Here is a 70,402-nt window from a genome sequence, read left to right on the forward strand (position 1 = left end):
TGTACTCTTTTTCCTTCGCTAAGGTTTTATCCCACTGGGTTTTCCTTCGCAAGGTTTTAATGAGGCAATTTTAAAGCATTTTACGGTACACATGAATATTGTACTCTTTTTCATTCGCCATTGGTTTTTTCCCACAGGGTTTTTCCTTGGCAAGGTTTTAACGAGGCATATTCATTATATGTGGTCATCCAAAGGGGGAGTGTTGTAAAATAACATTGTAAAATTGTATGACCACCTTGAGCTAGAAGTCAAATGTACAGTGCATAGTGCCAGCATAGTACTGCATAGTAACTGGCATAGTAAATGGCCGACATCGCACAGTGTGCATAGTGCCAGCATAGTACTGCATAGTAACTAGCATAGTAAATGGCCGACATCGCACAGTGCGTATAGTGCCAGCATAGTACTGCATAGTAACTGGCATAGTAAATGGCCGACATCGCACAGTGCATAGTGCCAGCATAGTACTGCATAGTAACTGGCATAGTACATATGCATAGTACTGCATAGTAACTGGCATAGTTCCCTTTGTACGCCTATATATATCGTTGAATTCTTTAAGAAATTCATAAGTTTCATAACTTCTCTTGAGTTCTATCTCTCTCTCTCTCCTTTCGATAGTTTTATAACAGTTTCTTATTTTTACTCATATTTTGATGGGAAGTGGAGTGGTGTTTAGTAACGAATTGATAGTTACTAAAAATAAAAAACGTACCATTTCCACCATTTTCAGTGTGTGTGACTTTTCACTTTAGAGAAACTAATGCTCAAGAGAGAATATATTCCTGGTAAATTTTACATTTTATCTTATCAAGATTTAATTTAAAAAATTGCTATGAATTTCCGTATATTTTTTATTATTATGAAAGAATTTTGTCATATACAAGCGAATTCGTGTACTAATCTATATATCAATACTTTTAAGTTTATTTCCAGGGTGTTCAGCAATAAGAAATTAAGTATTTTTTTTTTATTGTTGGTATGGACTTAATTAATTTATAATTACCAATAAGATTAATAATCTTTCTTTTTAATTATGGAAATTTAAAGTTTTATTTTGTGTCACAAGATGAATGATGATGATATATCATGATTATCTCCAGATGTCGGGAATATAAAAACATTATTTGACATCTCAATCTAGATTGTCCAATTTTGACACATGAGAGTTTGTTAATTATTTGAGTATTTAACGTGTCAAGTACTCTAGCTAATAGTTACGACGAAGACAAAACATCATAAAAAAAAATTCAAAATGCTAAATCCACCAAATTTGCGACTTGAATCCTGTTTTTTTTTTTTTTCTTTTTTCTTTTTTTAACTTAGTGATTGAAGAAGTATTTTTTAGTAATTTTGTGAATTTTTTATTTAAAAAAAATATTTAGGAATATAAAAAAATTGAAGAAAAATAATTATAAAAAAAACACTTATCGGGACCGAGCTTCTGCTAGCACTGCTCTTATTTGTATTTGCTACACCAAACACAAAGAGCTAGAGCTAGATCTCTTGTCTTCCGCCATAATAAAAAAAATAAAAATAAAAAAATAAAAAAAAAATAAAAAAAAAAACCCATATATATACACATATATATGAGTACTTACATTAATTTTATTTAAAACCTAATTGTATTAAAACATATATAAAACCTTGTAAAGAAATCCTAGCTATTCCATGGGACCCCATAACAAGTGTTTATATATATATATATATATCATGAGGGTATATAACTAATTATCTCTGATTTCAAATTAAACATCAGATTTCAAATTGAAGAACAGATCCCATCAAGGGTAGGTGAGCGGCTTACCAAGTATTTTTTTTTTTTTATTAGTATTTGATAAATAGACTTCATTTATTCATAAAAGCGAAGTTACAACTGTAACTTGATACATATCGGAAAAATCCCAGATTACAATTCAACTACTCACGATTGGAACTCTACCAGTATACAAATTCTTTTCTGACTAGTATGATCTTAACAACTATAACTCTCTACAAACAAACCATCTAAGAGACCACACTCTGCCTAAAGCAGAGATTGCAAATCACAACCTCTAAAGGAGAAGGTGACTTTCACTCTATGGACAAAATGTCCAAAAGACTATTATTTTTTTATTTTTACCTAAATAAAAATGTCCAAGAGACTATTGCTTCGACTCCTCCCTCCCTCCTCCCATCTGGTTAGACTAGAAATTGTGTAGCCCTTTATTTTCCAGTTTTTCTATATTTTTCCATCCAAAGTATGGTGAAATGCCGATCTGCTATTTTCTATAGCCCAGCAACCGCCATGCATCCCACCGTAAGATTCCCAGGACACCGATCCTTTAGCTGAAGGCTTTCGTCGAATGGAGTGGCACGTGAGTCACACATGCAGGTCTAAGCATTGTGTGAGATCCATGCATCATCGCACTAGGAAGCTTCTATTGCCGCCACGCAAAGCGTTTCTGAGACCAAAAACCTCTATTTCTTTAAACTCGATTGGTTGCCACACTCCTAGCATGGCGCGTATCCCTCACACGCCACCATAGTCCTTTTATCTCTTGTATTTTTCTTTCCTTCAATGTGAAAATGCAAATCTACATTTGTAATTCATCATTTTTAGATCTATTTTTGTGTTTATTATTATTTCCTTTTATTTAGGGAAAAAAAAAAAAGAATAGTCTCTTGGACATTTTGTGTATAGAGTGAAAGTCCCCTCCTCCTCTAAAGTGTAGGGTTTGCAATCTCTACTTTAGGTAGAGTGTGGTCTCTCAGACGGTTTATCTGTAGAGAGTTATAGAAGTTAAGATCATACTAATCAGAAAGGAATTTGTGTATTGGTGGAGCTCCAATCATGAGTAGTAGACTTGTAATCTGAGATTTTTTCGGTATGTATCAGGTCACAGTTGTAACTTCACTTTCATAAATGAATGAAGTCTATTTCTCAAATACTAAAAAAAAAAATACTTTGTATGCCACTCACCTGCCCTTGATGGGATCTGTTCTTCAATTTGAAATCTGATGTTTAATTTCAAATCGATGAAATTAGTTATATATCCTCATGATATATAAATATGTATGCACACACTTGTTATGGGGTCCCATGGAATAGCTAGGATTTCTTTACAAGGTTTTATATATGTTTTAATACAATTAGGTTTTAAATAAAATAAATGTAAGTACTCATATATATATATATGGTTTTTTTTTTTGGGCAGAAGACCTACGATCAAAGAGATCTAGCTCTTGCTCCCTGTGTTTGGTGTAGCATATATAAATAAGAGCAGCGCTGGCACGAACTCGATCCGAGAAGTGTTTTTTTTTTTTTTTTTGTGATTATTTTTATTCATTTTTTTTTATATTCTTAAATATTTTTATAAAAAAAAAATTCACAACATTACTAAAAAGCACTTCTTTAATCACTAAATAAAAAATAAAATAATAAAATAAAGAATAAAAAATAAAAAACAGGATTCAAGTCACAAATTTGGTGGATTTAGGATTTCTGTATTTTTTTTTTTTTTTTTTTTTTTTTTTTTATGATGCTCTGTCTTTGTCGTAACTATTAGCTAGGGTACTTGACACGTTAAATACTCGAATTATAATTAACAAAGTCTCATGTACTAGGAGAAAACAATGGAATTAAAACCTGCGGTTTCGTGATATGCACGTACGATTTCCAATTCTTGCCAATAATTGTAGATAAGCAACTTGGACAAGATACAATGAAGATCATGTATTGAAATCGTAACAGTTTTGAAGAGAATAATTTAAAATGGGCAAGCTCATGTTAAGTCTCTTTTACTCCTTGCGGAGATTTTCATTATTTTATTTTAAATGAAGTATAGTGAAGAAAAAGTACCGCCTACCAACTTTCATTTATAAATAAAATATTAATTAAATATGATTCATACCTACTTCATCATGATATTATATATAGATTAAAGTTTTGATTTGGATTCAGAGATAAGATTAGATAAGATTAGATAAGATAATTTTAGATAAAATATAAAAATTAAATAAAGTATTATTATTATTATTTTGAAATTTAAAAAAGTTGAATTGAGATTTAAAAATGTTGAATTGTTTATTATATTTTATGTGAAAATTTAAAAAAGTTGTAATGATAAGATGAGATGAGATAAGACCACTTTCCAAAACCAGGCTGTCAGATATATATATTCAATTATAATAAGTGGCTATATATCTAATTGTAAATAGTAACTTTTATTATTTTTTTGTTAACTATTCTAGTTTTTTCGTTTAGTCTCGTTTTACCAAAAGGCCCTTAAGACTATTGATCATTTAACGTGTAACTTTATTCGATCATCCCGATTTTCTTTTGTCAGTTTTTAGAATTATAAAATGTGATAAAATTAAAAATTAAAAAAAAAACAATAAATTAATAATATTTTATTGTTATAGATGATCCAATATGAGTAGAGACTAATGATCATACTTTGCTGAAGTTTAGATTTTTTTTTTAACTTTATTTTTTGCCTTTCTTTAACCAGCTTGTATTTTAATCTTTTTCCAGATAAATAAGCTATTGATTTTTTTTTATTTAAATTATTATGTCAGGTGCATCCCGAGGCGTTAGCCACGAGCCGTTCCCTAGTGTATTTATATATATACACTTGCATTCTCCATCATTAAATCCTAGTTAAATATAACAAGTCAAAATAATGACTTCTCAAAACTGACAAAAGAAAATCGGGATGATCGAATATCTACTTGAATCATTCGTATGTATGTATTTTGATCCATGCCAGGTCAACAAATTATCTGTCAGTCAAAATAGCTTATTTATTTCCAGATAAATAAGCTATTGATTTTTTCATTTTTTTATTTAAATTATTATGTCAGGTGCATTCGAGGCATTAGCCACAGGGCCGTTCCTTAGTATATTTATATATATACACTTGCATTCTCCATCATTAAAACCTAGTTAAATATAACAAGTCAGAATAATGACTTCTAAAAATTGACAAAAGAAAATTGGGATGATCGAATATCTACTTGAATCATTCGTATGTATATATTTTGATCCATGCCAGGTCAACACATGATCTATCAGTCAAAATAGCTTATTTATTTCCAGATAAATAAGCTATTGATTTTTTCATTTTTTTTATTTAAATTATTATGTCAGGTGCATCTCGAGGCGTTAGCCACGGGGCCGTTCCCTAGTGTATTTATATATATACACTTGCATTCTCCATCATTAAATCCTAGTTAAATATAACAAGTCAGAATAATGACTTCTAAAAACTGACAAAAGAAAATCGGGATGATCGAATATCTACTTGAATCATTCGTATGTATATATTCTGACCCATGCCAGGTCAACACATGATCTGTCAGTCAAAATAATTGCATGGAGTAGATTATGGGTAAAACAAAATCAATGAACGGTAAATCGGACTGGACAAATTCAGATTTGGTCCAGTTTCGAGTTTGGTTCGGTCCGATACCGGTTTTATTTTTCTTAAAACAGGTTCAAATCGGTTAGATTTCAATTTTTCTTTTTCTAAAACTGGACCGGACCGGTTCATATATATATATTTTAAAATTTTTTATATTGTATATAATTTTTATATATAATATATAATTATACATAAAATAGTTTTGTATTATATGATAAATTACTAATTAATATAATATTAAATTTTAAAATTTTATATCACTATAGTTTATTGTATTAAAAGTACTTATACTAATATTATATAGTGCATATTAATAGTTATATCAATACTATATCACTATATGTTATAATATAGTACTATATTATATCACTATAGTCTATAATACAATTATAATATATATTATAATATAATACAATATATTATCACTATAGTACTATTATATACTATAATATATAATATACTATATTATATATATTATATAATATATAATATATATAATCTATAATATATATAATCTAGTATATTAAAACCTAAAAGTTAGACCGAACTAGATCGGAAACCTGTAAAATAAAAGATACCAGTTTAAAAAATAATTAGTGCATAATCGATTTTGGCAAATGCTTCTACGAAACGAAGGAAGGCTAATTAAGTAATACTATTCGTTTCACCTACTTTGAATTCATGCTAATTAATTAATTACTGATCTTATTTAATATAATATAATATGAAGAAATTAGGGAAATTGACCCCATCCATGCATGCTTGATAAAGAAACATGATGATATTATTCGCATGCAATATATAGATCATGATCAAGTAATTAAAGAATATATATTAGGCCTAGTTTGTTTCTGCAGATGAAATGAATTGAGATAAAAGTTTTTCAAAAATTAAATAAAATATTGCATTTCAAATAACCATTACATGTATATATATATATATGTTGAGGGAAAAATGAGCGTGTTGGCATATTCTTGTGAAAACCTGTATAAAATGGTGTTGTAACAAGTGTTGTTGCGGAAGGCTTGAAGTGGGCTTGAAGTGTGCTCATTATTGGTCAAAAGAAGCGACTTCGCTCGACCCTTGCTCGACAGAGCGCTCGAGCGAACTCAGGCAGATTCAACCGCTCGACCATCGCTCGACATACGGCTCGAGCGAACTCTGGCAGATTCAACCGCTCGACCATCGCTCGACATACGGCTCGAGCGAACTCAGGCAGATTCAACCGCTCGACCTTCGCTCGACACTGAGCTCGAGCGAACCCAGGTAGAGTGTGTCGCTCGACCCTCGCTCGACACTGAGCTCGAGCGAACTCAGGCAGAGTCAACCGCTCGATACTCGCTCGACATGGCGCTCGAGCGAACTCAGGCAGATTTCGGCGCTTGACACTTCGCTCGAGCCAATGTTCCAGATCACTTACAATGTAGGGTTTTGAACGCCTCATTTGATGGGAACTATAAATAGAACATGTTAGCTTCTGTTCTATGTGTGGAGAATCAGAGCAAAAACCCTAAAGGCCTCCAAGAACTTCTTAGAGCAACCTCTCCCCCATTTGGTTGATTCTTTCTTGGATAAATATTTCTCCATCACAACACATACAAAATCAACTCTTACTTGAGTCCATTGAAGTGGACATTTTTGTTGGCCGGAAGAGTCCGGAGCTGCCGTTGATGCAGAGATCGAGAGGTTCTCGTGGGAAGCTATAGGAAGGTCGGAGTTCCGACACTACATGCGTGTAGAGATCGAGTGGGTCACTCGTGGTGTTGCAAGCCAAGTTTAGCTACTACAAAGGTTTTGTGAGTGTCTCTAAATTGGTTGTAACAAACTAAAGTTTCTATAGTGGATTTGAGGTGGTGTCTTACACCCGGAGTGGTTTTAGATTTTGAAGATGTTCTTCAAATGAGTTTCCACTCCGTGAACAAAATCATGTGTTGATTATTTGTGTTATTTGATTTATTTATTAACTGCTTGTTTGATTAATTTTCAAAAGGCCATAAAAATTAGATTACACCTATTCACCCCCCTCTAGGTGTAGTGTTGTGTAGAACCACTGCTTTTTCAATTGGTATCAGAGCGGGTTCACTCCGCTAGGATTTAGTTCCTGAGTGTGATCCTGCTGTAGTGGTTTAAATGGATAGGTCTCAATCACTCACATCTCCACCATTTTTTGATGGAAGTAACTATGCGTATTGGAAGGTTCGAATGAGAGCTTTCCTTAAGTCTGTGGATGAACGAGTGTGGACCTCTGTAACAAAGGGATGGAAACAACCGGTTGTATTCAATGAGGTAGTCGAAACCCCCAAGGGTGTGGAAAATTACTTTAGGGATGAAGTCAACGAGTGTAGTTGGAATAGCAGAGGCCTGAATGCGATATTCATGGCCATGTCCCAGGAGGAGTTCAAAAGAATCTCCATGTGTGAAAATTGCAAAGAGGCATGGGACATTCTTGAGGTTACCCATGAAGGTACCAAGGCTGTAAAAAATTCTAAACTTCAAATGCTGACCACCAACTTTGAAGAACTTAGGATGAAGGATGATGAAACTTTTGATGGCTTCTATAGCAAACTTAATGATATTGTCAATTCTCGTTTTAATTTAGGGGATAGAATTCCTGAGGACAGAATTGTGAGAAAAGTCCTTAGATCTCTTCCTGAGAGGTTTCGTCCCAAAGTCACTGCTATAGAAGAAAGCAAAGACTTGGACAACATGAGAATTGAAGAGTTGGTGGGTTCCTTACAAACCTATGAACATACTCTTCCTATGGATAAGAAAAACAAGTCCATAGCCCTCAAAGCTATTAGAGAAGAGTCTGGTGAATCTTCTGACGAACTTGCCATGAGTGACAAGGAGATAGCATTTTATGCTAAAAAATTCAAGAAGATGTTTGCCCAGAAAAACCCAAGACAAGAGAAGAGAAGGTTCAAGGGTATCAATGGAGGTTCTAGTTCAGAAAACCGAGAAGGGAGGTATAAGCGAGAAACTAGAGCTGTCAATGACAATATTCAGTGCCATGAATGTCATGGTTTTGGTCACATTCGACTTGAGTGTGCGAATTACAAAAAGGCCAAAGAGAAAGCTAATGCTGCTTCCTTGACTGATAGTGAGTCTGAGTCAAGTGACTCACAAGAGAGTTCTCCCAGGAAGAAAAATTTCAACTACATGGCTTTCACTTCCTCTGTTGCAGGAAAAAGTCATAACAGTGAATCTGTGGTTGAAATTGAGAGTGTTTCTGAAAATGAATCCTGGGATGAAGATGACTTGCCGGAAATCTATGAGAAGTTGTATAAGGAATGTGTGAAATTGAGGAAACTCAATAAAGCACATATTGAGGAAATAGATTTATGCAAAAGAGAAAATGAAGGACTTCAGGGCAAACTAAGAGAAGCCATTGGTCTAACAGATGAGTTGCAAAAGAGGAATGTGACTTTGGAAGATAAAGTGACAACTCATGAAAATGAGCTAACTTTGTTAAATACTAAGTTGCAGAAATTCTCCATTGGGACAAACCAGCTTGACAAACTCCTAAGTTTAGGAAAGTCTTCTAGTGATAAAAGTGGTTTAGGCTATTTTGAAGAGAATCCTGATGCTCCTTCAAGCTCAAAAGCCTTCGGTAAAAATGTGAGAACCACAGTGTTTGTTCCTGAAATGACTGAGAAAAAGAAGACTCATCCATCTGAAAAAGGCAAGAAGCCTGTGCAAGTGCAAAAGTCTGTTCCTCCTCCCAAAAGACAAGGAGCTCGCAACATGAGCCCCATATGTCATCATTGTGGGAAGCTAGGCCATATTAGACCAAACTGTTTTAAATTAATGAGTCACTTTGTGCATGCTCCTACATTTGTTAATAGTAGAACTGCTTATCCTTCTGGAAGGGGTAAAAATTACATGAATGACTCTAAGAATGTCTCAACCTTCTTGAGACAAAGAGCTCACAAAGCAAGCCCCGTGTGTCATCATTGTGGTAAGATTGGTCACATCCGACCAAACTGTTTTGAGCTTAAGAGGCACACCAAGAGAATTGAAAAGCCCTTCTCAAGAAAATAGATACCAAGGTGGATCATCCAAAAGGGAAAGACGCGAGCCACACATGGTTTTGGTGCTGTAGACTGACAGGTATGCATTACATACATTACATGCATTTTTGTTTTATTTTGTTGTTTTTTTTTTTTTTTGTCTAGTTTTTTTGTCGTTGTTTGCTGCTCGTACATGCACTTCATGATTGCGCTGTATAATAGTGGGGTTGTTAATTCTAAAATCTTGGTACATGTGTCTTTTGAGATTTGTATCATATATCTATATTTTACAAAGGTTTGGAACATAAGTATCTCGTGTAATCTGTGACTGGCATCACACGCTTCACTCCAAACTCGGTCAATTGACATTTCACCACTTGTGAGTTTATTGGGGAGGCAATCAAAAGTGGTAGGAAGCTCTATCTTCATACAGAATTGACCACGGGCTAGATGACCTCATCATGGTTCGCTTGTGCAAAAATATGGTATCTCAAACAGAAAAGAAAAAGTGAAGTTATTATATATAAAAAAAAAAAAAAAAGGAGGGTGAAAAACAGAATAAGTTTTCTGTTTTCTTGAACATACTGAGACAAGTATTTAAACAGAAAGATTCAGGTCCTAGCAGCATTAGGTTTGACTTTCTGTGTCTTGAATGAGCTTCCCAAGCACTTATGGTTTCATGTTCAGCCCAACCCCACTCACGCATTACGGTTGAAATTTCTTGATTGAGCAAGGACCGCTTTAAACACGCACGTCTATATTACTTGTGATACTTGGTTTTAAACTGCGTATTTTATGGGAATATGATGCTTCTCTACATTTGATATGTACTCTTGGTGTGAAAATTGACATTCCCAGTATTTGTCCAAGTCATGTGAGTGTTGTATGCTTCAAAACTGGGCAAAATGTGTTTTTCTGGAGGTCTCGCTCGACCCTCGCTCGGCCCCGCTCGAGCGAAACCCGCTCGACAGCCGCTCGAGGGTTTTAAGTTCGCTCGAGCGAAAGACTGTTATAAAACTCGAGCGCCGCTCGAGCCGCTCGAGCAGACTGCTCTGTTTCATGCGTTTTCTCCCCTCCGTGCGATTTTCCTCCTTCTTTTCTCAAATTTCCTCGGTTAATCGAGTTCTTTCCTTCCGAAATCATCTCCAAACCAAGGTAAATCCCTTTCTCTTGTGTATTTTCATGTTTTGGTGATTTTATTTGGGTATTTCCGTGTAGCTTGAAAATGGTGTTCGGATTGGGGTTTTTGAAAGTTTTTTTGTTGAAATTGTTCCGTTTCTTTTAGTTTATTGAGGCTTTTGTGTAGCCATTGTTGGGATTGGGTGTATTTAGGCAGTTTTTGGAAATTCCATGGGCTTATGCCCGAGTTTCACACTTGGATGCACTCCAAGTGTTTGATAAAATGCCTAAATGAATTGTATTTTCTCTTTTTCATCATGCATTGGCATAGCATTATTCCCATACCTATTTCATGTCTATCCTAGGTTTGAGACATCGTTTAACTAGGATTGCATTATGTTTTGAAGGTGTTTTGGTTTAGAATTGGCATTGGTTTGCACATGGGTCATGCATGAGGTTTGGCTTTCGCTTGCCAATGGGTTGGAATTGGCTTGTAAATGGCTTGGCATTGTCATTGCATAAGAGTCATGCACATGAATTGGCTTGCAAATGGTTGGCATGTATTATTGTTTTGAAAAATGAAGAGTGACATCGGGCATGCACCAAGTCCTACATTGTTGGTTGGCATTGTTGTGTCAGCATGCATGCATTCATCACATCTTTGCATTGCCTTAGCCTTGTCTAACGTCGTTGACTCTGTCTACAGCTGAAACCATGTCTCGACGTGTTCGTCCTCGCCAAAACCCCCCTGCACCCGCTCAAGCCCAATTCCATAGTGCCCGAGCCCAAGAGTTATACTCTCAGAACTTCTCGCATCGTACTCCCATAGTCGAGCGTGAAGTGACATTAGGTGAGCTTACCGAGACTATAATTCTCCGTATTTTTGAGTCTCCTCAGTGGCAGGCATTGACCACTGGTCATCCCGCTCCTTCTGTGGAGTTGGTTAGGGAGTTTTACTCCAATATTCATGACGTGTCTGTTGACGACTCGTTTGAAGTCAGTCTCAGGAACGTTGTTTTTCGAGTAACTCCGGGCATGATAGCGACTCTGCTAAATGCCCCTCGTGAGCTCTATCCTGAGTTTCCCTACTCACGGACATCTCCTCCAAGTCCACAAGTCATTGCTACTTGTCTTTGTGGCCGACCTAGTAGTTGGGAAGGGACAACCCCTATTTCAACTGCTCGTTTTACCCCCGATCACCTCATTCTTAGTAGGATTGTTCTTACGAACTTAGATCCTACTGGTCATAATAGTGATGTGGGTCTTGACCGTGCCCGTCTGCTGTATGCCTTGATCAATGGTGTCTCCATTGATCTAGGAAGTCTTTTGTGTCGGGTTATTGTTGAGGCGTATCGGTCCTCCAAAACACGGACTGGTTTGCCCTTACCGTGTTTAATCACCCGAATAGCTCTCTCCCAATCTGTTGCTTTCCATCCTCAGGAGCCTAGAATTGCACTTAAGGCTCCTATTGGTCGTAGGACGGTTCAGCTGAGTCGTGCTCACACAACTCCACAGCCTATCCGTGTTGAGCACCCTCCCGCTCCCTCCTCTCAGCCTTCGAGCTCTCGACCATCTAGTTCTCAACCGTCTACCTCGGCCCCATCCAGCTCTCAGCCATCTTCCTCAGCCCCCGGTTCGTCGGAGCCCAGTCTTCAGCAGGTACTTGAGTATCTAGCTCGCCTTGACGCCCAGTTCGACAGCCTTGAGGTGAAAGTTGACAACCTGCAACAACTTGTAACTCAACGCTTCAATGACATCGAGAGGCAGCTCAATGAGGATGATGAGGATGCCGATGGTGATGATTGAGACCCTTGGCTTCTTGTGACAAAAAGGGGGAGATTGATTGTTGAGGGGGAGATATTGTTGAGGGGGAGTAGTACAGTATTAACTCAGGGGGAGTGTTACTTGTACTAACACATTTTTTTGTTTTGGGGGAACAGCAGCTTTTGGTTATTTCTGTTGATTTATATTTCTTGTTAGCTGCTGATTGTCTGACAAATGTTTCTTGAACTCCTGATTTGTTGCTTAATGAAGTATTTCTTTTCTAATTATGATTTGATTTGAGAAGTATGATTTGAGAATTACAAATACGTTTTTGTGCATATGTGAATGGGTATGTTTAACCGTTTGCTAAGCGTGTGCAGAAATTTTTCAACATGTTCAAGAATATGGATATAATTGGGTGTGCTAGGATTAGGTCATATGTATAGGTTAGAGGTTTTGTCACAGAAATGCCAAAGGGGGAGATTGTTGAGGGAAAAATGAGCGTGTTGGCATATTCTTGTGAAAACCTGTGTAAAATGGTGTTGTAACAAGTGTTGTTGCGGAAGGCTTGAAGTGGGCTTGAAGTGTGCTCATTATTGGTCAAAAGAAGCGACTTCGCTCGACCCTCGCTCGACAGAGCGCTCGAGCGAACTCAGGCAAATTCAACCGCTCGACCATCGCTCGACATACGGCTCGAGCGAACTCAGGCAGATTCAACCGCTCGACCTTCGCTCGACACTGAGCTCGAGCGAACCCAGGCAGAGTGTGTCGCTTGACCCTCGCTCAACATTGAACTCGAGCGAACTCAGGCAGAGTCAACCGCTCGATACTCGCTCGACATGGCGCTCGAGCGAACTCAGGCAGATTTCGGCGCTCGACCTTCGCTCGAGCCAATGTTCCAGATCACTTACAATGTAGGGTTTTGAACGCCTCATTTGATGGGAACTATAAATAGAACATGTTAGCTTCTGTTCTATGTGTAGAGAATCAGAGCAAAAACCCTAAGGGCCTCCAAGAACTTCTTAGAGCAACCTCTCCCCCATTTGGTTGATTCTTTCTTGGATAAATATTTCTCCATCACAACACATACAAAATCAACTCTTACTTGAGTCCATTGAAGTGGACATTTTTGTTGGCCGGAAGAGTCCGGAGCTGCCGTTGATGCAGAGATCGAGAGGTTCTCGTGGGAAGCTATAGGAAGGTCGGAGTTCCGACACTACATGCGTGTAGAGATCGAGTGGGTCACTCGTGGTGTTGCAAGCCAAGTTTAGCTACTACAAAGGTTTTGTGAGTGTCTCTAAATTGGTTGTAACAAACTAAAGTTTCTATAATGGATTTGAGGTGGTGTCTTACACCCGAAGTGGTTTTAGATTTTGAAGATGTTCTTCAAATGAGTTTCCACTCCGTGAACAAAATCATGTGTTGATTATTTGTGTTATTTGATTTATTTATTAACTGCTTGTTTGATTAATTTTCAAAAGGCCATAAAAATTAGATTACACCTATTCACCCCCCTCTAGGTGTAGTGTTGTGTTGAACCACTGCTTTTTCAATATATATATAAAACCTAAGATTAACACCTATATGTATGTATGTATGTATCAAAAACTCTATATGCAGTTATTTTTATGTACTTCATGCTCACTCCACTAATATGATTGGCTGCATCATTTCTTTAAATATAAAATAATTATTTTGGCTAATCACATTAGTGGAGTCGCAAGGAGTACACAAAAATAAATATACATGATCGATGATCATTCATGTATATTGATCGATAGTGTTAATTATTAATCTTTTGACATTTGAAAACATGCATGCATTATTCTTGATTAATGTGATGAGATGAGTTAAGATTAAAGCTAAAAGTTGAATAAAATATTATTAGAATATATTTTTTTAATATTATTTTGTACGTATTGAGATTTGAAAAAATTGAATTATTTATTTTATTTTGTGTTAAAATTTGAAAAAATTATAATTATGAGATGAAATAAAATGAAAAATTTTGTGAAAGTGAATGAGTTTATAAGTTTGCTTGTTATCGCGATCTCTTTAATTTGCTGGCTTTGGTTGCAGTTTATAATTAATTAATGCGGCTTAGGCCTGATCAAGAAAGTTCATCATGCTGCATGATATAAAAATTGTTCTTCGCATCATAGCTATATATAATTGATTATTGTACTGTGAACAATCTTAAGGCCGGCTAGACAAAGCTGTGATCGATCTGCAAGTCGTCGTCATGTTATATCAATTATCAATATATATATATATATAAACACACACGTTTAGATAAAAAAAGACGAGAATATATGTGCATGAGTGAAGGCTTGCTGACTCGTAAAGAAATTTATGACCTTAAGAAGATAATTATAGACGTGAACGCCATGAAAAGACAAAAAGAAAAAGAATAAAAGGTTGAAAGAAGAGACCGTTTCTTTAACAAAACTTAAACTATTTCATTTCAATTTATTATTATAATTTTTTTAAATTTTTATATAAAATATAATAAATAATTTAACTTTTTTAAATTTTAAAATAAAATTAATATTAAAAAGTTATATAATAATAATATTTTATTCATTAATATTCAAAATATCTCAAATCATCTCATATGAACTGTAAAACCAAACGATTTCTACGAGTTGAGCTAACAAGTTGGATACTTCCATGCATGCTCGAACGTGGGTATATATACGTGGGTTCTCCCTAGGATTGAAAACTTCCATTGATAACGTATGTGCCTCTTGTAAAATAAATATTCATTAGTTGTGGTACATATAGAATAAAATTAAGGAAAAGTATAGTTGCAAGTATACTTATACACTAATATGTGTACTAATTTATTTTGATTGGTCAAAAAGTAAATTTTATTAAAAATAGTACTAATTTAAATTTTAAATTTGAAAGAATCAGTATTAGTACGCAGATTAGTAAGCGATTTTATTTATATATAGCAAAACTCTAAAATTAATTATTATTTTATACATCTGGCTTAACAGTACTATGGTCCCCTTAATTCGATATATATACATTGCCTAGACATTCCCACCACTAGCTACGCTCACATTTTTTTTATTTTTTATTTTTTTTAATTTCCTGATAATGGAAGTATTTTTTAAAGTAATTGTAATTTTTTTTTAAATATATATTTAAAAGTGTTAAAAAATACATATATAAAACAAAAAAACACTATGTATAACTAACGGTAAATGGGAGCAGTGGACGTAGCACCGTCCTTGTCCAGATCATGCTACCACAATTGTAGTTAATTATTACTGGCAGCCTGCACAAATATATATTATGAATAAATTAATGATAAAATTATATACATATTAAACTAGAAACCATACCAATATTATATATCTACTGAAATTTATAAAAAAGAAATACAAATTTAAAATCTAATATATCATATAAAATTATAATATCAATTCGTCATGAGTTTATTATATATATATATTTATAAATTCCAGCAGAGATGCAGCCCTCACATATTAAATCTTTATACAACAAAGTAGCCATATATATAATATATAATATTCAACTAGATAGACTCTGTAATTAAGCTGATATTTCAACATATTGCTTTGGAAGGAACGTTAAGGTCATGAGTGCTATAAAAGCTCACCTAAGTAGCCATATTATTATATCCATGTGTAGGTTAAGAAAAATCCATAATAATGGAGTTGTTGTGGTTGATTATTGGAGTTCTCTTGGGTGGATATGTGTTTCTATTCAGGTTTCTGAGAAGATTTAACGAGTGGTATTATGTAGGCAAGCTGGGGAAAACAAAATATCCTCTCCCTCCTGGTGATATGGGTTGGCCTTACCTTGGTGGTCTCCCAACCTTCCTCAAAGCTTTCAGATCCAATGACCCTGATTCCTACATCTACAACCTTGTAAACAAGTAACCCTCTCTCTCTATCTCTCTCTCTCTCTGTGCTTCCCCAAGATGCTAATTATATATAAATGCTTTAAAATATTTTTCTGGTTTGAAATTAATTATCTATGTGCAGGTATGGTAGGACTGGTATCTACAAGACGTTTATGTTTGGGAGCCCAAGTGTGATTGTTTCTATCCCAGAAACATGCAAAAAAGTTTTGATGGATGATGAAAGGTTCAAACTAGGTTATCCTAAGGCCACAACCATCCTTACAGGTAGAAGAGCATTCCACGGCATTTCAAACTCCGAGCACAAGCGCCTTCGCCGGTTAACCACATCTCCGATCAACGGCCACGAGGCACTGGCCGGGTATATTGACCTTATTGAGGGCATTGTGGTAACCTCATTGGAGGAGTGGGCCAGCATGAAGGAGCCAATCCAGCTCTTGACAGAGTTGAGAGGGTTTGCCTTTAAGGTCATCACCAACATTTTCATCAGTACCTACAGTGAATCTGTTATTTCGGCAGTGGAAAACTTGTACAGTGATTTAAATGCTGGAATAAAGTCTCAGGCCATTAATATTCCTGGATTTGCATTCCATAGAGCGCTCAAGGTAAAGATCCCTGCTTTAGTACTTAGAGAGCACTGGTATTGGGATAGCTAAAGTTAAATTTTAGTCAAAAAAAAAAAAAAAATAGCTAAAGTGTCAAATAAAGTGCAATAGTGGGCTCATTAAATGAACAATATTTTTAACATCATATGGCTGCCTAAATTTATTAAGCTGAAGGGATTGGTTAAATATTATTTTTAGACTAAAAAATGATCTTCTCGAACGCTAATGGCAGGATTCAGTTTGATTCTTCTCTATTTGATTCTTCTATACTTAGATGATGCGATTTTATTTTCTTTTACCACTTCTTTATTTGATTGTTGGGTAAGATATCGGTGTATTTTTTTTTCGTGGGCTGCAATTTTTTTTCTTTCCGTGGGCTGCGATTTTTTTTTTCTTGATTCAGTGCGATTTTGTTTGCAATTTGTTTATTGGTATTTTCTCTATCAAACGTCATTTGATTTTGCCTTTTTCTAATTTGAAAGTTAAAAATCAATATTTTAATATATTAGTGAAATATTTGTTGAGTCTATTATTTAGTATAGTAAAAAGTGGCTAGCTAAAATTTATAAAAATAAATTTTCTAGTCAAATTTTAAATAAAGTTTATTGAGTCCACTACTAATGCTCTTAATGAGCAATAAAACCCTAACACTACATTCCTTCGAAAAGTTTTTTAAAAAAAAAAAAAATCTATTGGTGATCAGACAAACCAATGAGAGTTCATGAATTAAGGAACGTTTTTCTTTGATTCAGGCACGAAAAAAGTTGGTGAAGATCTTCCAAACTGTACTAGATAAAAAGAGGGCAATGACCAAAAACGGTTCCAATATTAATAATAATCCAACGGAGATGCAAAAAGATATGATGGATTTGCTATTGAGAGTTAAAGATGAAGATGGAAGACAATTGGAGGATGAGGATATCATAGATTTACTAATCGTGTTCATGTTAGCCGGCCATGAAAGCTCTGCCCATGGAGCGTTGTGGGCAATCATCTACATGTCACAACATCCAGAAATCTTCATGAAAGCCAAGGTGGGTTTTGTGTTATACTCTCTTAAAACAAATATAAAGACAGTAATCTCATGACTTAAATGTTTATTAAAATTAAGTTGAATTCCACTTCTTAATTTTCAGGAAGAGCAAGATGAGATCGTGAAGAGAAGACCGTCTACACAGAAAGGACTGACTCTCACGGAGATCAAACAAATGGGATATCTTTCCAAGGTATCATATATCTGTGCATTGATGAAGGCTCCATGTACGTACGTTCGTACGTGAATATGTACTTAATCGAACTGATCTTGGGTTTAGCTGAGCTGATCTTCTCGAATAATTTATTTATAGCTATACTAATAATAACCCTCTCTCTTAATTTAATCTTGATTAATTTATAACATGATTCTGCTGCTAATTACTTCTTAAATTAGGTAATGGAGGAGACGCTCCGCAGAACAAGTGTCTCATTTTCAGTTTTCAGAGAGGCCAAAGAGGATGTTGACATAAATGGTTAGCCATTCAATCTTACACATACATGTGTCATGTGTGTATACATACATACATACATATATATATATAAAATCAAATTATTTCTAGCATCTGATCCCTTTTTCATGTTTCTAAAGAGAGAATCAAATGTGTTTGCAGGTTATCTCATTCCAAAGGGATGGAAAGTCTTGGTCTGGAGCAGAGGAGTCCATATGGATCCCGAAAACTATCCAAACCCTAAAGAATTTGATCTTTCAAGATGGGATGTAAGTTCTACATGTTGACATGAATGTACATGATGTACATGCATTTTAATTTATTTATTATTTTTAATTTATTTATATATAAATTATAATTAGAGGCTCACGTACGTACGTACGTACTACTGAAATATCATAATTAATTAATTAATTAATTTGCTTGAGTATTGTGCAGAATAAATCCAGATCAGTTGGGAGCTACCTTCCTTTTGGATTAGGAAGTAGGTATTGTCCTGGAAGTGATCTGGCCAAGCTGGAGATCACTATCTTCCTCCATCATTATCTCAGAAACTACAAGTAATATTATTTAAGTTTATTTGCTATCTTCTAAATATATATTAATGCAATTATATAACTTTAAAATTTAATTTTTTATTCTTCTTTATTCTCTTTAATATTGGTGCAGTGTGGAGCGACTTAACCCAGATGGCCCGATAAAATATTTACCCCTTCCAAGTCCTGCAGACAAGTGCCCAGCAAGAATCATTAAAGTCACATAATCGTTTCCATTTCATGCATGCATGCTCAAATAATGTTGTGAATTCCTTTTTCTTTGTAATATATATATGTGTATATATATATGTATATAGTACTCAAGTGATGAGATTATAAGTCATATCCCTATATTATTTCTCAAGTCCATTTTACCCTTTGTAAGACATGATGATGTGTTGTGAAAATTAAGAAACTATATTATTAATTATTTGACGTTGTTCAATAATTCTCATTTTACATAAAAAGTAGAAATTTAATTAGATATATTTGATTTAAAGTACTATATATATATAAATTTTTTTTAAGTATGATTTAACAATAAAATTTTCTTACCCTTTTTTAATGGGAAGTGAAAGGTCTAGTGGAAATCAAGCAAGAGTAACTGATAAGAACATAACAAATCAGATCAATCTTTAGAATCAGTTAGTCCAAGATGTTTCCGGCAGTAAGTTCAAAAGTTCAAACTCTAATGTGAAGCATCCTCCTCCTCACAGAATTTTGTGTATTCCTTTGGACCCATCATGGCTTCTAATTCTGAGGTATTGCTTGGCTTCACCTTGATCATCCATCCATCTTCGTATGGCTTTGAATTGATCTTCATTACAAAATATATCACCCATAAATAAATACATACAAAAACTCAGCTCCATCTTTTTAATACACGTGATTGCAATGTTGTCTGAATTCTCCGCAATTAAATAAAATATATATATATATAGGAATTGATCAAACCAAATTAAAGGAAAAGTAAATGGAAATTGAGATAGTAAAGAATTACCAAGCCAGGTGATTCAGTAAGCTTTGTGTTGACCTCAACAATCTCACCCGAGATAGGGGAATTGACATCACTGGTTGCTTTGACACTTTCCACAGCTCCAAAACTGCCACCTTGAGATATTGAACCCCCAGCTTCTGGCAGTTCCACAAACACTACTTCTCCAAGATGGTCCTGCAACATATCAAATGATCATCTTCAGTTCCATATTTCAATTTTTCATTTTAATTGAGCCCTTAAATTAGAAAGAAAAATCAAACCGGTATAGAAATCAAATCATGTCATGTCAACAGTTTAGAGTATAATCTTTCATACTTACTTACAATTAAAAGTCTCCCGGCCAACGCTGATTACACAAGCTATCTATCGTGCAAGCAATACATATTCAATCACTAGAATTCAAAACTTGATGCCATCAGAAAATACAATTATATTCCAACAAGACAATAGTCTAGCAGGTGTCCTTTTTTGTCAGCATGTCCTTTTCTTAGATTTAATCATGTTATCTATAATTTCGGTCAACCAAATGATAATGATACTGAACCTAATAAATTAAAGATATGTTATCCGGACCATGTCTCCTTTACTTAGCTTGTGGCCAGGCATGATCAAGCTTTTGCAGATTTGTTTACCACATTCATCGGCCGGGAAAAAAGATAGAGCCAAGGAAGGAATTAGGTATGAGGTTGAAATCTCAGAAGGCCGGGAAAGGTTTTTGATGGAGTCTTCTTATAGTTATACATGTATGTGTGAGGTATAATATTAAATTCTATGAATAATGGAGAAAATATTAGGAAAGGAAGAGCACAAGAGATCATTAACATAACTCGATAATCCTGAATAACATATATGCATTCCACAAAAGTTCAAAAGGATTGCATCTTCTTCATTTACTTGAGTCATGGCACAAAAGTTAATTTTGGTTTCTACCTATACACATAGATAAAACTTAAATATATTGAAAGAGAAAGAACACAAAAGATTAAAGTGTTTAAACCCTAATATCCTACATAGAGCACAAAAGCTCAAGGATAATATATGTTGGATACAATTTTACTTCAACCAACCTCTACAAAACTCAGGGGCTCAAGTTTTCTTCTTCTTGTTTAGGTTTTTTTTCTTTTTTTTCCCTCTTCATTTTAGTCTGCCTTTATTTCATTTTTGTGTGTGTATATGTGTAAATTGAAGCACATGAAACCTATGGAAATCTCTATTTCCGTAAAGCCCCTTTGTTGTTTAAGATACTTTGCTCACATCTTCTTTGTAAAAGGCTAAAATCTTAGACGCCTAAACGATATTCTTTCGAACTCTTACATATGATATGTAAGTGGGCTAGTGGGCTAAGAGTGGACTTTTTGGAGCTTATCAGAGTCCTCCTTAAAGCCCAATTGTGGCAGGCTCACCACACCAAGAATTTTCCGAATTGTTTTGGTTCAGCTTTAGGTGTATTATCAAAACGAGCCAACCACATAGAGAATTAACCAAACCAAACGAATCCGTAGGTGATCAATTTGAATTAGTTTGGTTTGAGCCATTACAGAGTAGCTCATTTTTATCTTTTCTTTTCTTTTCTTTTTTAAGCACAATTTTTATTTTTCTTTTATGAGTATGATTAGCCTATTTCTTTCATTTACCAATAATCATGACAACTAGAATCATTTTTGGCTAAAAAAATCAGTATTGGGACCTCAACTCATTGTCGAGCATTTGAGCAAAAAGTGTATAACTTAAAACATTTTCTTACCGACCATACAAATATAGAGCAAATGTTAATCTTCTAAATATATAGAACTTTTACATATGATACCTAACTTTTCCCATTTAATTTGGCTGTTTATGAAAATCCCAAAACATTCAAATCCTGTAACCAAATCAACCTCTTAACCCAACTTCCTCAGGTTTAAGCGTTTGTTCTTATATTCTAGCAAATTAAGTAAAAGAGCCCAATATTTATATATATTCCCAAAAAGAAAAAGGAAAATTCTAGTCAAATTCCTAAATTAGGGACAACAAATGGTATCAGAGCCAGGTTTTAATTCTCAGGCCTGTTACTTAAGGGTTGAGCATCGAAATCTGGCCCTGATACCACTTATATTACCATTTAGGTTTACTCTCCAAAAGACTAGCTGAAGTTATCGTCAACGCTCTTTCTTAATCTTTATAAAGGCCAAAAAGTTTCCCCTCGGAAGCAATGTGGGACATAAATTTTAATAATATCATACAACATATTGGGGGGAAAAAGGAAAACCTGAGCATGGTCGGTGATGCCGATTGTAGCCACAGCGCCTTCATGCTTCACCCACTCATGCGAGGATGCATACTTCAACCCATCCAACACTGCAGAAATTCCCGCATAAGTAAATCAATTCACTCCAACCTCATCACAGAATGTTGAAAATCAGCTTTACAAAAGGAAAGTCATCTTCTTTATTAACACTCTCAAACACAGAGAGAGAGAGAGAGAGAGAGAGAGAGAGAGAGAGAGATTACCGGTAGAGAAGCATCGGGAGAGACAGAATGCAGGGAAGGGATGGGATTTGGAGGCATGAGAGATTCTGAATGCATTGGCTGTGGAAGAAGCCCACGTTCTGAGAGCCATGTTGTTCTGCTTGTCTCGGACGAACAAATAAGGTAGGGACGGTTATATATTTCCTGGTTTTTATTATCTTGTATGAATGGTGGGCAACGGCAGCCTCATCCTAAGACCAGAAGCTAAGGAGCCATTATTTTTATTTCTTAACACCTCTGTTTTCGTGACAAGTGTTGTTTTTATCTACCATCATCAACGTCATCAGGGATAAAATAAAAGCTAGCAATATGTTATACGATCTTTAATTTAATATGAACACAATATCATATTAATGAATTAGGATTTAATCTTAATAGATTCGAGTCAAAATAGATTAATTCGTTAAAATATGATTACTTAGATATAATTGCTTAACGGGTTGACTCGTTATCAACCTGTTATGACACGTTAAGAAAGTTAAAAGTATAATTATATTTTTATACTTAAAAATAAAATTGTTAGAATTCTAATTTCGATATTTTTATTATTTGGATTATAATTTTAGATTTGTAGTTTGTTTTATCATTTTTATAGATATTGTGATTTTAACATTTACATAAAATTTTGTTAAATTTAATCAAGTTAAACGAATTACTTTCAGGCCTATTTAACCCATTTACATAAACATTTTGAAACAAGCCGTATTGCGTCGTGTTAACCTATTTCGTAATATTTGTTAATGAGTACAAATGAGTTGACATGACACGACCAATTATATTAATAAGTTATGTTAGAGTTTGAAATTTTAACACGATAAACTTAACGGATCAGGTTATGGTTAATTTATATAGTATAATATACATATTTTGATACGACACAAACACGACTCGTTAATGCAATTTGACACCCTTAAATAAAATATTTACAACTTGTTATAATTCAATTTTTAATTGTTTTGTTCTTTTTATATTAGTTTTTTATAAATATATATATAATTTTAAATATATAAATATATTATCTACTGTTCATTAGTCTTGAACTCTTTATATATTATCTAATGGAATAGTATAATTTTTTATAGATATAATTTTAAGATATTTAAGTTTCGTGTATTCATCTTTTTGTGTGGATCTCATTATAATTTTTTTAAATTTTTATATAAAATATAATAAAAAAAATTCAATTAAAAATTAAATAAATATTAATGTTTCGTTATATGAATTAATATTATACGAGAAATGGGAGATGTTATTTAGAACTATCTAGCATTATTTATTGATAAGATAAAAATTATAATTGGTAAATTTTGTTTACAAATATGGATTATTATTCATTTAAGTATCTTAGGTATTATCATTGAGATAACAATAGATTTGAAACAAGTGCATTTTCCTTTATTGATACAATAGATGTGAGCTACTTCTTCTAACTCAATATACCAAGTGTTGGTCTCATTAGCTATTGTAAATTTAGGCTTCTCCTCGTATCCGATTTGAAGTTCCTTCCTTATATATCAAGGTTCAAAAAAATGATTCCATTCAAATCGATTTAACCAATTAAAATTAAATATAATAAAAAATGAACCGATTTTAATAAAAATTTTGAATCGTCTACTAAATCTGCTTCCATCGATCCATAGAGAATTGAATCGATTCAAAATTATAATTATTTTTTAGTTGTCTAATAACTGATTTTATTTTATTTTAATTTATTGTACAAAAATATGATACAACTAAATATATATTAAATAAGAATCCTAGAAAATTTAAAAGATAAAACATATAATTCTTTATTTGTTTTAAGTTGAAAAAAAAAATTAAGAAATGAATAAATATTTTATATTAAATTTGTGGTGATGTATTAAATACTACATTTGTAACATGTTTATAACTTATTTTTATATTCTTTGTATATGAGATAAATATATATATATATATATATCAATAATTGAGGTTAAATATATAAATTACATATTTTTACTAGTAAAATTATTTATATTCATATCATATTTTTATTAAAATTAGAAAATAAATTTATATTTTATATCATTTTAATATTTTATACATAATATAAAATATTTAAATTATATTATATATATAACTTTTATTAATATAAAATAATGGATCTAAAATTATCACGAATCACCGTTGAATTTATCGTTCCTATCTGATTTCAAAGCGGATTCCCATTTTTGAAGCCCTGGTTAAGGGGGTCGGTTGGTCTCTTTCTATCGGAGACTGTACGGACGCCGGTGGCGTGAGTACGGATAAAGTAGCAACCGATTGATTGATTTTGAGCCCTGCAAATCTATCTAATCGTAGCTTGGATAGATTTATGGGAGAGATCGTACAGGAGGGACCCGATGTGGGCGTCGCTGATCGCAATGGAGCAGTAGATAACAATAATACGGTGGAAGTCATTCTCCGAACCGTCGGTCCCGCTCGCCCCTCTCACCTCCGTGTTCCCTCTACCATCAAAGTACGCCCCTCTCTCTCTCTCTCTCTGTGCATGTCTACATACATGTATGCACATATATGTTAGGGTTTGGCTTGATGTTTTGGGTTTTTTTGCATAATTAAGTGAAATTGGTATTTTTCGTTGCCGATCATCATAATGCGCTTCTGTTGTTTGTTCGTAAATTAGGTGTGTGATTTGAGAAGATTGATTGCGGGAAACGATCGTCTACCCATTGAGCATTTAAGGCTTATTTTGCGGGGGAATGTATTGCATGACAACGACAAAAATGGGAACCATGTCGACCTACGACTTAATGATGGCGGTATGAGTCCTTTTCCCCAATGCTATTAGCTTGGAATAATCATCCTAGATTTTTCTCTTTACCTTTAACTAGATTTGGATAGACTAAAGAAGAGATAACAATATTGATATCTATAACAATAGGTGGAGAAAGTCTTTTAGATGAACATACCTGCAAACATCAAAACGTTACTGTCATGACTTGGTAATCCAAAAGGAGTACTTGTAATTGCTGCTCCCCGTTAGCACTCATGCAGTTCAGTTCAATTAAGTAAACACCCTGTCTGGACTCAACAAAGTACAGGCCCATACAACGCCTTCAAAATTCAACCAGGGCACCGTAGCTACAACAAGTCATATTCTAATTGAGAAATCAGTCAGTTTTCATGTTGTAACCTGCAATCTAAAGTTTATGTTTTGACTCTCTGTTACACGCATGTCTTTTCATGACTCAAAACCTGTTAAGTTTAACTTTGCATTTAATGTGTGAAATATGCATTACGCCTATTCACTATTGACTAAAATTCTCATCAGCTATAGAAATGTGATGTGACGATCACTACAGAAAAAAGAAAAAAAATTTAAGAACACCTGTTTGCTTAGAGATCTGAACCTCTAGGGTTTCTGGATTCTAGGTCCGGTTAATTTGTCAATTCTATTTGAACTGATTTATCGACTTGATGTGTCCTTGTAAGCTGTAGCTAGAGGCAATGGAATATGGTAATAGTGACAGTTGAGAATCACATTTTAATTGTGGTCTATGAAGTGTTAAGTTTTGGGATTGTTGAGCGATTGCCTTTTGATTGTGGGAATTTGTTTTCCTTTGTTTTCTAGATTCCCTAATTGTTGTTGTCAAACCTAAGCCACCAATTAAACCTCTTCGTGAGGGATTTGATGATGAAGATGACGATGAAGATCTGGTACAACTAAATTATGGTTTTATTTTAAACTGGAGTTAATGCCTCTTTTATATAGCGTTTATTGGTTTTCTCTTCATTTTGGTTGAGTAGTTTTTCCTCATTACAGAAGTTTCAGCTCCCACATTCTTCAAGCAGGTGGAAAAGGAGGCTTTACTCTTTTCTACATGATAAGTTGAAGCTTCCAGGTAAATAACTAGTCGAATAACTGCTATACTTTGAAACAAATTATTTGCTAACGAGTCTTCTTTTGTTTGTCATGATAGATATCCTTTTGATGGCGGTTCTTTCTCTCAGTCTAAAGGCTTGGACCCTTATTGTCTTGTGGTTTATCTTGGCACCTGTTGCCCATAGATATGATCTTGGACCTCTATATGTAAGTTCACTTCTTTAAGTTTGTCCTTTTTGTTTTTTGTATAAGTTCATTCAAGCAATGAATAAATGCATAGTTTCTGTACTTTTTTATTTTCTTAAATACTATTTCTGTGACATTCTTTGAGTCTTAACTTGGGTGGAGAAAGCTTATCTTGAGAACGTTTAAGTAAATAATAACAAAAAAGGCTCTTGACTAAGTAAAAAAAAAACTTATTGTAATGCACCATAAGGGCACAACGCTATCACATAGAAAAGTTTTATGGAATTTTCTTTCAGCTGGGAATTAATATTTTAATAAGAAATTTATTCAAAGTGCAAAGGGTGCAACCTTAGTACACATGAAGCATAGGATAGGAGACACCCAACTAGCAGGATGAAGAGAAAGATCAAATTTCTAAAAACTCTAGAAAGCTTGAGGAGTGGAAGCTGTCATGGACCACCACCCACAGATAATGATTATTGAACTAAAAACTCTAGCAGGGTATTCATACCGAGTACAACTGAGTGCAACTTGTTCTAAATTTATATTTTAATGTGGCCTTCATGGCCACATGCAAAATCATCACATCAACTAGGGCCCTCTGACTTCCAGCTATGTGCTGTGCGACTCCTGTGAAGCGAATGAAGGGAATTCTTCAAGCTTTCTCTGCTGGCAGCTTATGTAGATTTTATGTAAAGTTCATCCTTCCTGGATCTTTCCAACTTGAAGGAACCACAAATTGGATTCATTTAATTTCCTAACACATGCTTTGTAGTTTTGGAGGTGCTAAACAAATGAATTCCTAATTTTTTTTTTTTTTTCCATCAGAGAGGAAGTTAAAAGAACCTGTAAGTTATGACTTTTGATGGGTATAATTGATTTGGCACTATCTAAAGGATTCTCAATCCCTTTTTTCGTGTTGCACCCCTCCTTTATATTTTGTCTTCTCTTCTCATGAATAAAACTTCTTGTTTACCTATAAAAAAACATCCAAAAATAAAGAAAGAGTGGGGGAAGAAAAGATTCAGGTTCTCACTTAAGTTTACTGAGATCAAGGTAATTTTGTAAAGAACATGGGTGGAACCCTTGCTTTAGGATTGGTCTTCTTGTAAAGTTTACCTTCGACAAAACTAAAGATTGTTTTTAGCAAGTATTATAAATAAATAAATAAATAAATAAAATTAAAAAAAAAAAAGGTATAATTTAAAGTACGCCATGCTTTACATAAGTTAGCCAGAGATTCTTAATGTGCTTGCACAATAAACTTTTACACTTGAAGCTTTCTGAAAGAAATTGCTCATCAAAAAGAGTTTTCAAGTGGCTCTGTTTGTAGACGATTGTGTTGGCAGTGAGGGGATTGTCCTAACTCCTATGTGTACTCTCCCTCCCATAACTAAAGGGGAATTATTCCTCATCGTGGGTTTTTAAGAAAGTGAAGGAGATTCAAGCGGTTATCGGGATCTCTTGTATAGGCAATGAGGAACAATTTAAGGCTCTTCTTGTGGCTCTAGAAGAAAGCCGTTCAAAATCAGCTATAAAGAGAGATAGGGAACTCAAAAGGCTAATTTGTTCCATTAATTATGATGTGAAGGAAGGGAGAGATTGAAAGGGAGGGCAATTCATGTTTAAATGCAGCCTAAGCTTATTTCTTGGAATGTGCGAGAGCTTAATGATCGCAATAAACGCATTCATATCAAATCTTTATTACGGATGTGGAAGGGTGATGTGGTGTGTTTTCAAGAAACAAAGTTGCAGAGCATTGATAGAAGCATTGTGCGCAGTTTATGTGGGTGTTCGTATGTGGGTTGGTCATATTTGGCTTCGGTGGGAGCCTCAGGTGGAGTATTACTTATGTGGGATAAAAGAACAGTTGAGGCAATAGAAGAGTGTATTGGAGATTTTTCGGTAGCAACTATGTTCAAAAATGTGGAGAATGGATGGGAATGGGCATTTGTAGGCATATATGGGCCAAATGTGGACAGGGATAGGAGAAGGTTATGGGAGGAGTTGGCAGGAATATATTCTTTATGGGATGTGCCATGGTGCATGTGGGGCGATTTTAATATTACTGGTTTCCAGAGCAAGCGATCAGGGCAGTTTCAAAATCCTACGGCCATGGAGGAGTTCTCAGAGTTTATTTTTGACTTGAACCTTATGGATCTCCCCCTGGTAGGGGGCGAGTACACTTGGTCTAACAGTCGGGTTTGGTTGAAATTGGATAGATTTCTTGTCTCTCCTAAGTGGGAAGCCCATTTTCCGGAGGTTTGTCAAAAACGGTTACCTCAAGTCAACTTTGACCATTTCCCTATTCTTCTAGATTGTGGGGGCATCCACAATGGTCGACGGTATTTCCAATTTGAAAATATGTGGCTTAAGGCGGAGGGGTTTGTAGAGTTGGTGAGTGCTTGGTAGTCGTCATACCAATTAGTTGGTACCCCAAGTTTTATCCTTGCAGGTAAGTTAAAAGGCTTTGAAACTAGATTTGAAGAAGTGGAACTTGGAAGTCTTTGGCCACATTGACAATCAGAAGTTAGTCCTATTGGAGGAATTGCAGGAAATAAAGGGACGGGAATTACAAGGAGAATTATTAGAGGGGTTGTTGAGGAAGGGCACGGTTATGACAAATCTGGAAAAAGTTTTGTTGGCGGAAGAGACCTCATGGCGTCAAAAATCTAGAGCACTTTGGTTGAAAAAGGGGGATAGGTGCACAAAGTATTTTCATAAAGTGGCAAACTCTCACTGGCGTAGTAATGCTATTGAGGTGTTATATTCAGATGCGAGGGATTGTCTTTGCCTCACGATATATAGAACCATATTGTGAATTATTTATGAGTCCCTTCTCACTAAACCAGCTGATTGGAGGCTGAAGCTTGATGGTCTGGCTTTTGAGAGCATTGATCTGCAGAGAGTGAGTGTGGTGGAGAGACCTTTTGATGAGGATGAGATTTACAAGGTCATTTTCGATATGGCGAAGGATAAAGCACCAGGTCCAAATGGTTTCTCTATGGGTTTCTTTCAAACTTGCTGGAACACTCTGAAAGGTGATGTTATGCAGGTTTTTAGTGAATTTCACTCATTTCAAAAGTTTAAAAGATCTCTCAATGCGACTTTTATTGCTCTTATCCCTAAGAAACAAGGGTCTTCGAGTATTGAGGATTTCCGTCCTATAAGCCTGGTTAGTGGTATTTACAAAATAATCTCGAAGTTGCTTGCCAACAGGTTAAGCCCTGTGATGGAACAGATTATCTCCAAGTCACAAAATGCATTTATTCGTGGGAGACAAATTCTTGACTCAGTGCTCATTGCTAATGAGTACTTGGATCATAGATTAAGAGAGGGAGAGCCAGGTATTCTTTGTAAGTTAGACATGAAAAGGCTTATGATCATGTGAACTGGGAATTCTTATTATATTTGCTCGGGAGATGTGGGTTTGGTGAGAGGCGGATCTCCTAGATGAGTCACAGTATTTCTACTGCACGGTTCTCAGTGCTAGTTATCAGCACTCCAGCTGGATTCTTTAATAGTTCTCGGGGTTTGCGACAAGGAGATCCACTATCTCCTCTTCTATTCGTTATAGTCATGGAGGTTCTTAGTCGGATGGTAAAGGCAGCTGTGGATGGGGGTCTCTTATCTGGTTATCAGGTGGGCAATTGCACTGGTGATTCTATTATTATTTCACATCTTTTATTTGTAGATGATACTCTTATCTTCTGTAATGCGGATATTAGCCAGATTCAGACTCTACGAGGACTGCTATGTTGCTTTGAAGCAGTGTCGGGACTTAAGGTGAATCTGGGGAAGTCTGAGATGGTTCCAGTGGGTGTGGTCACAAATATTCTCAGCTTAGCAAACACTTTGGATTGTAAAGTGTCCTCTTTGCCGATGAAATATTTGGGCTTACCGTTGGGTGCAACTTTTTAGGCTATAGCTATCTGGGATGGGGTGGTGGAGAAGATAGAGAAAATGTTGGTTGGTTGGAAACGGATGTATTTATCGAAAGGGAGTCGTCTCACCCTTATTAAGAGTACTCTTACTAATCTCCCCACTTATTACTTATCCCTATTTCCGATGCCTATAGGGGTGGTGAATAGGATCGAGAAATTATTTAGGTGGTTCTTATGGGGGGGTATGGGGGAGGAGAAGAAATTCCACCTGGTTAAATGGAAGATAGTATGTGCTCCAGTTGTACAGGGGGGGTTGGGAGTGTGACTTGAGAACTTTTAATAAAGCGTTACTGCGGAAATGGCTGTGGAGATATCATTCGGAAGAGGGATCATTGTGGAAGGCAATCATCAATGCTAGATATGGAGCTGCTTGGGGTGGATGGTGTTCTAATGTAGTGAGAGGGGGGGTATGGAGTGGGTATATGAAGTTTATAAGAGGGGGTGGCCATGTTTTGAAAATCAGATTTGTTTTGTAGCAGGCGAGTGCAACCGTATCATTTTTTTGCGGGACGTGTGGTGTGGAGATCATGCATTGAAAAGGGCATTTCCAGCACTTTATAGCATTGCAGCGAATAGTGAGGCTTCAGTGGCTGATATGCAAATCTTTTCGCATGGCTCTCACTAGTGGAATGTTCTTTTTACTACCAATTTTCATGATTGGGAATTAGCTATTGTTTTAGATTTTTTCAGCTTACTTTACTCCAAGGGGATGCCTACAACATGGGGGGATAGGTTGAAGTGGAGGTCCAATAATAAGAAATGCACGGTTAAGGCGTATTATAAAATCTTGACAATACAAGATCATACCCTGTTCCCTTGGAAAATTATTTGGAAGTCCTGGGTGCCCTCTAAAGTTGCTTTTTTTGTTTGGAATGCTGCTCTTGGGAAGATCTTGACTACAGACAATTTTAGGAAGAAGGGTTGTGTTGTGGTAGATTGGTGTTATATGTGCAAAAAGAATTGTGAATCTGTGGACCATCATCTATTGCATTGTGAGGTAGCAAAGGGGTTGTGGGATGAGATCTTTCAAAGGGTTGATGTTCCTTGGGTGATACCTTCAAGGGTGGTGGATTTGTTGGGTGCTTGGAGGAAGTTGCAAGGTTGTCATCACGTGGCGGCGGTGTAGAAGATGATTCCATTATGTATCATGTGGTGTATTTGGTTAGAAAGAAATGCGTGTTGTTTTGATGATAAGGAACGTACAAGGGAGGAGCTGAAGAATTTTTTTCTCCACACTTTGTTGCTTTGGTTTTCCGCTATTGTACTAAATGGGGACAACGCTTATGATTTTTTGTCTTTAATTCATCACAGATAGAATGTATTTAGGTGTTCTTATGTATACTCCCGGTGTAGACAGCTTATGCCTATCTCATTCATTTCAATAATATTTATCTCTTAAAAAAAAAAAAAAAAAGATTTTTCAAAGGAACTTTTTTTATTTGATTGTTTTCAGCCTCACAAGTTGGTTTGTGCACATAGCTCTTGCTTTGTAGGTATTTTCACCCTATCCAGTCCTTATAATGTGATGATATCTATAGAAATGGGAATAATAATATCACCATGCTGGCCTTGATATTATAATTGGAGTGGAAGAAATATATATGCTCTTATCAGCAATCAAGTACTGAGTGCTCAGATGATTTAAACTAGAGAATTGGTGTGGATTTGTTTTTTTATGCGCAAAAGTTAATATACTGGATTGATGTTACCTGTTAAGTTACTAGAGTGACAGATCTTATTTCTTTTGTTATTCTCATGTTTGCTATGCATTCAGATACTTGGAACCGGCTTTGTAATCATTATCCTGAATCTTGGACATCGACAACCTGGTGACTTGAGGTATACACTTGAAAGAAATATTTTGTGTTACTATTTGCGAGAAATTGTGTGCTCTATTTGATAAATCATGGTTTAATTTAACCTAAACTATAAAAAATTGCATAAAATGTCATTCCCCATAACTCAAGAATAATGTAAACAAGGCGTGCTTCTTTCTCTTTCTAAGATATGTACACAAAAGGAGAATAATGCTAAAATGGCACCTGATGCACTTCTAAGTCTGTCATTCTAACTTGAGAAGTGTTACGTCTATACATGGATCTTACAAAAGTAACTTTACAAATTGGCATGGTTTATGTCATACATCAAATCTACTTTATAACAAAAAATGCTTCACATCAGTTTGTAAGCTTGTTTTTGTAAGATTCTTTTTTAGATCAAGCATTTCTCTTCTAACTTTTTGCGAATTAGTTCCTCATGATGAAGACGTCCAATGTTTTCTGGGAGCATGTATTCCACATGTTCCAAGTTGATGTTTGTGCTACATGCTAGTCCTCTGGCCCCCTACCCAACACAACCGTGTGTATATCTGTTTGGTGGGTATTGTGTTACCTTTTATGAACATTCAAAGTGAGTTTGTTTAAAATCACTATCAGCCATTTGAAATTTCAAGATTATCTTGGTGGTCTAATAGTCATTTACTATTTTTTTATAAGGTCTAGTGGTCGTTTACTATTTCAATAATATCTTATTTTTGGCGTTTAACATTTGCAGTGCGTATTCTATTTTTAATGAAGAATTTAGGGAGCTTCCTGGGACACTTAATGCAGATCGTCTTGATAGAGACATACGAACAGGTCAATTTTGAGCCTTTCACAGGTCACACACCACATTTGATCATCCAGTTGTATTAAGATCAAGTTATAGTTGTGTATCAAGGAAACTACTTCGAAGTTTTGACTTTAAAGATGGCAAATATGCGAACTCGAGTATATTGTAAAAGTGAAAACAGTATGTTTTTTTTTTTTTTTTTTTTTTTGTGTTTTGTGTGTGGGGGGGGGGGGGGGCTTCTCCTCTACTATTTGCGGCAAGTAAATGAAATTCTTTTGTAGAATATTGTCCAAGAAAGCGTGTATGAGGTGAATGTTACCTTGCGTGTGAGATTTGAGCATTTGAACTTGAATATTAGACACCATTCCTCAGCTAAAACCGAGTTTAGGCAAACATTCGTTCAAACCTCTAGAAAGTATCTCTTCTAAAGTAAAGCTTGACTAGGATTTAAGAGCTTGACTAGAATGTTTTATTCTTTCGAGTCTCTGCTTGGACACATCCAAATCTGTTGAAAGGTCTCAAAACTTGACTAAAATCTTCCAACTCATGGTGGTAATACAGAAACTTGACTAGAATCTTCCATCTCGGGGTGGTAATACAGAAACTTGGCAATCTTGTGACTGTATCTCGACCATAGTAATTCATAGTATTAAAGAAAATGGTGGAAAGCTTGCTTGATTGCTTAAGTGGATAAGATAATGTAATCAGGTAAAGCATTTTGCCACTTGGAAGATCCAGATGCTTGCAACAAACTGGGTATGGATTTTGCAACCCCCCTCCCCCAACCCAATTCCTTGGAGCAATACTATCTCAATGGCGTATACAGTTTTCCTCAGTTGATTTCCTTTTGATCTAACAATCTCTTTTGGGCTGATCTTTTAGATGTCGTGAGCAGCGGATAAGACCACAAAACTTATTTGCATGTCGCTTTCTGGAAATTAGGAATATATTGAAATTTGAAAGCAAGACATGAGAAGAGGCAATCAAATTAATATCCAGTATTTAATATGCTGAATAGGCCCTTCAGCATCTTTTTTTTTTTTTTTTTTTGGTTATTTATAAAAGCATTCTGCATTCATTAATAATGAACAATACAACTGGTTTTGAAATATACATTATAAGTCAACTATAACATTAATAACTCTCAAGTACACAATTGTGACTAACATGGTCTAATCTATGTTACAAATCTCTACAGGCCAACAACTTGAGAGATAGTATAACTCTAACTAAGACAGAATTAACAAATCTTATACTCTGTCTAAAACAGAATAGAGAAGACATTGTATAGCCTTTAGCATCCTAAATAGAAGGGAAAACCTTCAAATCCTTTATCGATATTTTCCACAATGTAAAAATCAAGCTCATAGAGTTTACTTCTAATAACAGTTCTTGCTCCCTAAGCACAAGGCTATTTTATAATAGTGCATGCCTTACGTTCAAAGTACAAGGCTATTTTATACTTTTCTCCTGCATGGTTAAGAGTAAAATAAGGAGGGGAAGATAAAGAGAATATCTAGGAAGCGGTCCGACTGCTCTTCCTCACTAAACAGCTCTTCAATAATTGGGTGCCATGTAAGTTATTTATTATGTTTAGTCTGCATTTGCATACACCCGAAAAAAAACCCCACACACTCCTTCATCTTCCATACCTCCCTTCTTCACCGCACAAAAATACTCATTCCAAATGTACGTTCCCACTTCCTTCTCATACCGCAATGTGTGCGTAAATCTCTAATTTTTGATCCAGACAGTTTAAAAAAAAAAAAAAGCACAAAAAGTTGAACAAAGAGTCGAGGAAATATATGTCTACACCTTCCAAAGTGTTACGTTTCGCATCTGACTAAAAGTGGGTATGCACTTGATTGAAAGTGTGAAAGCGTTACGTTTCACATTAATGGCTCAGCAAAATCAGAGAGGGTTGGATCTTGAAGGGTGGGTATGGGTGAAATTAATTCATTTTTTCAAGGAACCCTTTTGTACTAACTTTCCGTAAAAACAAGGAGATTGCTTCATTTTTGGATGAGATGCAAAAACTAGAAAAAGAAGCTGAAAAACCAGAAATAGCTAAGACTCCAGAAGAATTAGAAGAAAAAGTCAACCAAAAAAAATTGGGTCCAATGAAGTGCAAGACTAGCCATAATTTTTAGTTTTTCAGTAGACTCCCTCGACCATGACTACTGGCTATCCTAGTTGGTCATCTCTATTTCATCTTCTTCTTCTTCCTCCCCCAACTGTACTCAATAGGTTTAATCTTATTTCGAGGATGGCTTGATTGGCAGTGAAGTAAGCGAATTTGAGGTAGGGACTGAGATGGTGGTGCTAATTTAAAGTGAGTGAAATTTGTGTGGCCGATAAGCTTGAGATCTTGTAGACAAAAAGATGAAGAAAGCTTGGAGAACAACAATTTCTGCCTCTTGCATGTGGTGAAGTCTAACTAGTTTATTGTGGTTTTTCCTATGTGTCAATGTCTGAATGGAGGGCTCTCTTTTAAGTTTAATAGCCCAACCATCCCGTAGCGGAGCTGGGAAAAAAAAAAAAAAAAAAAAAAAAAGAAACTCACTTTCCTTAGTAATCCTCGCACCGAGTGTGTCTTGCCAAGATGTTCCATCACCTTTGTCCAGCTGAATTCTTGTTTCCTCTGAATTTCATTATTGTATTGGTATTAAAGTGAACCACAAAAGTTTGGCCGGCAAGCAATTTGGAGCCTTCTCTTCTAGATGTAGAAGACCAAAATCCCAATAAAATAAGTTGCAAAAGCATAAAATCTTCCTAGAATATAAAAACATGGAAAGTGCCGACACGCCAATATAAGTCCGAGATTCTGGTCCTGCCCATTAACTTCAACATATAGCAGAGGGCAAGGGTAATAGGGTAGCTAGTCAGGTATCTTTCTGCATGATGTTACAAGCCCTTGGAATGGGCCAGAACCCTTGAATCTTGATATTGGGTAGATCACATGATCCCTAAACAAATTCAACATTGCAGCAAAAGTCCATTTTGGGATTTTATTGATATAGATTTTTTTTAAAGTCCTCCATGTTATATATTCAACTCCTTATCCCAATTCAACCTTATCCCAAATCCCTAAGAATAGGAAAAAGTGGGCCTTTGTATTCTTATTTGGTTTGGAAGACACAACACCCACGTAAAATGAGTCAACCCGCGCCTGCTCAGCTGCCTCACTCTGTCTCTGAACTGGTCCCTCTAACCTCAACAACCAAAGTCTCCATGTGAGAATGGAAGGTCAAGTAGGTGAAACTTGGTTTTGCTTTTTGGTTTTGTCTTTCTATTTTAGAAGGGGGAGAAAGGTAGGAGTAGACATATAACACATGGGACTTTGTGGTTTTGACAACGTTAACAGAGATGGTTTGAATTAGAGCACAAAAACTGACAGAATCACTTTCAAAAGAAAAAGAAAACTACTTTGTTTGTAATTCCAACCCTCCCTTTCTACATCAAATTGGTGGGTGTCGATCCACTGAGGAACAAAATCCCTCCCTACTTCTAACTACTCCACAGGTAATTTTTCAGTACACAGTTGTGTTGTAAAGTTGGTGGGTGAAGGCATGACATAACATCCATTTTGTTCAGATTTGGAGCTCAAATATACATGCAAGCTTTTACCACTACAAGTATTTTACAGGTTAATTAATGGGAGATGCTTTTTTTTATGTGGAGAACTTTAAAGAGAGGACATTCATTCAAAAAACTCTAGGCGGTAACTTGGAGGTCATCTCTCGCTCTCTCTCTCTCTCTCTCTCTCTCTAGCAATTGCATGTTTACGAGGTCGATGACTTGAGAAGACATCATTTTCCAAACAGAAACACTATCCTGACGTGGGTACAACACTTTTTAAGAGCAGGCCATCCACCTAACATGGTTTTCAACTCCTACAACCCTAACCCTACCTTAATTTGTGTTTCCCCCCTTGTTTTGATATGACTTGGAACAAATTGTCATGCACCCACTACTTAATAAACTGCATCAAAATAAGGGTTAAGTTTTTTTTTCTTCTAAAGAGCCACGAACAAATTTGAGTTTTTTGAGGAATTTTTTTTAAACAAAAAGTAGTTTATGACTTCAGATTTTGTATTATTTTTTTAAAAATTAAATATACAGTTATTTTTTTAATATTTTTTATATTCTACTAATGTGATTGATTGCATTACTCTTTTTAATATAAAATAATTGATTTAGTCAATCACATCAATAGAATATGAAAATAATATGTAAAAATAATTATACGTAGCAGAACTCTTCTTTTCCACTCTGTTATGTAATTCATGAAGTCAAAATGTTTCCCTTTTTTGTTTTGTTATGCAAGTAAGAATTAAGAGAGAAATTTCGACTCCTATTATTTGGAAACTCACATCTTAAAAGTTGATTTTGTTACATAAAATTAAATTATTTTATCTTATATTATTTTATATAATCATTATAATTTTTTCAAATTCTCACACAAAATATAATAAATAATTCAACTTTTTTAAACATCAAAATAAAATTAATATTAAAAAATTATATTATAATAATATTTTATTCAACTTTTAATGAAACACATCATCTCATCTTATCTGAAATGTATAACCTTAGAAATAATACTTTGATTTTGAGAACTATGATATCTATACAAATATTTGACAAAAGATAAGTCACACACTACTACTCCAAATTCTGATGCAACAAAAAGTTAATTAATTAAGAAATTTGATTTGGGAAAGAAAACACATCAATCAATGTGTTTGGGAAACTATTTATGTATATGAAATAATTTTGTTTGATATTTGAGTCTCTTATAAATCAGAATATTTCTTTTGAAGTGAATATTGCAGGCATCAGGCATGTGCATATAAGTAATTTCATCCATTCATCTTGTTCTCGTTTTAAAACACACAGACGAAGATTATGAGCATCTTTTATTGGTGCTAGTTAGTTGCATTCCCAATCCTTGACGGCACGTACTGAGAAAAGTCAACTGTGTCAGCAACCAAGCTGAATCTTTCTTCTTCTTCTTCTTCTTTTTTTTTTTTTTCCTTTTTCTTTTTTTTTAAGAGATCATCCCACGAAATATATTTTATATATTTTAATATTATATTTTTTATTTTTACTATTTATTTTATTTTATTCTTGTTAAATTAATTGAATTGTTCTACTTATCATCTATTTACTATATATTTATTCTAGGAAAAATGAAAAAAAATTAAAATATGTGTAATATGTGGAGATGATAAGTAAAATTATTATTTTGTTCCCCCTCTCTAGAATACTTTATCTTCACCTACTCTCTCTCAGTCTTAGAGTTGCCATTTGATTGTGATTTAAAATGATATGAGTTAAAATGAAAGTTAAAACTTAAATAAAATATTATTAGAATATTATTTTTTATTATTATTGTTTTAAGATTTGAAAAAATTGAATTGTTTATTATATTTTATTTAAAAATTTGTAATAATGAGATTAAATAAGATGAATCACTTTCACTATCCAAACGAGGCCTAAGTCCAAAAGCTTACTGGTTACACATTCCATTTTATTTTATCTAATATTAATGCTCGATACAGTTTTAATGCGTGTAAATTTCAAGCATTTCTTATTATTTAAAAATAAATTATAAATTTACCTAATTTCTAAAATAATTATAAAAAATTTGTACATTTTAAAACTGTATAGATCATTCTGCATTAGCACAGAAACCACTCTTTTAACCCAAAAGAAAGTCAATATTTTATTGTGCTAAAACTACTCATGTATGATAAAATTCTGTCATGCTTCCATACCAAATATATATATTTGGTTTTTTTTTTTTCTCTAATATATATCAAATGAACCAAACGAATGAGTTGATGATCAGCTGCTGATCAAAATATTCTCTGCTAATGTTTCAAGAAAAATATTGTTGGAGATTGGGTTGCATGGACTCTATGCTATTGGAACCATCAAATCTGTGTCTTTACTTTAATGCCGGCATGCCTAGTTACAATTAAGGATAAAAACAAAACAAAAAGCACTTGCAAAACATGTCAAACTTTGTATCACTCACTCACTCGATCGGCCACGCATATATATATATATATATATATATATAAGAGCATGCATGCATGCAGCACTTGATGATGCATGCGGATAGATCATGCAGAGCCAAAAAAAATACATGTAAAAACAAATGTGTATGCATGAGGAGTCGAGCCAAATAAGGTTGTGCCGTCCCAGGTAGACCTCAGTACTGTATCTGACCCACAGTTTATTAATAAAAAGAAATTATTTAGAGCGTCAGCCACTTATTATTAATTATATTAAAAACTTATAAAAAGTAGCTGTGGATGCTTTGGCCCTCATGAATTAGACTTATCTGCCAAATCTTCATGAATCAGACTCATGAGTACATGCCAATTAGAAGACATTTTGATATTCTTTGGCCCTCCTCTAAACCTTTAATTAAAGTTTGATTAATTTGTGGTGGCTGAGATATGGGTTTTGAACTTCCCAACCTTACAAATACTTTTATTTTTTTCTTGTGGTGAGAGTATATATATATATATATAGATAGCATGATCTCTAACCTGATCCTAGCTAATCCTTGTGGATACTAGTGGGGTAATAGGGTTTCAAGAATGAATATTGGGTTCTAGCTAGATGGACAATAATGGAGGAGTGGATTAATTATATTAATATATATATATATATATATATATATATGTATAGAGAGAGTGCATAGGAGCTACTCAAGCATGTTGCATATTATATATAATTAAATTAATTAATTGATTACAAGAAAAACACTTATTTCTCACCAGTTATTTATTACAAATATGACTATTTCCTGCCAATATATATGAATCTATTTCGTCACAAAAGTTATTCTCATTATAAATAACTCATTATATGTACTCATTTTTCTCATAGCATGCTCCCTAGAAATCACAAAATTTGTCACTTTTTCAGTCTTCATTAACATGTTATTGAGAGTTTTTAATTAAGTGTCAAATATATGTTTCCTATGTATGTAATTGATCATAAAACCTATCAAGACGTTGATTCTCATCTATACATGAAGATATTAATTAATTAAGGTGGGAAAAAATCTCACCAATTTAATTTACAATAATGGTTAAAACTAATTAAGGAAATAGTAAAGTAAGTAAAGTTTATAAGTAAAAATTCTAAAGCATCTTATTCCATTTCAAGCTTTTCATGACAGTTGTTGCCGATAAGTACATTTTCCAATCATTGATTACATCAAATTAATATGAAGATAATAGAAGGACGGTGTGGGAGCCCAACAACAATAACATCATTATATAATTAAGCTGATGTGAATCGGTGTAATGCGTTAGTTAATTAGATTATATAAAATCATATTAATTTTTGGATATATTTTCGTGATATCTTTTTATAAATGTAATGCTACTTCTCCTAATCTCTTCTAATGATTGTCCTATTCATATAATTTATTTGTTTATTCTATGACAACCCAAAGATTGAAAATAAATAAAATAAAGAAAAAGTATCAAAGATTAGGGTTCTTAGTTAATTTACATTCAAATTGACGTGACGGGTAACATATAATTTTCAATACTATATATTATATGACAATATTTAACTTTGTAAGATATTTAAGTTTTAAATTAATTCATCAAACTTGTATTTACATATTTATATATATATGTCTTTCACTACAAATAAATAATGTGTTTTAGCGGCTAAAACTATTTGCAGCAACAATTATTTGGTCACAATAAGTCTTGTTAAAAAAAATATAAAAATTCAAATATAAAAGGATAGACGAAATTCAAAATTTAAGTCTTCATCTTTTTATATTTTTAAACTCTATTTTGTTTTAAATATATATTTTTAAATTTTTTTAATAAGTCACATCATATCACACGATTGCCACATTTATAAAGAGACAAAATAAATAATATAAATTAGAGACATTATAACATTATAATTCTCTTTAAATACAAAAATTCAGACATATAGACAATTTTTCGTTAGCCGCCTCTATCGGTGACAACGACATGTAATATTGATTATTTTTCTTTTTCTTTTTTTTAATTTCCTATTATTTTGAATTAAATACTTTATGATGCATCTAATGGTCAAAGTCTCTTCATCAAAATTGGAGTAAAGTCACGTGGTTTTCATTGGTTTGTGGTCAGATAATGAGATTGATTGATTGATTTTATATTCTTCAATCCAAAAATATGATCATATTAAAGTATTTTTTGAAAAAATTTCTCTTAAATTTATTTTTTCAAATATGATATTGTAATATTGCTTAACAAATATTCTTTTACTTCTATACTAAAAATATATAATTGTTGATATTATTTTCAATATTATTTGCAATAAATAATGAAATTTGAAATAATTAAAGTATAATTTTTTAAATCTCTTATCAATATTCAATAAACCAATTTTGTACATACAGCACATAATAAAACTTGAATTTTGTTGGGAAAAACAAAAATAAAAAATATAGTAATAAAAGGTTTCGCTAATTCATTTATGCAGAGAGATAAATAAAAAATAAAAAATAAAAATTGAAGATCGACAAGATGGCATCGTTTCTAAAGTTCCCCCACCCACAAAGAGTGGACCCCACGTATCAGGACTTTGTCACGGTGTTGACCAACTGATTAATCGGGACCTACACTCTAGGAAAAATGATAGAATTATAATTCTTTTACATTCTATTTATTATTATTTATTATTTAATTTTTTATTTTATTTAATAATTAAGAAAGTAATTATTAATAAAATTATATATTTTTTAATTTTTTTAATAATTAAGTATGTTAACAAAATAATAAAAAAATAATTTTTTTTTTAATTTTTTATAAACAGTAAATGGATAATATAAGATAGTAAGTCTATCACTATTTTTTTTTTCTCCGTTCAGGAAATGTTTCTTATTTTTATAATTTAATTTGATTAAAATATATTTTTTTTTCAGTTTAATTTGGTTTATTAAAATAATATCTTAACCTTCTAAACAAAAGAATGGGTTTTTTTCAATTAAATTTGCACTGAAATATAAAAATAATACAAGAGGTGAACGTGGGGATCATGATAAAAAAATCTCATTATAGAAATTGGAATGCATAAAATAAATACAAATAAATGGATAATAAGACCAATAAATAAAACCCGAACTCTTATTCCTTGGTCAAACTAAGTAAAGTATAGCTACAATAGTAATATTAAAATTCGAATAGTATTAATGTAGGTATTAATATTAATTTATTTATATTTAAAATTTAAAATAATATTATTTTAAATAAAATTTATTTTTTGATCAATCACATTAAATTAATACATATATTAATGTACAGTTATATTTATAATTTTTTTTTTTTTGTCAAATGAGATTGAGATTCTCATCTATACAGAAAGCACGTCAATCGTAAGTTTCAGATCATTCGGTAATGAAGATTTTCAGATCCTTACTCCCCAGCTCTTCGGTTAAGAAAACATATCCGGATGGCTAAAGTAGAATAAATTGGTTTGTTGGTGGCACATTGGAGGTGTCGGTGAAATTGAGATAAAAAAGATACGAAGTGAGGATTCTAGATGCGCCATGCGTGTGGTGGTCGAAGGTACATGCTGGCGCACGACATTAGTGCCGCATGAGAGCCACTCGACAATCGTTGGTTGATTGCTCTTCCATCTAGTTTAATTTGAAGATTAGTGACTAGAGAGCATAGCGGTAGGGCGCTCAGACGCGTGTGGCAATCTTATGGCCAAAAGTCAATATATCAAATATTTCTCCAATCTAATAGAGAAAAAGGAAAAAGTAGAGAAACTAACCTGAAATGCTACTTGGTAGTGCCTGAGGAGGAGGAATAATAATAAAAAATAACAAAAAATTAATAATAATATATTAAATAATAATAATATATATAATAGTAATAGAGACTCGACTACCCAAACACAGCCTTAAATATCCACCCACTAGAAGATTTTTAGAAATGAATCTTACCTCACCTACGATAGTTTGAAAGGGAATGTGAAAACAAAAAGGCCACTTCCCTCTCCACAATATTTTAGGGCCCATCATTTTAAACTCTTTAATCTCGAAGGGTATAATTATTTGAAAGACTTTAGTAACCTCTTATTTGATATAGATCAGGTCATGTAATCTCAACAACTAGACGTGATCTGTAAGATGATCAAATATTATCAGACTTGTAATAATTCCGCTTCGCTTAAATTAATTCATATTATAAAGTAAAAAACTAATGCCACATCATATACTAAATTATAAAGCATTTTTTGTATAAAATAAAAATATAAGGTATTATATCTAATCAATTAATTTATAAACTTTACTTTTATAAAATATTTATATAAACCTAATATTTTTGTTCTCCGAATTAATCAATCATAATAAATAATTGGAGTATTCGCCCTAGTAAAACCCATTTAACATAAATTTTTTTTTAAAAAAAAAAAAAAAGAACATGTGATCTTTGAGATTATCCCACGTGGGACTTTGTCTTAGTACGATCAAAATATTATGATTTTTTCCTCTTTTTAATTATTTTTCATAATGGAGTAAAATGTATGAGTGATCTTAAAAACAATTTATTTAATATGTTGATACATAAATCTGGACTTATGTAGTCTTATAATAATAATAATATAATTTTAGAGTCTAGAGACGACAGAATGTGGGTGTTCACACGAGTCGCGTGACATTACATGCTCCGTGTCGTTTAGTTCCAAGAATTCGTTCATCTAACAAACTCTTTGACTTACACGAGGCACAAAGAAAGAGACCGGGAGCGTTTCCCGCCTTCACATGCAAAATTCTGACCCCTCTCTCTCTCTCTCTCTCCCTTACTTTTTAATATCCCAATAATAAAATCTATAATTTTAATTTGTTTTAAAGAATTAAAATGAATACTTAAATCAATCTCTACAGAAAATATTCAATTATATTTTTCGAATAAATATTCTGGATTTTTTAATTTGTTTTATTGATATAAATCAAATTCAGAAAATTTAACATTATTTCTTGAAAAATAAAGATGACTGCAAAAGGAAAAGGGCAATTGGAGAAATAAATATAATTTTATTATAAAGTTTAAATTAAAGAAAGAGGAGTTTGAAAATTTGGGGTTTTAAAGTATTTAATAATCTTTTTGTTTTTTTTATTATTATTTTAAAGTTCAGATTACGACAAAAGCAAAAGGGAGAATTGGAGGCCTTTGACTAATCAGATACGGTCAGGCAGAGTCCACAGAGATACAAATTTCTCTCTCTTGCTCGGGAGACAAATCCTGGCCGTGTAATGATTATGTAAAAGGCTGATCGTGCGGTTCTTGTCTTGATTACGTGGGATGAAAGATGCCCGACCAGGATCCTTGATGTGGATGTCTGAATGCTTTTTGGGTGGTTCGGGCCTGTCAAAGTCAAACCTCTTTTCTTTGGTCTTGGGATTCATGGCCCATTATTGGTCTTCATTAATACCAAAATGCCCCCATCATCTTTTATTTTTTACATACTTTCTGTTTTTCTTTTCTTCTTAATTTTGAGAAAATAGGTTAATTTTTATTATAGGTCAAACTCTAAGACAACATTAGTAACTAATTTTAATAACTAGTGAGGAGGTTTTATCACACCATTTAAATGCATTTTATTTGAAAATAATCTTATCTTGGTTGAATATTTATATAAATTTCAAGAAATTAGATATATTATTAGTTATGATCATGAATATCGAGATTTTAAAATTGATTTTGTCATTCGTCTAGTTGTGAATGTGTATACATCCAACTTATAAGATACGAAATTGTGTCAATAAATCATATCAATAATTTCGATCAATTCAACTCATTTATATTAATAATGTAAAAATGAGTTGAGAGTTATAAGGATGCTAAAATATCATGCATTTATTGAAATGGGTTGATGCTAGTTAAGTTATATCTCAATAGCTCAACCCTAGCCTATGATTATGAATTATCAACCCTATTTAAATGTTGTTTCAAGGCATAGTTTAATGTAATTAAGGCATGAGTTATGATTATTTTAAATCGAAGCCACGTCTTAACATTTTTGTCAATGTTTAAATGAAGATATTTTATCTTTTCATTTGCATTTTAATCTCTCTAATTTGTCTAAAAGTGTTCTTTAATTAATTTTCTCTCTTAATGTGAAAATTAATCAACCATACATCTCTCTCTCTCTCTCTCTCTCTCTCTCTCTCTCTCTCTCTCCAATATAGAAGGGCACATTTATGGATGGCACCATGATCATATGAGAGAGAGAGAGAGAGAGAGTAAAGGATATATATAAAAAGAAAAGAAAAGAAAGATAGTCTTTTCTAATCAAAATGGGATGAAAATATCCATTAAAAGGTTTGAATTTGGAAATGAGTTTCAAAAGAAGGAGCTGGGATCTAAAATTCTAACAAAAGCAAAGCACATATAACTTGTTCTTAGACTTATTTTCACTTTTTATTTTAGCCTCTCTCTCTATCTCTTGATATTTTGATCTCTTCTTCTTCTTCAATAGTATTGTCTTTTTTTATAACCAATTCAACTATTGGAATGATTGGTAACACAATAACATGCCCACTAGATTTTGTTAAAGGAAGAGTATGTATCAAATTCAATCATTCTAATTTGTGAATTCCTTGCAAATTCGGTTTATAATTGCACGGGATGATTATTGATATATCAAACACATTATTGATATAAAAGCCTACTATATCAACTTTGGCATAAAAATTATTCTGTATTTTGAATTTTCTTCAATCCTTTACTAAATGTCGTGTTTATACACGTATTGAATTGTAAGCAGCAGAACTCTTATTCAAATTTAAGTTTAAAAAAAAAAAAAAATCTAAAAGAATGAGAATGTTAGACCAAAAGATCATGACTTTAGCATGCTCTAGAATGTAAGATTTCCACTACAAAGCTAGACTTATTGCAAGAATAAACCATCATTCACATTAATTACAGTCAAAGAGACTGAATTACAGTCAAGATCTACCATAAAATCCATTTTATATATCTATACTTTTTTTTACCCTCCAAACTTTATAATTTGGATATGGACTTTGTAAAATAAAAAAACTATATATCTAAACCTATGTTTTCATTTATTTGTGGATACAGATAACGTGACCATTTATAAATGGATACCATCATTCCTCCTTATTAATTAATTAATCAATCAATTATAGTTAGTGAGACTAATAAAGGGAGTTTCCAGGTGGGTTGGTTTAAATACTTGGAATGTATTACCAATTTTACATTCAATGCATCTGTTACACTTTTTTTTTTTTAAAATCCCCATATGACCAATTTATTAAATAATTTACCATATTAGTGATACATGAATAAACTTTCATTTTCAAAAACTCACACAACACATTTCATAATACATGTTGTAACAACGTATATTTATAAATTTATGTTAATTTATAAATTTATCTCCATGAAATTTCGAATACCTCTCAAATAAATATGAACTACACACTTCGCGACATAAAAAGAATTTGATTTGCATAAAAAATTAATTATTTTATAAATCAAAGAATAGTATTATTTTACATAATATATAATAGAAGCAGATAATGTAAAAGATAATAATATAATTTATAATTGGAAAGACGAAATTAACCTTAATCAAACGCTCCCCAATAGACCCAACATAACGATCCACCTGGCATCCGAGGTGTCACCGTGTATTTTGGATTGGACAAGGCCAGGTGTAACCGTCGACCAAGAGCCAACAGCTAGCATGCTAGCACCTAACAGAAAAAATTAATAAAATAAAACGAAAGCAACAAAACAAAAAATCAAAATTTAAATATTTACTAGAGAGAAAAGTAAACACTCGCACACTTTCTCTCTCTAAAAAATAAAAAAAGGAGGTGAGACAGTCAGTCTTCTCAAATATATTATAATAAGCAAACACTATATATATCGAATACATTATGTATATATATATAACACTTCCCCTCTCTCTCTCTCTCTCTCTCTCTTTCTCTCTCCCTTTCTCCCTCCCTCTCTCTCTCTCCATTTTTTTTTGGGGGGGGTGGTTTAGCTTTGGAGTTCGCCGGAAAATATTATAGAGCTGGGGTTTTCTCGGGAGCGAAACGGTGGAGTTCGTCAAATGTGATGGGAAATGGAGTGTCGAGCCTGCTGTCTTGCTTCAGACCGGAGAACCGGACGAGCAACCAGCCCGACCAAAACCAACAGGACCTGGTTTTCGCGCCCTCTGAGCCCTTAGATGAAACCCTAGGCCACTCCTTCTGCTACGTTCGATCTTCCGCCCGCTTTGTCTCTCCCACTCAGTCCGATCGTTTCCTCTCCCCCACTAGCTCCCTTCGCTTTTCTCCCTCTCACGAACCCTCCGGGTCGAGGGTCAGACCTGGTTTCCCGGAGACCGGGTTCAAGACCATTTCCGGAGCTTCGGTCAGCGCCAATAGCTCCACTCCAAGAACTGTCCTTCAGCTCGACAATATTTACGACGATGCCACTGACACTGTTCTTGGCACTACTGGTGCTGCTGGTGGTGGCGTGAGGGGGAGTATTGTGAATGGTTTTGAGAGCACGTCGCTGTTTAGCGCGCTCCCTCTCCAGCCCGTGCCACGTGGCGGGGGTGGCGGAGATCCCTCGGGCCCGATGGAGCGGGGCGGTTTCTTCCTCTCGGGTCCAATCGAGCGCGGCGCGCTGTCAGGTCCACTCGATACCATCGCCGCCGCGAGCTCAGAAACCGGTGGTGCGGTCCCCTTCTCGGCTCCGCTCGGTGGTGCATACGTTAAAAGGAGGAAGAGGAAGGGCATTTCGGGGATTCGGAAGGCGTTCTACCGGAATTTTTCGGAGAAAAAGAGGCCGTGGGTGGTCCCGGTGCTCAACATCGTGGGACGCAAGGAAGGTTCAACGGATGGGGACGATTTGGCGGAGGTGAGGAACGAGAGCGAGAACGTACAGTGGGCACTCGGTAAAGCTGGCGAGGATCGTGTACACGTCGTCGTTTCGGAGGAGCAGGGGTGGTTGTTCGTTGGAATTTATGACGGATTTAACGGCCCAGATGCGCCCGAGTTCTTAATGGGTAATCTCTATCGCGCCGTGTACAATGAGCTCCAGGGCTTGTTTTGGGAAATTGAGGAAGAAGCAGAGGAAGCCAGTAATAATAATAATAATAATAATAATAATAGTAATAATAATAATAATAGTAGTAGTAGCAGTAATATTAATGATGGTGGTAATTATGAGAACTCATTAAATGTAGCTTTAGCAAGTAACCCATCTATGGAAAACTCCGGGAGAGAGGTTAAAAGTGAAATTGGTGGAAATGGGAATGATTTGAATTTGGAATCGGACTCAATTCCTGTTGATAGAGTGTCGGCCAAGAGAGTGACATTTCAATTGGAGGGAACGGAAATTCGAAGGCGGAGGCTTTGGGAATTTCTCGCTGAGGATGACCCAGAAGATGGGCTCGATCTTTCAGGATCGGAAAGGTTTGCGTTTTCTGTGGATGATGCTCTTAGTGTGAACAATGCAGGTTCGGCGGTCAGTAGACGGTGGCTTTTGCTGTCAAAATTGAAGCAGGGTTTATCGAAGCACAAAGAGGGTCATGGCAGGAGGCTGTTCCCATGGAGGTTTGGGTTGGAGGAGAAAGAGAAGGTTGAGGTTGAGCATAGAACTGAGGAGAGGTCTTTGCGAAGTGGGAGGAAGAAGAAGGAGGGGCCGGTGAATCATGATTTGGTTTTGCGGGCATTGTCTCAGGCTCTCGAAGTTACAGAGCTCGCTTATTTGGACTTGACGGACAAGGTTCTTGATACGAATCCGGAGCTTGCATTGATGGGTTCGTGTTTATTGGTGGTGTTAATGAGGGATGAGGATGTGTACGTGATGAATATAGGTGATAGTAGGGCTATTGTTGCGCAGTATGAGCCGCAGGAGGTTGGTTCAAGTACAGCCGAACCGAGGGAGCCAGAGGACAATGGGTCAAGCATGCAGGGAATAACTGAGGAATCCTCAGCTATGGGTGAAAGGGAATTTAAAGCGGCATGCGAGGCTCCTGCTCAAGCAATGAGATTGGTGGCTTTGCAGCTCTCCACTGATCACAGCACGAGCATTGAAGATGTAAGTTTTGAATTTTGTAAAAATCTCAAGTTTGTTACTTGTTCCTTATTTCATTTGCTGGAAATTTTGGGTTCTTCGTTTTTGGCTGTTGACGCTGAGATTTGAATAGTCACTGCTGAAACTTGTTGAAGGACGTATTGTCTGATTTGCATGTGTAGGATGGAATCACGTGGCTGCAAACTTGGTCTGTTTTCAAAATTGGTGTTCATTTGGTGTCCCTCTGACCTTTGTAGACTTGGATGTTTATGGACTCTTGTTTTGCCTTGAACAGTAGTTGGTACTTGGAAAAAATCAGATATCTCTTATTTAAAAAACCTCAGATATTGAGTTTCATTCTTTAAGTCGAACTTGTAGCTGAAATCAGTTAAATAATAGATCTACTCATGGAAATTTGGCATAAAAAGATATTTAAGACCTTTCATCTAGGCACAGGTCACATGCATTTGTCCCATTAGTTATTGAGACTGTGACAATGGGACCACTATCCATTTCCAATTAGCAATTCTTGATTTTTCTGGTGTTTCAAACTTGTGATATCCTCTGGTTATTAATGGTTTACTGAGCAGGACAGATAGTATATAGTAGATCAATCTCCCTGCTGTTTAATTAAGGAGGTTAGAAAGGAAATAAATCTTGGACCCTATATTTGCCGCCATTTCAGATCTTTGGAAATGTTAATTTCATAATTGAAATGGAACGAACTCGGTATACTCACTGTGTACTCGGGTTTTGCCTATTTACGTGGATCAATAAAATCTCTTTTACCTATCAAAAAAAAAAAAAAAAAAAAGAAGTGGAAAGAACTCCCCAAATGTTCCTTGAAGGTGCCTTTCCTACGAAGGAACTCTGCATCAGTACTAAAGTTGCCCAAGATATGATTATGTAGCCAGTACTATCAGCTTTCAGTCTTATGGTCAAACAATTATTTGTGGCCAGCTTATGAAAAATGTTGAATTCAGTATGGTTGAAGCAGGTTTGTTGGTGATTAATCACAATAGATTGTTCTTCTTAGATGGTCTTCCTCTTGAACATTAGAAATTGCCACCCAGAATTTTTGTTGCCTAGAAAGCAGGTATCTGGAAGAGAACAGAGTGTTCGTATCTTCTATTTATTTATTTTAATCCATACCATAGTTCTTAAAGCTTTCGATGCCATCTTGAAGGGCAGAAAAAATCCCAATCTCTTACTGATCTGTAATGCATCTTCTGATTTAGAGTGTGGTACACATGGGTTCGGAGCTTGGAGTTTAGCAATCTATGATTTCCTTTTGATTTGATTTTTTCTTATTTTCTAAGACAATTATGAGAATATTCAAACTTATTTAGAAAAGTGACTTGTTTTGAAAATTTTGTTTTATTGGTCTTATCTTACTGGTGACACTAGAAGATTTGAGGAAGCTTCCTTTTTCTAGTCCTTTCTTTGCTTGCTTTTGTCATTTGTCTTTATGCACATAGTGACTTTTTTTACAAGTGAAGAAGGAAGATGTGCAGAAGCTTCCTTGCCAGTTTTTTCTTTTCAAATTCCTAATCTGCTCTGATGACAAGTGTTTCTTTTGTGGACGTTGATTTGATGCATATATGTCACTAGATATGCAAGCTGTTCTGTCTATTTCTCTATTCATGTGCATATTTAATAGTTTCTTTTCATTTTTTTTTTCTGTACAAATAGTTATTTTTTTTATAGGTTCTTAATATCTGCTGCACCTGTACTTCTTTTGATTTTTCTCTTCCTCCTGAGATTGCGTAGGGGCTTCAGATTTTACACTGGGAGCACCCTTGGATGGTTTTATTTCTGTTAGAGGATAATAAAACCATATGGGTTTGTGCTATTTCTTTTAAGGGAATGCTAAGCACAATTGCATGGCTTAAAATTGATCATTTCCTTGATTCTTGTGGCTTGAGGCGGGGACGTAGCCATGATCAATTTTTTTTTGGTGAGTAAGAAGTAAATTTTATCGAAGTGAATGAAAGTAGGCAAGCCTATGTACACAGGAAATATACAGAAGAAATGCCTAAGTACGTTCTATGAGCGCTAAGTTAAAGAAAATAAGTCATGAACATTAGTCCCATTAAGCAAAATGGCTGAAAACCAGAGCAATAATGTTTGTAAGAAAAAATTCTGAAGTTCTACCACTGTACGCTCCCTAGCATCAAAACACTGCGCATTCCCAACCAAATGCACCACATAATACACAATGAAGGGTTGAATCAGTTCTAGTCTATTGTATTTGTTTATCTCCTGTGCTTCAATGAAATATACATTGCCAAACTAACTTATCTAAAAACCAAAAAAGAAAAAAGAAACTACATTGTTGAACTGTGGATCATGCCACTTTTCAAGTGTTCATGGTCAGCGCATGTGCCTTCTAAGCTGATATGTATTTTCAGTAACAATTTCATCTTATGTGGACAATTTCATATCCCATCTAGTAGTTATTATTCATGCAATAGCTTTTTACTTCTGATTTTAGAAAATTATAACTTGAAGTTTGATCTTAAGGCTTTACAAGTCGTGTATGAGATTTATTTTTGTGGTAAAGTTTGTAGCTTTTCTTCTCTCTTTTTCTCAATACTGCGTTATACTGATCTTAAGGCTTTACATATTGCTATGGTTTGGAAAATGATTCCTCATTGTATCATGTGGTGCCTTTGGATGGAGAGGAATGGTAGATGTTTCAAAGACCGGGAGCATTTCTTGGATGAGCTGAAAAGATTCTTCTTCAACACTCTTTTTTCTTGGGCTTCTGTCATTGATTGTAATGGGGCCACTTCTCATAATTTGCTTGTATCCATTTTTTGTCAGTAGGGGCTGCTAGGTGTAATTCGTGTATACTTTCTGTGCACTTGGGCTGTGCCTCTTTACAATCAATAAAACTTTATTCTTATAATAAAAGGAAGTTTGAGTACCCATCTGTTCATTTGCACACTAATTTGAGTGCCCATCTCGTATAGTGAATCTTTGGATGTTTTTTCTTCTTATGCTTGTTTTATTTTCCATGTTTGTGGGTATCTTTTTTTTGTAATTATGATTGGTATTGCAGATTTTTCCAATAATTTCAGTCATCATTCTGCAGGAAGTCATAAGAATCAAGAATGAGCACCCAGATGACAAACAATGCATTGTCAATGATAGAGTAAAAGGTCGTCTCAAGGTTACCAGAGCATTCGGTGCAGGATTTCTGAAACAGGTTCTCAGATTTATTGTTGTTCTTGGTAATTTGACTTTAGAATTTTCCCTTCTAAAATAATTCTGCTGGAAAACAAGAAAATTATCTTACTGTTTTCTGCATTAAAGTATCATCGAACAGTTGGAAATCTATACTTCCTCTGATTTGTTCTCATGATGACTGCATACTCCTAAGTTTTAAAGGTAATTATGGCATCAAGACGAGACACATCTTCAAGAAGAGAAGAAAACTATATTGTCAGATCACATATCATATTGTCTTTTTAATTTGCATTTTCTGTGTTTTCCATGTTTGTGTAATAAATCCTTGTGCGGTATATACATGACTTTTTTTGCGGCAATAACATTAACATATATAGGTTTGAAGATCCTGGTGAGGTTTGGGATATTCACTACCTGTGAGAAAATTTGGTTACCTGTAAAGCACATATATATATATTTATTTTTATAAGTAAACCTGTAAAGCATATATAATTAATTACCTGTCTATCAATAAATTTAAATAATGTATTATGATCCAGTTTTCACCACTCGAAAGTTTCAAGTTGGCACATATAACATGCATTTTTCATTTGAGAAACAAGAAGTTCTGCATCTTTTTGCTCTGGGCTTCTTTTTCTCCCTTTTCCTATATGAATATCATTTTGGAAATTGATTTGAGTTTTTTTTTTAATTAAAAACTTATTAATATTAATAGGTGTTGCCGAGCAGATAGGGTGTATAAAAGAGAAAGCACCTAGCTTGGAAGAAGAAATAGAGACAAGGAAATCATGAACGTTAAGCCCATTAAAATATAAAGCTATTGCCCAGAAAAAAACATGTGAATGGCCAATTGATTTAAGTTTCTAAATAAAATAAGATGTGCAACATATAACCACTAGGGGTTAGCTCAAATGGTAAAGGCCTTGGGCTTGTGGGGTATGCTCCCCCCAGGTCTAAGGTTCAAATCCCCTTGGATGCAAACAATCTCTAGAGGCCATTAGACTAAAGGATTTTCCTCTTGAATTACCTGAGGCGCACTTGCGGGAAACTCCTTGCCAAAGGTCTGTGCACCTCCGGGATTAGTCGGGACATTGTTCTCGGAGACCTAGTGCCAATCAAAAAAAAAAAAAGGGTAAGATGTACAACATACTTGTATGTTGTGAATGACCAACCTATTTGTCCTTTCCTTATCATGGAGGTGGGCTGGGGATTGGGGCAGGGAAGATAACAAATATGTAACAGAAGAAGGCAAGTTTCTTTAACTAGTGATAAACCTATGCGATGTGCCGGAATGGCCAAAGTTATTAGATGAAAAAACACTCTATGTAAATAAGTTAGAAGGTTCCTTCTAAAGAGCCCCCAATTTGACCGAATGTGTTTTATTTTTTTGCCTTTCAAAATTTAATAAATCTGTAAAGTAAATTTTTTATTTTTTATTTTTAATTTTTTTTTTGTGGGCCGGACAGGGGGAAACCTAACATTTTCCAAGTTAGAATACATTTTAGCATTCTATAATAAATAGAACCTTTGAAGGAGTGTCAATGTCAGTATTGCGATCGCCAAAATTTGGGTTGAGCAACTTGATCCTAGCCCTGTACTATTCTTTATTTTTATGTTAATGATTAGAGAACTCATAAATTTTGCTTTAATGAAGAGCAGGACAAAGAGCTATTTATATAGTGTGCCAAATAAAAGATTATAAGTTTGGGAAAACAAAAAAACACATATTAGGAAAACTAAAAGACTAGTAATTTGAACAAAAAGTAAAAATTTCTTTAAAAATTTCATTTAATAATTCCATTTATTATTATAAGCTTAACTTAAGTATGTATATCATTATTAAAAAAATGGGGATTGCATGATATAAGTTTATAGCACTAGTTTTCATTTAATAATAATATAGTGGGATAGTTCATAGGTAGTTTCATAGGAGTAAATCTTCATGCTTTGAAAATTATATGGTATCTTGATATATTCTGATATTCGTGCATGATGTTTTTCACATCTGCTGGATTGTTGTGTGAAACTAAATTGTTGGTTAATGGAGTAACCCATCTTTACCAAGCTCATCCACCCCTCCGTTTCTTGATTAATAAGTTTTCAACTAATGAGCCTATTTTTCATAATTTTCTTCTATCTTTTTCTACTTCTAGAAATGTGACTTCTGTATACTTCCTGTAAACCTGAATGCACCTCTTGCATTTTTTAATGAAGTTTTATTACTTATAAAAATGGTCTTTCATTGCTTCAAGTTGTACAATGTCAGATTTGATTGTGCACATGTCCCGTGTGCATTCCATGCAATAAATCATATGTGTATGATTCAATCGAATCAAAGTAGAAACATTTGTGGTGGTGGTGGTGTAAGCATACTAACTCGCAAGTGCAGCCAAAAGAGTCAGTCATGCTTGTGCGTCATGTCCACTGAATGAAGCTTTTCATATATAGTTTATTTGTATATGTCATATGTTGTCAGTGTCTAGATTTGCATAATAACATGATGTACGTGTTGGTGCAGCCCAAGTGGAATGATGCACTGCTGGAAATGTTTCGGAATGAGTACATTGGTACTGCCCCTTACATATCCTGCTCACCTTCTCTTCATCACCATAGACTCTGTCCTAGAGATCAGTTCTTAATCCTCTCATCTGATGGTCTATATCAGTATCTGAGTAATCAGGAAGTGGTTTCTCTTGTTGAGAGTTTCATGGAGAAGTTCCCTGATGGAGATCCTGCACAACATTTGATAGAGGAGCTTCTTTTTCGTGCAGCCAAGAAAGCTGGTAAATAGTTTTCCAACCATTTAATATCTCGTCATTCATTTCTCAAACACTGATGTTTATATGTGAACTGTAAAAGTGGTCTTTGAGATGATGAAAGAGTTGGTAGAAAAATTATTTGATGTACTCTAGTCAACTCCACTATGTCTTAACCCCAACCTAAGATTCTAGTGTTGGAAATACTATCAGATAAAGAAGATACTTTTACATGGGAAGTAACTAAATTGATCGCCAAATTCTAATGTTGGCATATAAACTGTGTATGGTTGCATGTTTGCCTTAAGCTATCTGATCTGTTAGTATGAGGATCAGCGGTTTTAACAATATCCTTCAAATGTCTGAAAATAACTCTAAAGTGAATATCATTTTGTATTCTGTTCATTTGGCTGTTTTTGAGTAATGCAACCCGTCTATATAATATTGCACACAATATAGCTCAACCCTTTGGTTAAAGGATTAAATGTAGACATCTTGAAAGTGCTCTTCAACCCCTGTAGCAGGGTTTGTTTTGTTTAGGTAGTCTTTCAAATTCTTTTAATCGAGATTAAATTCGATCTCTGGGAATAAATGCGAGCCGATTGAGAGTAGAGACTCCATTTCACCCTGTGTTCATTTCTCCACGTCACTCAAGTCTAATGATTTCCAGTCTACTCCTATTTTGTGCGTTTTCAGGTAGTAAACTTGCTGTGGTTTGCTTTGCAGGATTGGAGTTTCATGAATTATTGGACATCCCACAAGGAGATCGCAGAAAATACCATGATGATGTCACTGTTATGGTTATATCACTTGAAGGAAGAATTTGGAAGTCATCAGGAAAGTACCTGTGAAACCTTCATACACGAGTGATCTACTAATGAAATGGAAGCTCCAATTTTCAACTCGAGCCACTCCAACCGGTTGCCGAAGTTTCACAAACGAGCTTTATTTTCTGTTGCACAGCATAAGAATACAGCTAATAGAGGGAGTCCTGTATGATACTGGCAAAAGGCTAGTCTTAGATATTCACCAAGGTCTCGAGTAGATGCCAAAAAGAATTGGTTCAAGGTTGAAACGGGGAATCTGCCAGCGGGGGTGGTGGGGAAATGCTCTGTGGAGGAAAAAGAAAAACAAATCTTGTTTTTTTTTTTTTTTTTAGAAAGAAAAAAATAGAAATTTTGCATAGGACGAGAGTCTTTTCATTCAATTGCTCATTTTCTTTCTTCCTTTACAAAGCCTAGAGATTGTGGTTGTAAATTGGTGGGGGGTTACAGATTTACTTACAGAACTTGATGATTCCCTTGTCAACAATGAGCTACACTATAATTTTTGTGGTGGATTTTCACCACTGCGGGTTACAAGAGTTGGCAATTTACTTAGAACATATATTGTGAGCCTTCTGCTTATGAAATTAGTTGTAGAGTTATCATCTTTCAAAGAAATTCAAAAATCAGTCAATGAGTTTTGGGTCTATCAGATTGGATAAAAGAGGAGTAAGAGCAGAGTTTTGTAAGGTCATGTCAATACAATAAAATTAGTGAGACGATGGTCCAGAGATTGAAAATAAAACCATTTGTTAAACAATTGTTCTGAGGAGAGTTTCAGGGAGAGGGAGTGCATGGCCCAAGAGAGGGACTTCGACAATTTAGACGAGGTAACTGTGTGTAGGATTAGAGTTTGAAGTGTATTTAAGCTCTTTAAATGATATTTACTAGTTTTAATTTGAAGTTTATTGAGCTTAGATATATATATATATATATAATATTTCTCTATTTGTAAAATTTTAGTTTTATAATCAATAAATTAGTAGAGATATTGAAGTTTAAGACTGTAATCTAGTCGAGCTAAGTCGGTCTGTAGTTTGTTGAGCTTGAGCTTAATATTTTTATTTATTCTTTGTTCGACCTTGACTCAGTAAGCTAAATTCGATTAGGGCTGTCAATACAATAAAATGAGTGAGATGATGGTGCAGAAACTTGAAAACAAAACCAATTGTTTTTGTTATGAGGAGAGGGGGTGCATGGCCTTCTTGGACAATTTTGTAAAGAAGCTCTTCATTTGTTTTGAGTGCTGAATGTTCAAGTTTGACATATCTTTTGTGAAGCTAACATGGTTGCGGATTTTCTTGCTAAGGAGAGTGTAAAGGATTAGACTCTAGATTTTCTGGGTGAGGAGTTTCGAGAGAGACGTTTTTGTGGCCTTGTTCGAACTGATAAATTGGGTCTTTACTATATTAGGCGTTAGTTTTTGTATTTGTGACTTTCCTTTGCCTTAGTGAGTTTTTTTAATAAAAATGAGGTTTTTGCCTCTTTTAAAAAGGAAAAAAAAAGTGTATTTAAGCTCTTAAAACGACATTTACTAGTTTTAATTTGAAGTTTATTAAGCTTAGCGGACACACACACACATAATTTCTCTCTTCGTAAAATTTTAGTTTTATAACCAATAAATTGGTAAAGATTATAAAGTTTAGGGATGTTATCGAGTCGAGCCGAGTCGGTATTTGATTTGTCGAGCTTGGCTTGATTTAATATTAGAGCTCGGGCTCGAAATTTTTATTTATTCTTTGTTCAAGCTCGACTCGATGAGCTAACTCGACTAGGACAAGAATTGAGCTCGATTCGAGTTTAACCGGACAAGTATCGAGCCAAATAAACTAGTTCATTTACAGCCCTACTGAAGTTTAAAGGAAATTAAAGAGCATGCAAGTTATGATTCTTAATGGTCAATATCACTTTGGCAAACTATATAAAGAGTTCTCAATCCTCTCTTAGCTCTAAGAAGTTGATTTTTTCCAACTAAGCATTTAGTTTCAGATATATATATATATATATATATATATATATATATATATCTGATTTTAACGAATTTAACTTAGTAAAATCACTTCGCCCTGCATCTTGAAGGAAAACAATGATTGATTATTGCATTTCAGAGGAATTGAAGGAAATCAAAGCGTACAATCTGGTTTGATATCAAGATAAGATATTCCTGAATTTCAAAACTAGAAAGCAGATGAAGGTCTGCAATATGGTGAAAGCTATGTGTAATTGATATTTTTTAGATGGATGACTAAAGCTAATATAACATATCCAAATTACAGGTATCATCATATTAAAGCAATGATGAAAGCTATCGCCACCGTAATTACTGTTGGTTCATAATCATTTATGCTGCAACAGCAGGGCTTTCAAGCCGTGACTGCACCCATGACATTATATCTTCCCGAGTTGCCACAAAAAAACCAAGTTTCTCTTCACTCTGCCTAAACGGTGCATCAAGTTTCTTGGCATGAGAAGCGAAGGAATTGGCCAGTCCTTGAGAGAATTTGTGCGTTCCTGTGCCAGTTTGAGCTGAAAATAACTCCGGTAAAGCCTCCTTGCGCTGAACAATTTTGGATAGAGTTCCCATCCACTCTTCTAGTGCGGTTTGAGCTGCACCAACAGATAGGGACCTAACATCCATGCACCACTCATCTACAGTCTTACTGTGTAAACTTGGGTACAACCCATACAGGGTTCCCAAGTAGAGCAACTCATGAGCTCTCTCGTGAAGCTTTTTGCTTCGGCATATATCAATCAAGCAATTACAGAAGGGTCTTCGGGCTTCAACTGCCGTTTCACCGAGAATGCTCTTGAACTCATCCCTCAAGGTTTCAAAGCTAGTTTTCTCTTCTATGACCAACTTCACAACGGAAAACAACTTTGGGTTAGCTTGGTTCAAACAAGTAAGAATTTTATCAACGTCTCCATTTTCCTCACATAAAGACACAACAGAAAGCAAGCATCCACAAAGCCTATCATCTGGCTTAACCCCTCTTTCAACAGATGCAGCAAACACTCTAACCAAGTCATCAATTCTCTTGGTCTTCCCTAAGCACTGAATCAAACATGTGCAGCCCATCACATTGAGTTCAACACCCAACTCGGACATTTCTTCAAATAATTTAACCGCTTTGTCAACCTTTCCTCCACTCCCATATATGTTAAGCATTGCCGTGTAGCTCCAACTATCCGGACTACAATACTCTAAACTCTTCATGTCCTCAAATAGCCTCTCTGACTCTTCCTCCAATGCAAGGTCTGCACACATATTCAATAGAGTATTATATAAAATCAAATCCACCGGCCACCTGTTCGATCTCATTTGCTCCCACAATTCTAAGGCATCTCGAGCCCACCTCGCCTTGCCATAAATCTTAACAAGTGCGGTCAACGTTTTCTCATCAGGAGTTAACCCAGATTCAACCATTTCATTGAATAAACTTCTAGCCAAACCTGGCTTCCCGACCTTACCCATTGCTTCTAACAACGTATTGTACACTACCAAATTAGGCTGCACGCCAACAGACTTCATCTCTTGCAACACATAGTTAATACCATCATAGTCCCCAGATGCACCAAACATCCTCGCTAATATAGAGAATGTAGCGTGGTCAGGTATCCACCCACTAGCCCTCGCTCTCTCATACAGATTTAACGCTTCCTCAACACTACCCAATTTCGCATACACATCAAGGATAGCAGAGTAAGTCACCTCATCAGGCATCAAACCAGTCTTGTACATCCTCTCAAACCACTCCACAGCCTTATCAAAATCATTGCACTTTTTGGCACAAGTAATGATGGTGGAGTATGTGATATTGTCAAGCTCAATCTCATTGCTAATCATCTCATGGGCAAGGTCCTCCATGAGCTGAAACTGTCTTCCAAACCTCAAAGACTTCATTGTGACATTGTAGAATATAGTTTCCAGGGGAAATAAATTCTCGGTCTTGATCCAATTGAGGAACAAACGCGTTTTCTGCCATGGCTTCAAGCAGTTGAGTATTAGAAGTGCATTTTCTCTGGTGGGTGGGTGTGGAATTTCCTCAAGAGTAGCCAAGAAAGCAGCTTCATCACAGTCATTGAGCTTCTGAGCAAAGCGCCTGAGCTCTCTGACCTGAGGATTGTATGAGTAAGAAGAGCGTTTCTGCCTCTGAAGGGAGAGCACGGAGCGTTTCGGCTTGGTGGGGTTCACCCAGGTGGACTTTGGCTTGGACATGAGCTGCGTTTGGTCCTTGGTGGGATTTGAGAGGGTGGTTGTGGATAAAGGCTTGAGTTGCTCGGATAAAGATGGATTTTTCTGGTATGGCTCTATCAAATTGGGAGAGGCTTCTTGGGGAGACTTGGAAGAGCTACACAAAATGGTAAATCTTCTGGTTGGGTGTTGTCTGAGCGGAGATTTGAAGATAATGGGTCTCTTTGTGTCCGAGAGATTCCCTGTAAAATGAACATCAAGAGCAATAGACAGAGCAGTAGCCATGAGAGATACAGAGAGAGTTTACTATGCCTAGGGATATTTTTTCAAACCTTATCCGGAGCAACCCTAATATTAGGGTTTAAGCAACCCAAAAATTGAGCATGTAAAAATGGAGGGGCCGAAAAATCAAAAGAGAAAATTAAAATTGGATTATAAGATACACCTTGAGCCCGGATATGTTGGGAGCACAGATAAGCCCGCATCTCCTCTTGGGCCCAGACCAACACAAAAGCCCCCTACGTTTCCTATTTATTTTTGGATTTTTATAGGTTGATTTATAAATAAATAAGGTTAGATACAGTTTTAGAAGAATATAGAAGTTTCGTCTATTCATTTAAAAAAAATAATTTTTTTTTTCATATAATTTATTAATTTTTTTCAAAAAGAGTGGACACCCAAAACCTATAAATATTATTTCTCTTTAGGAATGTAGCAGCTGTCATATTAGCTAAATTGCTAATATAGAAAAGGTATTATTTTAAGGCTTTTTAAAGATAGCTTATTGCTGACTTGGGGTATGTCACATTTTCAAGAGGGGACATAAACCAGAAAATTAATAAATAAATAAAAAAAGAAAAAAAAAAGTGCATGGAACGACGGTTTCTTTTATAAAAAATATTTTGTGCAAGTCTAAGATATGCAAGTCATTTGAAAGAAGGTGGAACCCATACGAAGTAATTAATTTATTAATTTTTTTTTTCTTTTAATGATGAGTCTCACTTCTTTAAACGGCTTATATGCCTTAAGTGTGTATTTAGTTGGAGGGCTTATTTAAACTAAAAAGTCCATTTTATTATAAAAGCCCAAAGAAGAAGAAGCCCATAAGAAAGGTCATGAGTTGATTAAAGGGAATAAAAGAGTCTAAAGTGAATCAAAATTATGCATGCACCACGCCATCTTTCATGGAAGGATAAATACCTTATACAGTTGCATGATCATTCAAAGTATAGAGTGATAATTTGCACTGATAAATTTTGAATAAGATAAGTATTGTGCATGAGTCTATATAACCCTTGATAGTAAGAGATTGAACTCTTTTCTTGATTTCTAAAATTCTTTAGTTGCTTTTGCTGATTTAAGTATCGAAGTTTTTCCTAGTGGATCACATCGGAGTTTCTTGACAGTGCGTGGTCGAACGGTTGCAGAGGGGAAGTGAGACACATCCTTTAACATTAGCATTAGCATTACTCCTATATGAGATTGTTAGTATTCATCTTAACCCTAGTGGGACTTATTGAAATATGATTTGTGCAAGTCCAGGATGCGGAAGCTTTTTAAAAAAAAAAAAGAGTAAAACTCACTTGAATCAATCTAATTTTTTTAATTAATTAATTAATTTATATGATGGATTCTTATTTTTTCAAAGAGTTTATATGGGTTGCTGATACTTTGCTTTTATTTAGCATCACTCAATTAAAAAAAAAAAAAGGGAACTAGTTTAGAAATGGTAAAATTTCTGTTAAGTTTGTGTAATTTATATATTTCCTTTTACAATTATGCTCTAGAGACCTACATCTTATTCTAATTTTGTTCTAAACCAATATCGAGACCTTCACTCTTTCTGTATGTACATAGAAAGAGTGATAAGTTGTAATCCAGTTTAAATGTATGTCTTTGTTTGTTATTCAAAAGGATAAACTCTATTGGTGAAAATACATAATAATATAATAAAAATTACAATAAAATTAATATTTAAACGAAATCAGTTTGAATTGACACACGAAAATCTCGTTCTTTTTAAAGAAATTCAATCCCTCTACGGTGTATAAAATTTAAAATTAACCGATATAACAGAACTCTTCTTGACTTGACTCTTTCAAGATACAACGTCAGTCTAACTGATCGTCAGATAACTCAAACTTACTCTACACAAATGGTTGAACTCATAACTCCACTAAAAAAACCTTTATTTTATCTGAAAATAGTCTCAAAATTATCTAAATACAATCCCCTTTTTTCCCTCTCTCTCTAATAATTTTTTTCTATATTGTATGGATAGACAACAACACACTCAAAATAGAGAATTGACACTAGACGGACGCCACTACCTTTTTAACAAAAAGTTAAACGAAACAAATAAAAAGGTAGTAGAAATCCATCAGGAAACTTGACAATAAATAGAATAAAGACACCCGGCCAAATTAATATAAGAAACGTCTTCCAGGAATTTGAACCCATTCACACATGGGGGCATTAAAGGCTGCCGTAGATACTTTATCGTGATGGCTGGCCAAGTCAAACAGCATGGTTGAAAAACGGACGATAATGAGCAATTAAAACTTAACAACGTTAAAGGTGATATTGACGTAAAAAAAATATAGTTGTAAATATAATTGTGTATTAATTTATATATTAATATAATATAATTTATATATTTATATATTAAAAAATACGAACAAACTCTAATTATAATTTTAATAATAATAATAATAATTTTATTTAAAGATTTTTACACTACACATATTTCATATGATATAATATGATTTGGAATATAAATTTTCTTCCAACAATCCCATTGGATATAGAGTTTTGATGTGACTCGTGAGTAGCACTTTTCTCTAAATGAAATCAAAGTCAACCTAAATCTGGTACCATCAGTGGTGGCTTCTATCGGGGAAGGAGACTTCAAACGAAATCTTTGCAATATTCTTGTCTTATACCTAAGATGGAGGACACAGATCATCAGCTAAATCAGTAACATAGTGAGGGAAATTTGATATTGCACCCGAAACTATAATTCAATTTTCAAATTGCATATCAAACTACTAAAAAACTTGGGACCCAAATTGGAAATTTCTTCCGAATTTGCACCACTAGTCTTCACTTGTTTTTTTTTGTGATGCCAGTTGGACCACCTTTTAATGGATATGTTTCTCAGAAATGTCTTTGCTTTCTAAAAGTCAATGGAATTCCAAAGAGTAAAACAAATTTTAAAGAATAATGGGGCTTAGAATTGGAAAGTGACAGCTTTGCTCACTTCAACATCTACATAGAACAAAACAACATGCTGACCCTAGTTTGAAATCAGGCATTGATGGTATTGTAGCTACACTTTTGGTATCCATGGAAGCCAAGTTTTACAGCCAAAAAAGCTTTTACATTCCAATTATACTTTCCTTCCAAATTCAGTGATCTCTTCCATGGTATAACCCGATACGCTACCCTTTCAGCCTCTTCAGCTATAAACTATCCCTTTCTCAACTTATTCCATCAACCCAACTCTCACATCTGATAATTCAAAAGCCAAGGTTTGATGGGTAGCAAAACTCTTATCAACCTTCTTCTCTTGTTACTAATTACAGGTAATTGATTATTTCTTATGTTTTCTGTGCATTCCTGTCATCTTAATGTGATAAAACCATTGTGATTGATCTGAACCAGTTGCGCATATCTTCTTCAGGTGCACACTCTGAGGTAACGTTCAACTTCGAAAACCGATGCACTTACACAGTATGGCTTGCTGCCAGCCCTTCAATTGGTGATGCTGATCCTGAGAGCGGTTCGGGAACCTTGGAGCTATTCTCAATGCCTGATCAATGGAGTGGAAGCATTTGGGCTAGGACAAACTGTGCCTACAATGTCTCCTATTTTTCATGTGAAACTGGGGACTGTGGTTCTGGCACCATAGATTGCCAATCCCCACCACCCACTTATCCGGTGACCTTACTCAATTTCGACATCAAACAATCGGTGGTCTCCTATGAAGTGAGCTTGAACCACGGGCACAACCTGCCTGTCCGGATCCAACCGGAAGGTGGATCTCTGCTTGGAGGAACAGGTTTGTGCCCTGTTGTAGATTGCATTGAAGATGTGAGTAACGTGTGTCCGGGTAACCTAGTCGCCACGAACAAGGATGGTCGATATGTCGGGTGTTACAGTGCTTGTGATGGTTTGAAGGATCCAAGATATTGCTGCACTGGGAACTATAGCAGTCCACAGGCTTGCCAATCTAATGAGTACTCCCAAAAGTTCAAGCAATTATGCAAACTTGCTCACACCTATCCAAGGGATAATGATCCTCCAGTTTATAGATGCTCCAGGGCAACCAGCTACAATATAACCTTTTGTCCCTCATAAACTTCACATGCCAGAAATCCTTGAAATTGAGGTATTGGTATTGTTGGAAATGACCATTTCATAAAGAAATAAAACAATTTTTGGAAGACGAAGATGTTTTTGTGACTATGGTGTTAGCCATATTTTAATCATTTCGCTTATCAATCTAATTACTTGTAGAAATACAAAGATCAAAACTCCTAGTGTTATATGGAGAACATCCATTTTAAGTGGAGCAGAGGATTGATCTTATTTCCATTACAAGTGATATACTTCGTTGTAAAAAAAAAAAATGGTGATATACTTTGTTGCGCTGTCTGCAGAAGTAGTATGGAATGTAGAGATTTCTTTAAGAGGATTTGGATAGAACTGCTTAGCATGAGGTCTTCTATGGATATGCAGGTTGAAGACTACAATTGCAGTGCTCCGATAGATATATAGTACACTAACTATTGACATAATCCACCTTAGACAGATTCAATGTATAAAGGTTGGTTTAGTCAAATTAATCACTTCTTCAGAGTTATGTTACTGAATCATTAGAGATGAATCCATTAATTACAAAACCCAAAAAAGAATGTGTTGGTAAAATAATGTGTTAGAAAAACCAAAAGATTCTACTAATTTTAAATGAAAATTATAAACGTAAGAAAAATGCTAGCTGGCCATTAAATTTTACAGCTTAGATGATCATCTTGACGTTGCACTACCATGTAATATCACGCGGTTTATTAAAAAAAAAAAATACAAATATAAAAGTGGTATAAAGAACTCAGGGTTTCAATTTTCTTCTTTTATGTGTTTTGAGATGCTCTCTTGATTTGAATATATATATATATATATATACACACACACGGAAGGTGCACTGCACGTGTGCCCAATTGGAAAAAAAAATATTATAAATGAGAAACTAAATAAAAAAAACTCAAACAAATTTCAAATGAGCCATAAATTTACAAAAGTTAAACAAAACATAATAAAAAGTTGAAAACAGACATCGAATTTATATATAAGTTAGTGTTTTATTCTAACATATAATTACAACATTGAAACTTTCAGAAGAATAAGATATTTGGAATGTTAATGTTGCTTTAGTTACATGACTAATGAAGAGGATGTTTAGCTTGTTTTGACGTAATTATCCAAGTTAATTTATTTCTTCACCTACATAGACACCATTATTTCTCTGAAACTTTACTTAAAATGTTTCGTAAATATGGTAGATGCTCTTGTAATAATTAAAATATATAAAAAAGTAATGTATGGAATTTCCTAAATAGATTTATGAATGTACATTTTGTAACAGCCTGCTAGAAATTCAATTGTGGAATTTCTTTTGACCTTAAGAACCTCGTGAAAATTCCGTAAGTTTACACGAATCGACTAATCGCATAGGTTTTAGCCTGTCAACATAGTTAGTGTTATCACTCACTATGGTGCCAGAAATGCGATTTTAATTATTTGAGATAGTTAGAAGTGTCAGAATACATTATAGTCTACACCACTAGGCTTAATTGAATATTTAGGATTTTTTAGTACTAAGTTTATTACGTTTATTTTTGGAGTGAATAGTAATCTCGGTAAACGTACTAAATGCAGTGTTTTCAAAATCACAGTATGAAATGTCCAAATTAGGTTAGCGAAATTTTATTTGGATACTTGGCAAGATCTTAACCACACATAATGAATAGTATTAGATACTTAGCACAAAGAGAAACCATTAGATGGAATTGTGAAGGAAATCAAGGTGTGAGATCATGACACCTAAGCAAAATACACATTTGGAAAATATCTTAAGAACATAGATTTAAAATACACATGGAAAGATTTTAACCACCTTACTCTTCCAAGTCTACTCCACATTTAGAAAATATTTTGAACTAATTTCGTGGATATTATTGGGTAAAAATATCTTGAGTTGATTTTTGTAGATATTATTAGGTAAGAGAGTCCTACACTCCACTCTCACTTCGGTAAGAGAGTCCTACACTTAACTCTCACTTCGGGTAAGAGAGTCCTACACTTAACTCTCACTCCAGCCTCATCTCTTCCATATCTTATCCACAAATATCTCCAGCCATCCCTCCCCACGAAATTATCTTCATTTATGCTTTCCATTGAAAGAATACCAAACACTCTCTCTCGGACAGCTTTTAGGAGTTCTTTTGCACACCCATTTTGAAGTTTTTGTAAGTGTTTTATCATAAAGTCTCCTTCATATAAGTTGTTCCTCTTTGAGTCTAGTTTCCGTAGATGTATTTTTCGTATCATTCCATGGTCATTTGATCGGTCAAAAGTATTTTTAACCATAGAAAGGTCATTCTGGGCGTGAATCTGGAGAGTATGTTATAGTTTGGAGTTTTTGACCAAGCTAATGGATAGATATTGGTCCGAAATTTTTATGGAGTATTGTTAACATGTATATATGACTATTGGTTGAGGATTTTTGCATGATTAAAGGTTTTGATGAAAGATTTTCTTAGATTTAGAAACTTAGAAACTGGAAGAGGAAAAACAGTTTCTGTTTTGAGAAAGTTTAACTCTTTGGTGGTCTAAACCTATTCTAATGACTTTGATAATTTTATTGGAGGATCCTAAACATCTTATATACATGTTATATTATTATTTTGAAGATATTTGATGTTAGTTTCAAAGATATGAAATTTTATGCAAAGAGATATTCAGATAAGCCAAAGTGTGGATATTCTTGGCTAAATTTATGTTTTGGTTAATTTCTAACCATGTGATCTTGAATTAGAAGCTTGTATATGTTTTAGGACATCTTTTTAAACCATGTAATGGTTTGGTTTGAAGATCATATATTTATAAGTCATAGATCAAGAGATTTATCAAAACTAGTTGAGGAAAAAGTTCCTGTTTTTGGACTAAGTGTAAAACCAAAAACTCCAAATGTTATTTTGTGATTTTGGTGACTTTAGTTTGATGATTTAAAGCATGGTTGATGTTAGGATGATATTATGAATATGTTAGAAGTAAGATTTGATTTTTGAAATTTTTGGAGATGTTTTGATTTAAGGTCAAAACTTGTGATTCAAGTGCTTGGATCTTTTTACAAAAAAAGTTTGGTGTTGATTATTAGCTTTTTCTAAATGGATGTTTTAAGTATGGTTTTGAACTTAGGATTGGAAGATGTTTGTTGCAAAATTTTGGTTTAAGCATGAGTTTTGAAGTTGGAAGGAATTGCAACAAAAATAAAGGGAAATGGCCTATGGATGTTTCGACCATAGTGTGTTCTTCATAGTTGTGTTTTGTTTTAAATTTTTCTGAGTTGATATTTAAGTTTAGGACAAAATTTACATAAGGAATGTAAATTTTGGAAACTTTTGGAGATAGTATGCAAAATCTTTAAGTTATGGGTAAAACGGTCATTTTCCCACATGTAGAGAGTAAAATGAAAATTTTACTCATTAAGTTAGTATTTTCCATATTTCAAATTATTAGTGATTTAGTTCTAACTTTTAGAATCACTAATTACAGTTCCTCGTGATCGCACTTGAAGTTTTATAAGAAACGCGGAGATCGAGGTAAGTTAGCTTTTAACTTACTAGCAGTCTACTGTGTATGTGTGCTAAGTAAAAGAACTACAGTGTATGTATGTATGTTATCATATGTGTCATGCCATGTCAAGTTATCATGTAATTGTCTATTATACAGAATTTATTCTGTCATCAATTTTTATCTGTTATATAATATATTCTGTTATATATTACTGTACATTACAAGTACGTCATGCTAAGTATGTCATCCATTACATGTAAGTCAAGTCATGTAATATTCACTATTGCAAGTATGTCATGTTAAATATGTTGTCTATTATATGTTATGCCATGTTATGAAATGTTTCTATCTCAAGTTGGTCATGTATTCTAAGTTATGTTCAAGTCACGTTATGTTACGTCAGGACTTCAGTCCTTTCGTATTCCAGTCACATTTCATCTTGAGTACATTATGATGTGTAGAATACATGGGGCCACAACAACTGTGGAGTATGTATTTTTAATGTTAAGTCAAGTTTGTGTAGAATACATGGGGCCACAACAACTGTGAAGTATGTATTTAACTACAATTGTGATGCGTAAAATACATGGGGCCACAACAACTGTGGAGTATGTATTTTTCATGTTAAGTCAAGTTTGTGTAGAATACATGGGGCCACAACAACTGTGGAGTATGTATTTTTAATGTTAAGTCAAGTTTGTGTAGAATACATGGGGCCACAACAACTGTGGAGTATGTATTTTTCATGTTAATTCAAGTTTCAGAGCAAGTTTATGCTAAGTCAAGTTCAGTTCATGTTTCAATTTAAGTTATGTCAATTATGCTATGTTGTACGCTAAGTTATTCTTTAATTACTTATGAATTTGATTATGCATTTATACTTTTACTGTCATCCATGCATCATTAGTCTGTGTGGAAGTTTTTTGTTAACTTGCTGAGATTTGTAATCAAATCTCACTGTGGTAGTCCCAACTACCATTCCTCCCGAATGGTAGATCTTGTTACAGGACCTGAAGGAGGACCAGGAGCTGACCAACTAGACACAGTCGACTGAACGACGGTGTGTCGTTAAAGTTAATATAGTAGTTAAATTACTACTTGTACGATGAAGTTGCATCTCCAGTACTTTTGGATCATAACTATTTTGGAATAGTGCTGTGATCTTAGTTATTCAATGGATCTTTATGTATGAAGTATGTTTTAAACATTTGGGATATTTTCAATTTGGTGCATAGTATTGCTAAAGAAAGAAATTATCCGCTGCGAATATTACATAATGTTAGATGCATGTTAGGAACATTGCATCTTATATGTCATGAACGGGGGCAGGTAACCTTGTGTTGCATGTCTCGACGCTTCAAATGTCCGTCCGATCCTAGACGGAATTTGGGGGCGTCACACATTTACCTCACTTGTATGGTCAAGAAGAATAACGGCTCTACAATCCATTAGTCACATAAATAAAATAGAAGCACTTTTTATTTATAAATTTGTAATTAATCAGATGTAAAATAGTCAAAAGCAATATAATGTCCAATACCAAAATGTAACAAATAAATTCTATAATCACAGAATATAAAAGTGAAGAAAATAACATGTCACCTAAGATTAATGTTTATTTTTCTAAGAGTTAGTATTTTTTAGAAAATTTTATGAAGACCTAGTATTTTTTATTATAATTTTTAAGTAGTGTTTTTTTCCATGTGGGAAGCTCAAATTTTAACATAAGAAGCCCAAGTACTCTCCCAATGTTTGCAAAGCCCAACCTTTACACCCTATGGGATACTGTTCCTACAAAACCCTAAATACACACACACACACACACACACACACTCTCTCTCTCTCTCTCTCTCTCTCTCTCTCTCTCTCTCCTCCAACAGAAAGACCAACTTTCTCACAAAACTCTCTCCATCTCCCCATCTCATCTCCTACCATTTCTCTGCTTCTATCTCGCTCACTAGATGAAGGTGCAGCCGTTAAAATAAAGAACAACTGCCAGTGTCTCAATCTTTTTTTCAAGTCAATCGAAGAAGCTGTGACCATTTCTCTCCCTCTCTCCCTGCCACTAGATGAAGCTTTGATCTCTCCAGCTGTCGTCTACTAAAAACAAACCCCACCTTTCCATCTCTTTCATCTCTCTCTCTCTCTCTCTGTTTGTTTCTTAGAAATTTGTTTGTGAATCGTTACTAATTTGAAGAAATTTTTTTGCTTGCCATCATATGGGTATGAAATGCTTTCTAAATCATCAAAAATTTTATCGGATCTGGTTTATTTTTCTATAAATCCAAGTGGAAATTTTTCTAATTGTTTGAGGAGAATTTGCTATTTTCTTTAGATCTACACATATTATATCTTCTTTTTAGATTTGATTCGTTGAGTGTAAATGGGTATGATTTATCTAGTAAACTTATACAAATTTGAAGGGATTTTATTTCGATATGAACATATGGGTATGAAATCCTCTTTCAATCTTTACAAATTTGAACAAATTTTGTTTATTGTACAAATCCGACTGTAAATTTATCTAATGGTTTGAGGCAATTTTGTTCTTTTCTTTAGATCTATTTTGTTTCGATTTTGAATCAA

General features: G+C 34.4%; 6 protein-coding genes across 10 annotated transcripts; 4 read left to right on the top strand and 2 right to left on the bottom strand.

The window, feature by feature from the left end:
- The first annotated feature begins 15,939 nt into the window (after positions 1-15,939).
- On the top strand, positions 15,940-19,242 carry LOC122280545 (beta-amyrin 11-oxidase-like). Its single transcript, XM_043091494.1, has 8 exons — positions 15,940-16,208; positions 16,318-16,798; positions 17,551-17,832; positions 17,935-18,024; positions 18,228-18,306; positions 18,445-18,551; positions 18,721-18,842; positions 18,952-19,242. Exons 1-8 carry the CDS (start codon positions 15,982-15,984, stop codon positions 19,043-19,045), a joined length of 1,482 nt encoding a protein of 493 aa, XP_042947428.1. The 5' UTR covers positions 15,940-15,981; the 3' UTR covers positions 19,046-19,242.
- Positions 19,243-19,351: 109 nt separating this feature from the next.
- On the bottom strand, positions 19,352-22,480 carry LOC122280546 (glycine cleavage system H protein 3, mitochondrial-like). Its single transcript, XM_043091495.1, has 4 exons — positions 22,306-22,480; positions 22,064-22,152; positions 19,819-19,989; positions 19,352-19,635 (listed from the first exon to the last, which is right to left on the bottom strand). Exons 1-4 carry the CDS (start codon positions 22,412-22,414, stop codon positions 19,507-19,509), a joined length of 498 nt encoding a protein of 165 aa, XP_042947429.1. The 5' UTR covers positions 22,415-22,480; the 3' UTR covers positions 19,352-19,506.
- A 1,976-nt stretch (positions 22,481-24,456) lies between these two features.
- On the top strand, positions 24,457-33,247 carry LOC122282567. The gene is made up of 7 exons (XM_043094503.1): positions 24,457-24,802; positions 24,968-25,103; positions 25,916-26,001; positions 26,108-26,186; positions 26,265-26,374; positions 32,072-32,136; positions 32,851-33,247. The coding sequence occupies exons 1-7, from the start codon at positions 24,659-24,661 to the stop codon at positions 32,942-32,944; spliced, it is 714 nt and encodes a 237-aa protein (XP_042950437.1). The 5' UTR covers positions 24,457-24,658; the 3' UTR covers positions 32,945-33,247.
- A 13,632-nt stretch (positions 33,248-46,879) lies between these two features.
- On the top strand, positions 46,880-56,329 carry LOC122281737 (protein phosphatase 2C 29). Of its 5 annotated transcripts, none has more exons than XM_043093486.1 (4): positions 46,880-49,019; positions 52,093-52,206; positions 54,706-54,970; positions 55,670-56,329. In XM_043093486.1, exons 1-4 carry the CDS (start codon positions 47,046-47,048, stop codon positions 55,792-55,794), a joined length of 2,478 nt encoding a protein of 825 aa, XP_042949420.1. In that variant the 5' UTR covers positions 46,880-47,045; the 3' UTR covers positions 55,795-56,329. The 5 variants fall into 5 exon arrangements, with proteins under 5 accessions (XP_042949420.1, XP_042949422.1, XP_042949424.1 ...); XM_043093488.1 differs by lacking the exon at positions 55,670-56,329 and having other exon boundaries at positions 54,706-54,754; positions 54,853-54,970; XM_043093490.1 differs by lacking the exon at positions 55,670-56,329 and having other exon boundaries at positions 52,093-52,231; positions 54,706-54,754; positions 54,853-54,961.
- Positions 56,330-57,840: 1,511 nt separating this feature from the next.
- On the bottom strand, positions 57,841-60,309 carry LOC122281757 (pentatricopeptide repeat-containing protein At5g46580, chloroplastic). Its single transcript, XM_043093520.1, has one exon. The coding sequence runs from the start codon at positions 60,242-60,244 to the stop codon at positions 58,109-58,111; it is 2,136 nt and encodes a 711-aa protein (XP_042949454.1). The 5' UTR covers positions 60,245-60,309; the 3' UTR covers positions 57,841-58,108.
- Positions 60,310-63,244: 2,935 nt separating this feature from the next.
- On the top strand, positions 63,245-64,406 carry LOC122281898 (pathogenesis-related thaumatin-like protein 3.5). The gene is made up of 2 exons (XM_043093760.1): positions 63,245-63,543; positions 63,642-64,406. Exons 1-2 carry the CDS (start codon positions 63,495-63,497, stop codon positions 64,316-64,318), a joined length of 726 nt encoding a protein of 241 aa, XP_042949694.1. The 5' UTR covers positions 63,245-63,494; the 3' UTR covers positions 64,319-64,406.
- Positions 64,407-70,402: the final 5,996 nt, after the last annotated feature.

The sequence above is a fragment of the Carya illinoinensis genome, chromosome 11, assembly GCF_018687715.1.
Source record: "Carya illinoinensis cultivar Pawnee chromosome 11, C.illinoinensisPawnee_v1, whole genome shotgun sequence".
NCBI lineage: Eukaryota > Viridiplantae > Streptophyta > Magnoliopsida > Fagales > Juglandaceae > Carya > Carya illinoinensis.

What these genes read in the sequence shown, in the direction of transcription:
- LOC122280545 (XM_043091494.1), top strand. Translation starts at nt 15,982, where the DNA reads ATGGAGTTGTTGTGGTTGATTATTGGAGTTCTCTTGGGTGGATATGTG. An exon ending in AAATGGGATATCTTTCCAAG is followed by an intron (nt 18,025 to 18,227) that starts GTATCATATATC and finishes TTCTTAAATTAG; the next exon opens with GTAATGGAGGAGACGCTCCG. An exon ending in CATTATCTCAGAAACTACAA is followed by an intron (nt 18,843 to 18,951) that starts GTAATATTATTT and finishes ATATTGGTGCAG; the next exon opens with TGTGGAGCGACTTAACCCAG.
- LOC122280546 (XM_043091495.1), bottom strand. Translation starts at nt 22,414, where the DNA reads ATGGCTCTCAGAACGTGGGCTTCTTCCACAGCCAATGCATTCAGAATC. An exon ending in CTCCCGATGCTTCTCTACCG is followed by an intron (nt 22,153 to 22,305) that starts GTAATCTCTCTC and finishes GAATTTCTGCAG; the next exon opens with TGTTGGATGGGTTGAAGTAT. An exon ending in TTACTGAATCACCTGGCTTG is followed by an intron (nt 19,636 to 19,818) that starts GTAATTCTTTAC and finishes TTTGTAATGAAG; the next exon opens with ATCAATTCAAAGCCATACGA.
- LOC122282567 (XM_043094503.1), top strand. Translation starts at nt 24,659, where the DNA reads ATGGGAGAGATCGTACAGGAGGGACCCGATGTGGGCGTCGCTGATCGC. An exon ending in GTGTTCCCTCTACCATCAAA is followed by an intron (nt 24,803 to 24,967) that starts GTACGCCCCTCT and finishes TTCGTAAATTAG; the next exon opens with GTGTGTGATTTGAGAAGATT. An exon ending in AAGATGACGATGAAGATCTG is followed by an intron (nt 26,002 to 26,107) that starts GTACAACTAAAT and finishes TCCTCATTACAG; the next exon opens with AAGTTTCAGCTCCCACATTC.
- LOC122281737 (XM_043093486.1), top strand. Translation starts at nt 47,046, where the DNA reads ATGGGAAATGGAGTGTCGAGCCTGCTGTCTTGCTTCAGACCGGAGAAC. An exon ending in GTGCAGGATTTCTGAAACAG is followed by an intron (nt 52,207 to 54,705) that starts GTTCTCAGATTT and finishes GTGTTGGTGCAG; the next exon opens with CCCAAGTGGAATGATGCACT. An exon ending in TCGTGCAGCCAAGAAAGCTG is followed by an intron (nt 54,971 to 55,669) that starts GTAAATAGTTTT and finishes TTTGCTTTGCAG; the next exon opens with GATTGGAGTTTCATGAATTA.
- LOC122281757 (XM_043093520.1), bottom strand. Translation starts at nt 60,244, where the DNA reads ATGGCTACTGCTCTGTCTATTGCTCTTGATGTTCATTTTACAGGGAAT.
- LOC122281898 (XM_043093760.1), top strand. Translation starts at nt 63,495, where the DNA reads ATGGGTAGCAAAACTCTTATCAACCTTCTTCTCTTGTTACTAATTACA. An exon ending in TCTCTTGTTACTAATTACAG is followed by an intron (nt 63,544 to 63,641) that starts GTAATTGATTAT and finishes TATCTTCTTCAG; the next exon opens with GTGCACACTCTGAGGTAACG.